The following is a 72089-nucleotide window of genomic DNA, read 5'->3' as shown; positions in this document are numbered from 1 at the left end:
CCAGTATGGCCCCTACCTGGGGAATATGAACAGTAGTAGACTGAAAGGTAATTCTTCCAGGCTATGAAAATAACTTGAATCTCTGACTACTGGTTATCTTATCTCTCCCCCCACCCCAAATGTTGTGAGAGATCATTAGTTTGCAGCACAAGCCCATACATGTTTGTTCAAGAGCTAGTCCTACTGTCTGCATCTACAAGATTGCAGGTTTTGCTTTTAGAATCACAGCATTTACCTATTGAGTTAGATGTAACCCGAGGAACAGTAAATGGGGCAGAAATGGGGGTGAGTTGTCTCAGTGCCATATTTGTCTTGTTCACAGTTATATCTAATGGTTCGTGTGACAATAAGCTTTAAATGTTTCTTTTTGTCTATTTGTTTATTGCAAGCAGAAAACTGGAACAGATTTCCTCAGAACAACCCTCTGGCACATACCTTTCTCGGCCCAGTAGTGATTTGAGCCAGTTCACTGACAATTTATCAATTGTCTTTGTTGCAATTTTCTTTGCAAAATTAAAAAAAAATAAGACATCTGAGAAAAAACTCATAACATTTTGACAATAAGCTGTGTCATTGTTTAAACAGTTCCCTGAGTTCCCAATCAGCAGCAGTGTTATGTAAGGTGGCAGGTTAATAAACGCGACACACTGAAATCATTTGTACCAGATTATCTCTCCTTCCAAACTCTGACAGATGCTGAGTCCAGCTGGTAAAGAAAAGTTTATAGGCGAACTGGATCTGGGGCCTTCACACACTCCACAATGTTGGCTACCAATGCCAGTTTTAATGAGTCACGAATTGCCTGTTTATCTTCTGCTCCCTGCTGTTTCTGCATTTTCTCTTCCAGAACAATCCTAGAAACACATGCTGCTACAGACGCTGGAGCAATGTGTGTAGACATTTGAGCCAAATTATTATAAAGAACTCTTTCTTCTCTGATATTAAAAAAGGGGAGGGGGAGGGCAGACTAGCACATTGCGTAGCAAATCGTTATCTCAGATGTTCACTCTGACATGCTCAATATGGCCTACCAGAGAAAGTTGGAGACATTTGAAACCTTAACAACTACGGAAAATGACAGTGTAATTGGCGGGTTTTGTTGTTCATGTTCTGGCTCTGCTGAAAACTGCTCTAAACACTTTGTTTAATGATGTTACATTATGACAACACATGGCTTCTATACAGCAAGTCATCATGTTTAACATGCGTCTACACAGGAAAAGTAGAATGTAGCCAGGAAACAGTGAGAGATGCAGGAAAACAAAGCCTAACAAAACTGGCAAAGAAGTGCCATATCCAATCTCTTTCTGCCACAATAGGTACAAACTGGAGTAGTTGGGAGAGTGAAGCTTCCCCTTCTCCACCCCAAATGTTGAAGGTAGCATAAGAAAGGCATTGTTGCTTGGAGTCCATACAAATTTTCCACCAGCCCAGCTGGTAAACAGGTTTTCAGAGTACTTTGGAGAGAGAGAAAAAAACCCTGAAAAACTAGCTTGTTCAAAGATGACAGCCAAACCAAAGAAATATCCATATTTGAAAGGTAGTGATGTCCCTGTTGGACCATTTTAGCTCCCTTAAAGTTGGCAACTTAAACAGAGGGTAAAAATACAATAAAGATACAGCTAGCAACTATCATTTGAAAACAACTCCAAATTAAATATAGGGAAACCAAACCAGGATGGCAGGCAGAGAGGCTTAACTCTTTGCTTCTTCCTTTTGTTCCAGTATAGATCAAAATCACCATGCCCGCAATTTCCATTGCTGAAAAGAGATCCATTTCTGGCAAAGGGAATTGCTAGTGCATGGTTTGGAGGGAGCAAAGTGCCCCTCTACCTCACATTAATCTATTCTTAGCTTGAGTTTTTTTTTTAAAAAAACTACCTGCCAAGTAATATGTAGTTTGACTCAGAAACATCTGGGTGTATCACCATACTAGAGAGTTGCCATCAGAAGGAGAGATGGCATATTCATGAATGTGCCATCTATAGTAAATTGGCTTTTGAGCAGATGTACTGTAATTTAGAGTAGAGGTTCAAATAAAAGTTCCACTGGCATATAATGATATGATAACCCTTACATTCATGGGAGATACATTCCAAAACCTCTCATGGATACCTAAAACTATACATAATAGTAAGACCTTTATTTTGACTATGCTTAGGCTGGAAGTATACCATGGAATCATACAGTTTGATTTTGAGTGTAGGTAAAGGAAAATGTGGATATTGAGTCCATTGAAAAGGGAGTCATACTGTATAGGTTTTTTTCACTGAAAAACTGACCTTGCCATTGTCTTTCTATAAACTCCCATATATGTAGAGATATGGGTGACAAAAGTTAGATGAACCTTACCGGTGGCCCTAGGTGAGTAATAGTTGTAATTTTTTCTTATATCAGAATACAATGAAAATAAAATGGAACAAACCTGATATAGTTCTGTGGGCTTCCTGAAAAGCATGGGGACTAAAAAAAACAAAACACCTTCAATGGAGTATGGGATAAGACAGCTTTCTTTCTTTCCATTTCCCTATTTTGTATACATTGTTGTAACTGACATACATTTAATGGGAAAGCGGTTGAGAAAAAACATAATCATACTCATCCTGTTCCACTATATATTCGGTCCGAAGGTAGTGCAATAGGTTAAACTATTGAGCCACTGAACTTGCTGATCTGAAGGTTGGCAGTTCGAATCCACAGGACGGGGTGAGCTCCTGCTGTTAGCCCCAGTACCTGCTAAACTAGCAGATCAAAAACAGGCAAATGTGAATAGATCAATTGGTACCACCCCCAAATAGGCACTCCAAGCAGTCATGGTCACATGACAAGGAGGCTCCTTGGCTTGGAAATGGAGATGAACACTTCCCCCAGAGCAGATGTTGAGCACCACCTCCAGAAGCCAGAGATGAAAGGGAAAGCCTTTGCCTTTGTGAATTGCTGTTAATTGTATCAAGGCATTGAATGTTTGCCTGTGTTAGTGTTTGTATATATTGTAATCCACTCTGGGTCCACTCGGGGAGATAGGGCGGAATATAAAAACAACAACGACTATGACGATGATGATGATGATTATTATTATTATTACATTCCAACTTTTTGTTGATATCCTGCAAGGCTAAGTCCATGGTGAAGAAGAAAAAAGAATATCCTCTCATTGTCTTAAACCACAATTGAAGTACAGGAGGTAATCCAGAACATGGCTTCTGAGGGCCCTTCCACACTGCCCTTTATCCCAGGATCTGAACCCAGATTATCTGCTTTAAACTAAAATATATGAGTCCCCACTGCCAGATATCCTGGGATAAACCGATAATCTCAGATCAGATCCTGGGATATAGGAGCAGTGTGGAAGGGCCCTCAAACACCTTACACTTATGAATGGAGTACAGTGGTGTGATGTAGTATAGCAATATTCAAACCAGGTACTTCAGTTATATGTTTACTTGACTTAGATTCTATGATTTGATAGTGTTTTTAACCTGCCTCTTGACTACCATGGCATTCCCCCAATTCCAAAACGTATATTACATATGCTATAGTTTCCTGTGATGACAGAACAACAATTGCCACATTCTTTGTTTCCCTAAGGTTCTATTTTATATCTGCTTGCTGGTTGAATACAGGTTTTGATGTCCTCATTAAGAAATGGCAAAGAGAACATTTCCCCTAGTGTCTCCAATTATTAACAGAATGTTTTGAATTTGCCTATTCTTTGCTCATGGGAAACTATGTGGCCATTAGACAGATGCTGAAACTCACCAATTTTATATCCAGCAGCTGGAGAAGACAATGGATGTCATATGAAATATATGCCAGGGAAGCCGTCAATAATCTGCAGTAGTTTACTCAAAAATCACGACTTGCAATTATTCACTGTTGTTCTATAAAAGGCAAACCAAGTTGCACTGTTTATAGTAGTTCAGTGTTATTCTGCTGCACATGCAAGTTAGGTTATTGACAGAAATGTACAGACCTCAATTTAATCTGTTACATGTATCTGTTTAAGACTATGATAATAATGGGAAGAAGGAGTACAGATTAAATATTGTCAACATCAAGATGTGGAAGGCGACAGTACGTTTGGCTCCCAAGCATGAAATTTTATTCTGTGGTTGCCTTCTTAATGGCATCTCTTGAGGTCAGTGACTTTGAATTCCCCCAATTGTATAGGGTCACTCAGGCAGCACTGGCCAAGGAGAAAGGCTTCATACAGGGGAGACAATGGTAGAAGTCACCATTTAAGTGTTCTGCCTTCTATATCATCCAATTGACTCCATGGCCCCCCACTATGATGTCACTGTTTGACCAGTTTGCTTTAAAATAGCTTAATTGGTTGAAAGGAAAGCTATGTCTGACCATGTTTGTGATTTTATAAAAAAAGAAACAAGCCAAAGCTCTCGCCTTTCAGAAAGTTCATTGTCCGCCTTGTCGGAAATCTTAGATCTGAAATGAAACAACATTCCTTTCATAGAGAAATAAGGCCTTGACAACAAATTTCCCTGGACAAATAGCAGAATCTGCAATGTGTTAGTGTTGATATATGTGCTGAACTTTGTATCATTTCACTGATAGTAAATCAATGCAGCAAACAAACAAACAAACTATGTAATCCATAAACAGAATATTTTTCCTGAAATGAGGCACAAGTTGTTTAGTGAGAAACACTTAAGGCATTCCCACACATTCTTCTTATATCAGATTTGCCCTTAGATTTGATTATATGATAATAATCCACAAAATTGAGGTGATGCTTTCAAATACTTCATATTATCTGTGAATGTTAAATTGTGATTGACTGAAATAGCAGAAATTCTAATTTTGACAGGTCAGCCTATTTATGCACATGGAATTCATCCACTTACTACTTCTAAACACTTCCTTCAGATGTTCTGCTAGAGGCAGTCACTAAATTAATATTGCCAAAAATATTTGTTCAAGAAATACACCATCAAAACTAATTTTTAAAATTTCCACCACCGCTCCAATATTTCTAAACTGACTTCTGGTTTCTCAGGAATCCAAGAAGCATATGTATGGTCAGCACAATGCTTTCCATTGAAAAGGATCAAATCTGGGGTAGAGATGTAATCAATTATTCACTAATTTCATTCTCAAATGGAGCCATGAGTAATTTTCGCAACTACCTGTCCACTGTAAGAAAATATTTGAAAACTGCTTATTTTGGAATTTATTTTGGAATTTATCCGGCACAATATTCACATGTGAACTTTTTTTTGGTGCAAAAGCAATATTTTTAAGTAAAGAATTTTATTTTCTGCGTAAAAGTAATATATGTAAATTTTGTGCGAATAAGTTTTAAACTGGATAGATTCTCATCCATCCAGGATTCCTCTTGCCATGATTACCAATGCTTGAGACACATATTTTTCGACCATTTATATATATTAAAATATTATTTTGAATCCTTATTTGAATGAAGATTATTCTTGTCATCTTCTGCAGTGTTAGACAGAGAGTGGAGCGATGCAGTATGTGTCTGCTTATGCAACAACTTTTAATGTCATTCCTGCTGCTTTGGAGCTTCCTTCCTTTTTTGTTGTGATGCTCATGAAAATTCCATTAACTTTGTTTTCCTGTGCTTAATCTTCTGTTTTCTCCTTCTTTTTGAAAACATGTTCACAGCCCTTCCAGACAGGCCCTATATCCCAGGATCTGATTTAAACTGGATTATATCAGTCCATGGTGCCAGATAATCTGGTATAAACAGAAAACCTGGGATCCGATCCTGGGATATAGGGCCTGCCTGGAAGGGGCCTTAATCTGGTTTTGTTTTATTGATGAAGACTGGAATAGTAGAGTAACTCCAACAGCATAGCACTACAATGACAGTGCTCTTCTTTCTGCATGTTTCTGATAAGTATCGTGTGATTTCTGGAGTGGGAGGCTTATGTCACAGCTCTTTCATTCCTTACCTGAGTATAGCTTGACCTTTTCTGTTTGAATAATCTTATGGCATTCTTGAAACAAGCTTTATTTATTTTTAATTTGTGCTTAATTTTCAATAATGTTAATTATTGAAAATATCCATGCAATAATGTTCATTTCAATGACTTTCTCACACAATTACTCAAGACTGCTATGTGCTACATAGGTAAGATCCTATACCATAAGCAACTTTTATTTTATGATCTTATATTTTTATTTTCAAAGATTCACATTTCAAAGGACCAAATTCAGTTTTTATCACTCCAATTTGAATTATATTTGCTATTAAAGAACCCACAGAAGCTTTGACAGTTAATTTCAGATTAAAATGTTGATTTTTTAAAACATACTTTTTTGTACTGATGCTGCACACATTTCTCTTTTTTGTTTGAAATATTGTGCTTTTCATTATGTGATATATTGGGAGAAATTTCTATCTGCTCACATTTTCCAAAGGTGAAGCAAAGGGTGATTAAATCAGAAACAAAGTCAGTAATTAGCAATATAAATCTCAGAGTGATTTTAGTAGGTCACGAAATTAGCGGGTACAGACTTTGGACACATCTGCTCTTTTGGCAACTACTTCCCTTTCTACATGTCCTGATTGGATAACCCTAATCATATGACAAATCTCCTGGAACTTATTTGTGCTCCCAAAGCTAAAGACAAGCAAGTGATGAAATCCAGCATGCCTAAATGCTAAAATACTTTGGATTATGAGAAATACAGGACTCTAAGCAAACGAGAAACATAATGTCACCAGAACACACTGCAGTATTTTCAGAGGACACACGAAGGACAAAAAAGAGCAGGGTTTTATAACACAGAGATAAACATCAATGCAATGCTTGCAATTTTCTCATGGGGCCAAGAAACAAATACAGCTCATACACACAAGATGATTGAACAAGTTTCCACTTTTTATCTTACCAACTGTCTGGCTAGTGTAAAATTGGGCCTTGTCTCCACTCCAGTTTACCCCGTTTTGTCTGATGCTGTGCAGCTTTAAGTCCATGCTGCATATAGTTATGGGGCCATCTGCTTCCTCCATATTATTTATTGGTTATAGTTGTATCTTGTGAGTCCTCTGAGAAGCTCAGAATAGTGGTTTAGCCTCATAACAACAACCTTGTAAGTTAAGCTTCATGATGTGACGACTTACCCAGGGCCACCTGCTAAGCTTCACAGCTGCAAGGAAATTTAGACTTTTGATGTCCATTCTCAGCACTCTGTCCATTGCACTGTAATGGCATCACGTATCCATATTGGCACAATTAAGGCCCTAGCCAGAAGGCAAATTCGTCCAGCAAATAGAGTGCTAAACAGGACATGAGAAAAAAGGTATGTCCAGGAGAATGGCTGAATAGTTTTGTAATACTACTTCTGCAGATGTACACCACCCACTCACTCTTCTCCCACTAATCCATTTATAGTAGTATTAACTAGCCCATCATCATATGGTCTATGCATTACAGATGTACATGTTCAGCATGACTAACCCAGCAAAAGCTTCTATTTGGAGTATCTTTAACTGGAGACCTTTGAACATATGATTAGCTGTCCACCCTTTTCTGAGGGTATCTTTGTTAGCACATGAGTAGTGGTATCATGTGGTATATAATGCTGGTTCATTGTCTTCATCTGTTTTTCAGTATCACATAAAATACATACATGTGAATACAGATATGTACAAACTCCCTTGTGCAATTTTATAAGTATACTAGCTGTGCCCTGCCACGCGTTGCTGTGGCCTATAGTAAAACTTATCAAAGGGTCTCATAGGAACAATAGCATAATAATAATAATAGAAATAACCTTTACCCGCCACGTGTTGCTGTGGCCAATCTTCCCTCTTTCTCTCCTTCTTTCCCTCCCTCCCTCCCTCCCTCCCTCCTTCCTTCCTTCCTTCCTTCCTTCCTTCCTTCCTTCCTTCCTTCCCATTTTTCCTTCTCCTCTTCTTTCTCTATCTCTTTCCTTCCATCCCCCTTTTTCTTTCTCTTCTGCTGTCTCTCTTTTCTTTCCTTCCATCTTTCCTTTTCTTTCCTTTTCTTCTTCCTCTAACTTTCCTTCCTTCCCCCTTTTTCTTTACCTCCCTTTCTCTTTCTTCCTTCTTTCCTTCCTTCCTGTCTTTCCTAGATTTTGACAGGGCGGGAAGGGGCGGGGCGGGGTTTGGAGGTGGCGTGAAGTAAAAGGAGGTAAGATTGGGGCAGGGGAGTGATGGAGCGTGGGGTTGCGTGTGTGTGTGCGGCAGCGGGGGGAGTGATGGAGCCTGGGGTTGCGTGTGTGTGTGCGGCGGCGGGGGGAGTGGGGTTGCGTGTGTGTGTGCGGCAGCGGGGGGAGTGGGGTTGCGTGTGCGTGCGTTTTGTGAGTGTGTTGTTGTGTTGTTTTTCATTTTGAGTAGATATGTTTGTACCTTGTGGGTTGTGTTATGGGCACGGGGATTTTAGTTAAGTTTCGTTGGGGGATTTTTGAGTTTTGTTGTTTTGCCGTTTTGTGTGTTGTTGTGTTGTTTTTCATTTTGAGTAGATATGTTTGCACCTTGTGGGTTGTGTTATGGGCACGGGGATTTTAGTTAAGTTTCGTTGGGGGATTTTTGAGTTTTGTTGTTTTGCCGTTTTGTGAGTGTGTTGCTGTGTTGTTTTTCATTTTGAGTAGGTATGTTTGTACCTTGTGGGTTGTGTTATGGGCACAGGGATTTTGGTTAAGTTTCGTTGGGGGATTTTTGAGTTTTGTTGTTTTGCCGTTTTGTGAGTGTGTTGTGTTGTTTTTCATTTTGAGTAGATATGTTTGTACCTTGTGGGTTGTGTTATGGGCATGGGAATTTTGGTTAAGTTTCGTTGGGGTTTTTTTGAGTTTTGTTTCCTCGTTGGATGCCCCTAACAAATTTATATATATAGATAAGGATATTATATAAATTGTTCAGATATCTTCTATCACTATTTCCTTGAAATGCCAAACTTCTGGAAGACAAGCTATCCAAAGGAGAAAGAAAAGAAAACAATTTGCATGTGCTAGCAAAAGCTGGTCATTGACAGAACTCAGGAAAGCTCACAATAAGCACCTATACTTTCTCTTTCTCTTTGTATATACTGCAGGAACAATTTACTCACTTTGTAAAAGTACATTGCTGCTTTCTGTGGATGTTATTCAGTTGTAATAGTGGCTCACAGTCATGTTTATTGTGGCAACCATTTTGCACCCCCCCACACAAGTTTATAGATCCCCTTAAAACACAGTATTCTGTGAATAACAAATGTTTGGGTTTTCTACCCGCCCTAAATAATTTAATTCATTCTCACAGATACCCAATTGCTTCCCATTGCAAGGCTGATGTGTATATTTTTATGTTGTTATAGTCTACACAATACTATAATATGTATGTTTTATTATTTTCACACAAACAGTCTCACTTTCACCATGTGTTTGATAAACTTCCTTAACTCATTCATGAGACAGCTTTCATTTCTCTCAACAGAAAGCCCGTATGTGAACATGGCGACCGTTCTGACACTTAGTGTGTGAACATCCTGCGGTTCAAAGGAACTCTGTTCAGCATGGAGCTAGGGTTCTTTCTTACCGTGTCCCAGCCTTTGTTTAGATGTCAAGGGAGCATCCCTCTCATCTCTCAGATTGATGGCATCGTCTAGGACTTCCCACATAGACAAGATAAACTAAAGGCTTCTATAGACAGGTATGTAACTGTGGAGACAGCAATGCTGCAGAAAAGGCCTTCTAATCAGAGTGAATGTTTGTCCCACAATCAACACTCTGGCATAACGGTCACCTTTGACATGACTTGCTGAATAGCAGTTTGTTTTTTAATTTCCATGGTTCAGCCATAGGCCTTGCAAAGTAAATACACATAGACAGACAACAGTGGGTTCAAAGAAACATAAAATAAGAATTCTTTTTTTCTTCCCTTCCCCAGGTCATGGAAGACACTTTTGGTAATGGTCATGTGTGAATCAATCTGTTGTGAGCCTTTGAAGTGATTATGATGGACAGGATCGGGACAGAATGCTGATAATTGATGAAGTCAAGGCATATTATTCAACCACATTGCTATGTCCACTGAGTAATGGGAGGCTGTTAACTTAGTAGAATAGAAATCCCTATTCTATATGACCTACAGTTCAAGAAGAATCTGTGTATTTCAAAAGTCATCTCATGTCACATTACACTTAAACCAGTGGAATTACCAACAGAACAACATACTGAGTTTAGCATAAAGGATATACAGAGTTGTTATACTCAGCATTATGTTTAAGTGAAGGTATTCATAGGATAAAACAGGATTCCCTCAGCTCCATTTTTGAAACCAATCCTCGAGGATTGATTACACCTATAAGGAAACAGTAGCTTCACATCCTGTCCTTGGACCTTGTCACTCACGCAGCCAGAATCTTGCCATGGATTGGGGTGAATTTAGCACCGCCCACCCAGGGGGCATGAGGGGACCTGCCACACCGTCCCGGCTTCCCCCCAGCCTTATAACACATGGGGAAGCCAGTTGAAGCCAGAATAGACATCTGACCATTTGAAAGAGCAATGTTGAGCAATTTTGTGCAAAACAATGTTTTAATCACCACCTCAACTACAGAGAAAAGTTCAAATATGCTCTAGTAGCAATTAGACCTTAACTGGGTTTTCTCTCAAGATTGCTCTCACCACAATCCATCTCCCTAGATTTGTTATCCATTCTTTACTCAGCAGGACAGGATGCTCAGAGGCAATCATATCAACCACATAGGCCACCACAGTTACAGAGGGATTTGGTAGAAATGCCTGCCATGAAAACAGGAAAATTCCCAAGAGTCATCAGAAAGCTAGCCGTATCCATCCACATTCATTCTTGTACAAACTATTTTAATTGGTCCCCTGTTACAGCAAAGCATCTGAGATCCATTTAAATCTAAAGCCCACCAGACAGTGATGTATTCAAGACAACAGAACTACAGAAAGTTCCTCTGCAAACAGATTAAAATAATTTCAGCCAACAACAAGAAAAATCCAGATCCAGTTTTCCCTGTAGAATTGGCCAGATGTCAATTGTGACAAAGATCCATGGAAGCCCTGGAATCCCATAAAACCTCAAGTCACTTGTATTTGGAAATCCTCAATATAGAATTGGATGTTTCCATTGTACAGAAGAAACATTCTTCCAGGTTTACCCAGGGAAATTCAGAAACTCAATTTTCTCAGGTATCTAGAGAACACTGTGACTCCCACTTCCAGTTTCCATTTAAACATGAAATGACTGGAATGTTGTCTCTGGCTTTATTAAGAGTATTTTGGAATCTACATAAGGTGCAGGGAACTCATCTTGGTTTAGCGCAAAATGGCACCCCAGGAAGCTTTTGAATATATAATTTTGCAGGGCTTCTGCTTTGCTTGTCAAGGAAAGTGATGCAGGGAGCTATGAGGCAGAACAATGTCTTGGTGGTGATATCATTGTTACATAACATCACCTTAAATATGTTCATATAATACCTTATTTTATGTTCTTTTGATAACAGGTGAAGGAGGGGGGGTTAGTTCTGAGTTTCTATACATGATTGTGGACACTCATGACAAAACAGATTCTATGAAATATCATCGAAATCCATTAGTAATTTTGTGGTCTCTACACTACCCATGGTTGCTCACCTCTAATAAAGATAACATTATCTTGGGGGATAAAGCAGAATCTCATGTTAACCCAATGCACAATGTCATGGGGTGAAATAACATTTCCCTAACACCATTCTCTTTAATTGACTAGCCAGATAGGAACAGACACTTAACTGAGCGGAAAGGACAAGACCTCTGTGGTGGGTCTTCTACACAGAATGGGATTACCATAGAAACTTTAACTGTTATTGATATCTCTAAAAACAAATATGAAGAGTGAGGAGCTTATCAGTATAGTCTGTTGTCCACAAAAGTCAATATTGACACCGAAATCCAACACTGACTGAGCTCTGTGAGTGCAGCATTCTTCTGAATGAAGCAGAGAATGTTTGAGGACCAGGACATCCATAGGGATACCAAGGTGCTTGTTTATAAAGCCATTGTCCTCCCAACCGTGCTATATGCCTGCAAAATGTGGACTGTCTACAGACGTCATACGCAACTCCTGGAACTATTCCATCAGCGCTGCCTCTGAAAAAATCTTGCAAATTTCTTGGGAAGACAGGAGAACAAATGTCAGCATGCTGGAAGAAGCAAAGACCACCAGCATTGAAGCGATGCTCCTTTTGCTGGACTGGCCACATTGTCCAAATGCCCAGTCACCATCTCCCATAGCAGTTACTCTACTCTGAACTCAAGAATGGAAAATGGAACGTTGGTGGACAGGAAAAGAAATTTAAAGCAAACCTCAAAAACTGTGGCATAGACACTGAGAACTGGGAAGCCCTGGCCCTTGAGCGCTCTAACTGGAGGCCAACTGTGACCAGCAGTGATGCAGAATTCAAAGAGGCACGAAAGGGGAAAACATGCCAAGAGGAAGGCACATCAAGCCAACCCTGATCAGGACCACCTTCCATCTGGAAACCATTGTCCTCACCACGGGAGAACATGTGGATCAAGAACAGGGCTCCACAGCCACCTACGGACCCACTGACAAGTCACACATCTGGAAGACAATTCTCCTCAAGCTATGAGGGATCACCTAAGTAAGTAAGTAAGTAAGTAAGTAAGTAAGTCTGTTGTCTCATTGCATTTGTGTTGTTCAAGCAAATGAAAATATACAACTCAATGTAATTCCACAATGTTGGCATTTTGTTGATCTGATTCAAGGCTGCACTGCCTTTCTTCCTACCCATGTTTGCCCTACACAGCATAAACACAATGTGTTTTCCCCCTATTTTCCCTTTCCTGTCCCTATTTTGCCGCAACTATACACAATCATACAGCTTAGGTGTTCTTGCAAGGCCTTCTTTTGCTTCACAATTTTGGGACTGCAGTAGAAGGCCATTATCACACAAAAAAGGTTGCCAAGAGGCCAACAATATTGGATTGAACAACAATTCAGGTGCACTGTGGCTATGAGAGAGACATGACATGGTCGGCAAGTACCATCTAAAGGTGTTATTATTGGCTATAATTGCATTTTATCCACTTTGTGTGATAAATATCAAGTTTAAATTGTGGCTGTTCCATAGCCTTCTGGCTGGAGTTAATAGAGAGTGAGGTTAAAACATAAATGGGGGAAAATACATATGTGTACTTCTTTGTATTTTAAAAAACATGAGGCATGTGAAGGAAGATAAGACTCACTAGAATGTCAGTTTTTCAGTCCTAAGCCACTTCAAATAGAGCTCATGTGAAGAACTTACTGAAACTCCTCTTTAAATCTGTCTTGACTTTATCCTAAATGGGAGCATCCATGTGCATAGCTAATGTTCATGTTCATAATATTTTGGAATAGCTAAATATTTCTGGCTAACTGTGGATAAATATTTGTTTTTTAAAAAATTGCTAAACAAGGGTTTCATTTATACACTGGACACATTCTTGACCTCTGTCCCCTTCTTGCCATGTAAGTTTAGACACATATTCCAGAAGTACTGTGACAAGACAAAGGCTTCCCTCTGAGCCAGGCACTTTGTCATCAGGGAAGCTTGTCATAGGCACCTCCAGAGTGACAACAATGCATCACAAAAGTTCTGTCTTAGACAAGGGACTTTAACTCACCTTATATTGGCTAAGCTTTCCCATCCCATGCTTGACCACCTGCCAGGAAATGTGCAGCAGGCTGGCTCACTCTGTTCTTAAATGACTTTGGAGTGTTAGAATTTCATATAAAGAAAGGCAAGAGATTTACAACCCCCACAATATTTCTCACTTTGGAAAATTAAATAGCCTGATAGAGACACTAAGAAAAAAGAGGGAGGGGGTCACTGAAAAGGGCAATCCCATGCATGACCACTTCAATATTCAAGACTTGCTGAAGAAATGGCATTGGCAGATAAATTAAAGAGAAGTTTTTGTGTTGCAAGGAGATGGCAATAGAGAGGAAGAAATGGCATTCTGGATTTCCACAGAACTTCAGTCTATAAAAAAGTAAACCTTTAACCCTCTCATGTGGTTGGTATTTTAACAGGCCTTTTACTGAAGCTGAATTCCCATAGTGAAAGGATGGAAGGCAAGAGACTCGTGATATGTCCATCAAACTGTCATGGCAGTGGCCTCATTTGAGTTACTTCTCTTTTTTCCACAAACAAAACATGTAAAGTTATGTTTTCACTTACAAAGTAAATCTATTAAAGGAAAAGGGGCAATGTTTTCAAAAAGAGCTATGTGCAATTTCTTCATTTGGATTGCTGTTCCTGCTCTATGTTCAGATTCACATTTTGTTTCAAACTGCATTTTTATTCTCCCTTCCCTTTAGGATTTATTCAGCTAAATCATTAATAATGGAAATTGTTTCTCTTTCTTCCAGATATTAAGCAAACAAGAAAGCAGCTTAGTTTGACCTGTTTCAAATATTAGTATATTATGTCTAATTAAAAAAGCCCTCTTTTGTAAAGTCCAAGAGGTTAGGTCTGCATTATTGATCAGTTAATTTGGCAGACAATGAAAATCTAGACAAGGGAAATTTGCACATGTGTTTAACTTAGGTGGAAAAACCCCCAAGTAATTTGTTAAATGGCAAGAGCACCAACACGTGCCAGGTCACGCTGGATTTTCTTTAAAAATAAAAAATAAAAACAATGTTAAACTTTCAGTCAACCTGAAAATATTTGCTTTTTATGTGGACAGTGTGGAACGAATGGGACAGCAACTCTTTTTTTTCAAGTGGGCCATTTTCTCAAAGTGAAAAGATCTCTGAGAAAGAATGGGAGGAGAGGAATGGGGGGGGGGGGTCCACGGAGAGGGAGAGATGGCAAAACATGAGATGAAATGATATAAAAACTGAAAGAAGTGTGAAATAAAGGGAAAAGATGAATATAGACTTACTGGAAAGTTAATCTCTCTCTTCATTTTTTAATAAAAAGGTACTTCAACCCAAGGCTTTTTTTTAAAGGAGGCTTTAAACTGAGTGGCAGTCTCAATAAATCTATTTTAAAACTGAATATATAGAACTTAGAAAATGAAACAAATTTGTCACCTCAGATTTCACCAATGAAAGCAGCAGGAATTGGCTAAAAATCTGAAAATCTGAGTGCTTAAATCCCACTCAGACTTTGAAGAAAATGTAACTAATTTGAATACAATTTATATATGAGTAAGCGTGCATAGAACTTTAAACTTTTTTTAACCATCTTGTATAAACTCATTTCAGAAAATCCAATGTCTTAACAGGGAGACATTGTTTTTTATATATTTTAATAGTTTTGTATCAATGTTATAATGTTGTTTATTTTTAATCGTATACTATGAATTGTTATGGCATGAATTGGTGCCAATTTGTAAGCCGCCTTGAGTCACCTTCGGGCTGAAAAAGGCAGGATAGATATATCGTAAATAATTAATTAATTAATAATTTCATCAGTAATTTGACTGATGCTTAAACATCTATTGTTGAGTTGGTTCCAAAGTAGCTGCTTAATTGACAGGGACTGGATGATTGGAAGCTCATTGTCAACGGAAGAGCTAAAACAAAAGACACTTCCAAAACCAACAACCCAGATTCTGGTTTTGGCACACACAGGTTTATATATATGTCTTCTAATTCCTTCTAAAATCACACTAGTTGTCACTCTACCTATCTTTTTTTCTTCAACCATGTTTTAACAAAGCTTTGCAATTTCTTCAGCTTGTAAAGTTTAATATTTACCATTTAAATTAAATAGAGTCTATGGTCAACCACTACTCTAATGACTTCTGTATTTCTTTAGTATTTTTGTGACAGAAGATCTTCTCTCTCTTTCTCACTTCAGATCTAAAACACATGTTGAACAACTTGTTTAATATAAGGGGTTTTTTTAATGTTTGCATGAAACATGGATGTTTTTGTTTTGTACAACAGTTAAAGGTGGCTAGTCCCCTGAGTAATTTCTTCCCCCCAAAAATCTCAGCATTGTTTCTCATGGCCACCTTTTTCTTTCACAAACATGTTCAAACACACGTACAGACCCCAACCTATTTTGTGAAAGCAAGAACGCTGGATAGTTTTGACGCCCAGCATCCTTACAATAAGCAATGGACAATACAGAAGCTCAGCTGCTATTGTCTACAACCTGCTTTTGTATTCTTGTCCAGGGCTTGATCCTTGGAGCCCTGTGAGCTCAGTAAATGCCCGGGAGATAGATGTGATCTGTTTGCCTCATCCAGAGCCGACAGCTGAGCCACTTTCACACAGCCAGGCAGGTAGGGCTGTGCCTGGGTAACAGATGAGAGCCCATGGGGAGCCCTTGACTATGGAGAATGAACAATCAAAGGAAACCATATTGAACACAGATACAAAAGGACGCCCCTCCCCTTTTCAACCCCCCCCCCCCTTTTGGGGTTGCCTGCTCTTGCCTCTTTCCTTCTCTTCCTTACTAAGCTGTAATGAATATGAAAAGTGCCTTCCCATTGGAAGCATCTGAACAGACATAGGGTCCAGATGCTGTTCTCTTCTTTCACCTCTTTCCAGCCTGCAGCAAAAACTACAAGCTAACTTATGTTCATTAGTGGCAATTCCATATAAAAGATATTTAAAATAATCTCAGTTTCCAGGAAAAGTTTTGAGTTCTACACATTATTGGTACAGTACAGCTGATACCAAATTTAATACAGTAGAGTCTCACTTACCCAACATAAACGGGCCAGCAGAACATTGGATAAGTGAAAATGCTGGATAATAAGGAGAGATTAAGGAAAGGCCTATTAAATGTTAAATTATGTTCAGATTTTACAAATTAAACACCAAAACATCATGTTTTACAACAAATCAACAGAAAAAGCAGTTCAATACATGGTAAAGTTATGTAGTAATTACTGTATGAATTTAGCACCAAAACAGACAAAGGTTCTTTCTTTCTCCCACCCTGGACTGTGCTGGATAATACAGAACATTGGATAAGTGAAGGTTGGATAAGCGAGACTCTACTGTAGATGTTTTCAATATTAAATGTCATATTTTGGCAATACAGAATTCTTTTAAATTGTGTTTCATTCTATCAAAGTGAAGTGATGAAAAATCTCTATTGGCTAATGGTGAAATACTGGAAGCAAATTGCCTGTTTAAAATAATCTAATATGTTTTTACTTAGGAATAAGTCCCATTATATTCAGTGGTCCTATGTTTTCCAAGTATGTAGCCTCCTATTTGGAAATGTTACTCTCTTGAACATCACTTCCACAATCTTTTGGATAGTGTTCCTTGGCGCATGATGGCTGATGAATCTGGGATTTAAACCCCAAAAATTTAATTTTCCAAGCATGACAGCATCACTTCTATACAACCAATACGTTTCAGTTCTGTATGTAGTCAGATAATCTCACTGACGTCAATCTCATGCAAGCTAAGAATGAGCCCTGTGGAACTCAATGAGTTGTTTTAAGTAGGAACACAAAAGACTGTGATATTAAGCAGGCTTACAATAAGTAGAATTATCAGGGAAAGGATCAGGTAAACATTACATAAGAAACAAAAAAGATTTTGCATCTTTTACAGAACAGTTCAAATGGCTTGTCTCTATAGGCCAAAATCACTACAAATGCATCACTAGCAGTCTTCTCAAACCACAATAGCTTCTGGTAAATATCCTGGGGTTTTGGCTTTAAACCAGTTTTGACCATCTTCAGGTAAAGATATTCTGAATTTTGGGCAATAGTATGATAGCTGGGACCCTACGCTACACTGCTTGAGCAACTCTAATCCAGCATATGGGGAACACGTATGTGAGTGAGTGCACCGAGTGAGAGACGCAGCTGTGACAGAGTTGTTGCAATGGAAAGAAGGGTAAAAATGAGGGAGGAAAGACGACCAATGGAAGGAAGGATAAAAAGGAGGGGGGAAATACTTACATTACCTCACCCTTATCCTGTCCCTCCTGAGTTAAATTACTTCACTGCTATCCTGTCGCAGCTGCGTCTCTCACTCGTTCCGCTGTCTTGCACATGTGTTCTCTTCATTAATTCTGACTCGCATTGCACAAGTAGCATAGGGTCCCAGTTATCATACTATTGCTGAATTTTGGTTGAAACTCTGAGTATCCCAGGATTTTAGAGCAGTCTAGATAGCTGGATCTGGTCTGATTCACTTATTTGACTAGCGTAAATGAACCCAGTACTTCTTCCAAATTGCATCCAGGGATTATTATTTTTCTTTCATGAACTCCAATGTTTCAAATAATTTCCAATATGCTATTTATTTATTTATTTATTTATTTATTTATTTATTTATTTATTTATTTTCTATATTTGTATACCACCCTTCTCAGCCCTTAGGTGACTAAACATGCTGAATGGAACTACTAAGATTTCTCTTCTCTGCTCTCTACTCCTTGTTGCTGTCCATATGTATTCAGAAAGGGATTTCAAAGGCAGCTGTTAGTTATCTTGCCTTTATTTGACAATTTGTTGTAAGCAGGCACACAGGGCTACTGATGGATCAGCTAGAGTAGAATCCTGCTCAGTCTGTATTACATTGCTAATTACAAATGTGCTTCTGCAAACTTTGAAAGTTTCTCTTTTGCTATCTTCACAATGCCAGTGCTATTAAAAAAAGTATTCTAGTTAAACAGAAGACAAGGAGGAAAGGGGACTAGCAGTCATCAAAAGACTTTGTTTTTAAAAAGGCTCTTTCTCGGAGGCTTTAGTGACTGAGGTATACCTATAGCACAAAAGAACCTTCGTCTACAGAATCAGAGATGATGTTTTGGGCAGTCTCAGCAGTGCTGTAAATGGGCTAATTTAGCATTGACCAGGACCTGAAACACATTTGCCATCTTTATTTAGATAATATGGAGCTGTCACTTGCTGCTAGTCTATTAAGATTAAGCAAACTGTTTCTCATCATTAGTGTGTCTAATGATAGCAGAGGCAGAGCTGAAGAGAGAGTACCTTACCTTGCTGTGCCATCCAGTGAGGTCATTTCTGCGTGTTCCATATACTCATGTGTGAAGGACAATTCCCAGTCTTATGAGGTTTGCTCTGTGGGTCTTGTTTGCCTCCTGTTAGTGTTATATTTGGGTCCATGACTGACTCTTCAGGTGTTAGTCTGCTTGTTTTAAAGTGAGCTAGGTATGTTGTCACAAGAAAAGCTTGTGTTCTACTAGCGGATGTCAAACGGATGACTGCTAGTCCCAGAAGTGTCATGCTCAGTTTAGCTCATAACAGATTGTCAAATAAAGCAATAAATCTTCTTGCTCAATGACTTCTGTGCAGCTTCCTCACATCCTCACTAATGCTGCATGACAAGTGCAGCCTCCTGCATCCAGGGGACCTCCAGGGGTCATCAGGGGTTTGTGCCTGTGATAGAAATTCTGAAAACACAAAAATAGGCATGTGGATCCATATAAATAATTTGATTGATTGATTGATTTACAGTATTTCTATACCGCTTTTCTCACCCCTAGGGGGACTCAAAGCAGTTAGCCTATTATGATTAAGTATTGCATGTCTGGTTTTCTAAGAACCACACAGTAGATCTCAATTCATTTTTAGCAAAGGAATTGAGAGATGGCACTCTTGTGCAAGGTCATTTACTAACCCATGTTCAAAAACATATTTCACATTCAAGCCCAACACTAAATGCAATTAGAGCCCATTGATTTCAGGGGTGTAGTTATGGAAGAAGGGCAAATAGGGGCCATTGTTCCTCCAAATAAGAATTCCTGCCACTTATATGAAATTTTCATTCAGTCTCCAAATTTCTGCCATTGCAGACTAAGAAACTGAAATTTGTTCACATTAGGAACTCTTATAATGTATGACCTCATATGAAATATGTTCCTGCGGATAATAGTGAATCCAATAGAATGACTTTCACCAGAAATGAACTACTTTCACTAGAAGTTAACTATAGAGTTGCACTTGAGAATTTAAAAACTCCCAGAGACAGATCTCCTTTAAGAAGTTGCCAGTATAACTCTATGGAAACTTCTGTCAGAAGCATACCATAGAATTCCCTGAGGGACCTAGAAAATACCTAGGAAGAACATGTTGTAAAGTGGTTTGAGCATTAGACTAAGATCCTGAGGGACATGAAGTTTTGAATTCCCACTGGGCTTGGAAAGGCACCGAGTGATTCTGGCTAAGTTATATTTTCTCAGCCTTAGAATAAGATGGAGGCAAATTCCTTCAGAATAAATCTTGATAAGGAAACCTCATAATAGGGTCATCGTAAGTTGGAAACAACTTGAAGGAACATAACATCATTGAAAATTTAGCCTAGCCAGAGTTTGGGGAAGTTATTTTTTTTGTATTGAAATTCCCAGAACTTCAAGGCAATATTGGCATGCTGAGAATTGTAGTCACAAAGAGAAATCTTTCTATACCTGAAGTTGTGCACAATCCAAAGCAGAGTACTTTCAATTTTGCTTGAAAGGAATTGAGGATGGTTCCAGACAGCAGAAAATTCCACACCAACCCAGGTTTAAAAAACCCAGGTCGAGGCAGACTGTAGTCCACACACAGTCCCAAAAGCCCATGCTTTTCATGGGGAGTACCTTCCAGGAGGACAAGGAAATACTCAGGCCACCCCCCACCCCCCCAAAGTCTTTAAAAATAAAATAACTTACGGGGCTGAGATTTCCCTACTGCGGGCCCTCTCCTGGCATGTAGCAATGACGCACCAGGAGAAGTGGGGGCAGGAGTGGGCCAGCATCAGGGAAATGCCATCCCTGTAAGTTATGAAGCCTTCTATGAAAACCTTTCCGTCTTTCTTTTTTAAAAAAAAAGTTTAGGTGTGTCTCCCAGTCTTGGTTAAAGTTTTTTGTAGTTTTTTTCTTTGTTCATCATTATTAATTTGTCAGTTTCTGCTATTTTAAAAACGTTAACATAAAAATCTATATTTTTTCTGAAGTTAAGTTTTTTATCCTGTTTCCACCCTTTTATGAATTCCTCTTTTGACACATGCATCATCATACACATTTGTTTGCACATTTTTTCAAGCTATTGTTGTATAGTCTTTGATATACTACATGCATTTTGTGTGCCATTTTTAATATGAGACTAGAATTGTAAACTTCCTTAAAGTCCAGATATCAGTACACAAGTGTGTCCCTGTGGTGTAAAGGTTGCAGTATAAATTTGGGTTACATGCATAAAAATAGGAATCCAATTGGTTTTTCACTTATTCCTCCTTTAGGATTACATTACGCATCTATGAAATTCACTGAAAGTCATCAGTGTAAGCTTACATCTCTTCCACTAAAATTAATGGACTTTAAATGTGTTTATTTTGCACATCACAGAAGCCAAAACACAGAAACAGAATGAAGAAATTCAACCTTTTCAAGTCTCTCATTGTCAATAAAATTTCACTTCCTGTTTCTCTAATGTAAAGTATATCATGTTGTTATAAAATAATTTTGTGTTTGCATAAAATAAACATTTTGTCAATGTTATAATACCTGCAAGGTACTTATGTTGCTGCTGGATCACATTACTTTTATTGCAATTCACATCTTGGAATAAATATAGAAAGTAAATTAGAAAATGAGGAAGTATAGCAAAGGCTTATCCCTGCCTGTGGCAGGAAAGTGGATTATAATGTCATTCACTAACTGACAGATCATTTAGTGTCCTGGAAGAGTCTGTTTTCACACTGCTGACATTTTCACTGGGGATTTTCAGGAAGGCTTCTTATTGTCAGAGCTATTTTTCACCCAATTTGTTTCCAAATGATGTCTAACCTGAGGTCTTTCCCCCGGGAGGGATTTAAGCAATGATTAATGAGAAGCGTTTTGGCCAGACCCACCTGGGGAATGGCCCATCTGCAAACTCAGGTAAGATGGAGCTGCCTACAAGACATCAGCTTGCAAATGGCAGGCAGTTTCCCATGGCTTTAGGCATGGTGCACAGCAAACGCAAGATGTTCACTGTTGGCATTGCTGTGATTCATAAAACATACTGGAGATAAATGCCACTCAGCTTCTCTGAAAGATCTGTAGATGCAGCAGGCTCCTTTCTCATAGCGTTCTTGAATGGACATTGACAGTGTGTCGAAAACTGTTTATGGACTACATTACTGGAGTTATTATTCATTTTGAGTCCATGAAACAGGATTTTCTCTTGACGCATCACCTCAATTGTATTAAATTCTTCCAAAGAATGCCAGGATGCTTCCAGCCCCCCTGAGCTTTCCATGGCCTGAATTGCTTCATGTGGCTTTTGGTATTTAAAGTTGGGTTTGGTTTCTTGGCTGTTTTAATTCTGTATGCTTTTTAAAAATTGCTTTCAATGAACAGCTTCAACCTCCTCTTAAAATGTTTTTATATACAGTATCTATATTTGATGTTTTAAAGAATGTTGCACAATGTCTTACAGGCTGAAAAGTGATTAAAAGGGCAACCAAAAATGTTAGTCTATTTTATTCTTCTTATGCGGTGTCAACACAGAGCAAGTTAATCCAGGGTATTTGTGCCATGGAGTTGATCCAGATCCAGCATGTATCTGTTGAATCCAGGTCCACATGTCTGCTGAGATAATAAAGGGACACCCATAGGAGCAGCAAGAGGGGGCGGAGTAATCCCTTCCTTTTTTTTACCACATGGGTGTCCTATTTTGACCTCAGTGGAAGCAATAGGAGATGTCGAGATATGTCTAGGGAGCCAAGAGTTAGGGACTGTGCAAATAGCTGGGCTGATTCTCCCTCCCAATCTCCTTAGTGAGGCATGAGACCTATCAGAAGGTTGATGGACCTCCAAGATGTTGCAGCTGTCTCCAGGTGCAACAGGGTGTGTGTGTGTGTCCCTTAGGGCCTCTACTCAGTGGCACTGAACTCTGTTCACAAAAAATCGATTATAGAATGAATTGTACAACAGACACAAAAAATAGGGCCATGAAGCAGGCTTGATCCAGCATTTGGATCCTGAATCAAGTGCACTTCATGTATGATTAGAGAACTGTTCCTGTGGGTAATTAGCCATTTCTGTCCTTAGCTCAGTTGGCCCTTGGATAGCACATAGGTAGTCTGTGCCAAGGCCATTCTTAAAACCTTATGTACTTGATATCAGAGTTTGTGCTTCATTGGTGTAGCTTTGAGACCCAGCCTCACCTCCATGTTACAAAAACACAACAAATTCCGAGACCAATGAGTTCTTATAGGCTCACTTGACATACCCTCTAATCAGAGCTGGTACTAGAGAAGGTCAAGTTCACAGAACCATAGAGTTGGAAGAGACCACAAGGGCCGTCCATTGCAACTCTCTAACATGCAGGAAAACCCCCCAACAGATGGCCATCTAATTGTTCCCAATGTAGAGTCTTCAGGGTTTGCTGCACTGTTTCCCTTCACCCCAAGTCAGGATGATCAGTGGATGGTATTAATAGTGGTTTTAAATCCAGCAACATCTAGAAGTTCATTAAATTCATATGGGGATTAGCAGTATTATAATAAATTCCATTGAGACTAGTGTTATTTACTCCCAGAGAGACACGTGTCACATGGCAGCCTTATTCTCTATATCAGGGGTCCTCAAACTAAGGCCCGGGGGCCGGATGTGGCCCCCCAAGGTCATTTATTCGGCCTTCGCTCAGGGTCAACCTAAGTCTGAAACTACTTAAAAGCACACAACAACAACAACAACAACAATCCTATCTCATCGGCCAAAAACAGGCCCACATTTCCCATTGAAATACTAAAAAGTTTATATTTATTAACATTGTTCCTCATTTTAATTATTGTATTGTGTATAAGTGTTTTTTGCACTACAAATAAGATATGTGCAGCATGCATAAGAATTCATTCATGGTTTTTTTTTTTTTCAAATTATAATCCGGTCCTCCAACAGTTTGAGGGACTGTGACCTGGCCCTCTGTTTAAAAAGTTTGTGGACCCCTGCTCTATATGGTTGCCTAATCCTTTCTTAAAACCATCAAGCCTAGTGAACATTATTCACATCACTGTGAATACCATAACTAAATTCTATTTTAAAATAAAGTATAATGTGTTCTAAATCTACTGTGACAACAAATTCCATTATTTGCTTAGCCAGGTTTCCAAATAATATTTCACTACCTCTGGTGTCTAATTTCAAAATTCTAAATGATTAATGAAAATTTGAAGGAAAAATACTTTAGTTTTCACTCCCCTGTTAGTTATAAAGGTGGAAGTGAGCATATTTCCTACTATTTGTTCCAAGTTATCACTAAAAAAATATTCTTCAAACAGTTTGTCTTCTGGCATCTTGTCTGTTTACACTGCTCCCAGTACTTTCCAGATGTGTTGGAGTAAAGTCTGCATAATCCCAATGATTATGGTGGATGGGGATGTTTAGTATTGTCTTGCACACAAACCTGGAGGTCAGGGTGGGTTGCTTTAAGCAAGGGCAGTAAGAATCCAGACCAAGAACAAACCACGAGAGTAAAGATGAAGATCCACCCCGAGGAAAAGTGTTCCTGCCATACATCAAGGGAACCACTGACCGCATAGGGAAGCTGATGAGGAAACACAACATACAAACAATCTACAAACCCACCAAGAAAATCCAACAAATGCTACGTTCAGCAAAGGACAAGAGGGATCCTCTCACCTCTGCAGGAGTCTACCGTATACCATGCAGCTGTGGACAAGTCTACATAGGGACCACCAAACGCAGCGCCCAGACACGCATCAAGGAACATGAAAGGCACTGCAGACTACTTCAACCAGAGAAGTCAGCCATAGCAGAGCACCTGATGAACCAGCCTGGACACAGCATATTATTTGAGAACACAGAAATGCTGGACCACACCAACAACCACCATGTCAGACTACACAGAGAAGCCATTGAAATCCACAAGCATGTGGACAATTTCAACAGAAAGGAAGAGACCATGAAAATGAACAAAATCTGGCTACCAGTTTTAAAAAACTCTAAAATTTTAACAGCTAAACATCAGAGAGGAAGAAACCAGGCACAGATTAACAACTCCCAGCAACAGATTTTCCCAGACTCAGGCAGGCCTTCAAATGCTAATGAAGGTGATTAGCTAACATTCACACCTAACTGCAGCAGGGAAGAGCTCCTTGCCCCACCCCAACCATTCCACAGATATATAAACCCATTGTACTAATTGCAACCAGACCCTCTGAGGATGCTTGCCATAGATGCAGGCGAAACGTCAGGAGAAATGCCTCTAGAACATGGCCATATAGCCCGAAAAAACCCACAAGAACTGAGTGATTCCGGCCATGAAAGCCTTCGACAATACATTAAATCCACAGTATATTTTATGAAAGAGATGGGATATCTGTGGCCCTCTAGAAGTTGATGTGCAGTTGCCGTCCTCCTTTCCCACTGATTATGTAGCTAGGATTCATGGAAGTTGCAGTCCTAAACATCTAAAGCAGGCATGGGCAAACTTCAGCCCTCCAGCTGTTTTGGATTCCCACAATTCCTAACAGCCAGTAAGCTAGCTGGGATTTCCAAAAGTTGAAGTCCAAAAACCCCTGGAGGGCTGAGGTTTGCCCATGCCTGATCTAAAGGACCACCCGTTTTACAGCACTAGAATGGTAAACAAGAAATATGAGAAAAAAATAAATTCAACTGCCAACAAATATAGCAGATTGTTTGCAAGGATTGCTTATGACTGAACATTCATACTGACAAAGCAGTTTGTCTTCCAAATTGCCAGCAGTGCTGTGATTTTTAGCGCTGACTGTTGATCAAACTGTTCTTCTCTTTGCAGTATTTGGCAAAACATGGGATGGCGATGACGTTAGCTTTTATTATTTCAAACCAACTGTTGTACAAACATGAATAAAATGGCTTCAATTTATGCATACACTGTTCATTTTACAAAGCAATCTCACACTTTCTTTAACTACTTCTGTTGCCAGCAACATGTTTACCATGATTTAGATGTCTATTATACGCATGAATGGCTTGTCTACTTAATTTCATCAAAAAAATGAAGCCTCATAAGAGGCACAGATGCTGGTATGATGGTAATCAAATTAGTTTTTGGACAGGTTTATGGCCACTTGCTGTCAGTTAAGCTCTTTTTGGCTACCTTCATTCTTAATACAGTTTTGATAGTGATTAATGGCTCCATTAATACTTTGTTTCTGCTGTGATAGATACAACAGTATGGCGCTCGCTTTTGACCACAGACAAACCTAACATTCCATAAAATCTAATCTTGAAAAATAGTCATAAGAAGGTACATTTCACACTTAATATAAAGTGTGATTCTACTCAGGGGGATTTTGAATGCAGTATTAGACCACAAATTCTTTTAAGAACTTAAAAAATGAAAGTATGACTGAAAGTGAGTCCAATCTTTGTAAAGAGCAAAGGCTTTTTTCTTCAACAATCTGGTGAAGGCTAGTTCAGATGATCTCCTGCTTCAGGCTGGTTGTCATTGTTGTTTGTCTTCAGGGAATTTCCAACTTAAGACAATCTTATCACAGGGTTTTCTGTGGTTGAGAGTGTATGACTTGCTCAAGGTCACCAGTGGGTTTCATGGCCAACAGGATATCAAACCCTGGTCTCTAGAGCAGTGGTTCTCAACTTGCGGGTCCCCAGATGTTTTGGCCTTCAACTCCCAGAAATCCTACCAGCTGGTAAACTGGCTGGGATTTCTAGAAATTAAAGGACCCACACGTTGAGAACCACTACTTTAGAGTTTTAGTTAGAGGCACAAACTATTACATCATTGTAGTACTCCTAAGTATATATATATATATATATATATATATATATATATATATATATATGCAGTATATAAGTCGATATATGCCAAGAAGGCTTTTTCCCTGTACAAATCTCTACTAATAGATAGTAGTTTGTGAATGAATCGACGTTCTTTTATTTCCCTTTCCAGTCTTCTCTTCATGAAGTTCCTTTGTTCCAAGGTTACTGAATGAGTTCCTCGAGAGATTGAATGTTCTGAAATCAGTTTTTAGTTACTGCCATTTCTAAAATCAGACATGTCCAATGTAGAGTGCAAGGGTGTATTGCTGGTAAAGGCTAGCATGTATCACATTGAAATAAGGAATTGACTACAGTACCATTGCAACATTATGCATTATAGCTGTAAATATTTTGACAGGCAAGCATAGTACCCTCTTAAAAGTTAACTGTGCTTACAAAGTTCATTTTGTTCTGAAAATGGGGCAGAGACAGAATAACAGCTGTTTCTTGATTCCCAAAGATAGTAATTATAAGTACAATGATGTGGATTTCTATAAAGTACAAAGATTTAGAACCAAGTTGGCTCCTGTAGCCTTTAAACTGGACCAGGTAAATCACTGGATTCAGCTGTGAACCATATCATAGGCCTGGTGTACAACTCTGCCAAATATCCCAGGAAGACAGAACTGGAGGAAGCAATTCCTCTCCGCTTATCTGCCTAAATCTTGTAAATATCTATTGCTATTGAAAACAAGGTTGTTATAACACATTTGGCTCTGTTATAGTAATCCATCTGCTTCTGTGCCAACAGTGTCACCAAATAAAAGAAACCATGTATTATACAAAGCAGAAGAGATGCCTTTAAAAAGAAGAAGGGAATTAATTGCTCCAACCAGAAATGATTTTTACATCAAAAAGAATATGTGTTTGGCAAATATTAATATTAATAACTTATTTGCTTTCATTAGCACATCACCTGCAGCTTTCTTCTGACTGCTTTAGAAACATTTATTATGTAATTTTTCTGCTTAGATTAGAGCAAATACCAGTTTATGCCAGGATGCTCATATTTATTTATCATGTCAGAAGCAAATTGAGAATATAGTTATACTGTATTTAAAAACTCACAAAGTTAAAAGCTTGACATTGTACTAAATTTCCTTTGACCAGAAGCTGGTCACTTTGAGTGCCTCTGGTGACATTATAGAAAAGGTCCTCCATTGTGCATGTGGCAGGGCTCAGGCTGCATTGTAGTAAGTGGTCTGCAGCGTACTCTTCTCGACACTCACATGTTGTAGACTCCACTTTGTAGCCCCATTTCTTAAGGCTGGCTCTGCATCTCATGGTGCCAGAGCGCAGTCTGTTCAGCACCTTCCAAATTGCCCAGTCTTCTGTGTGCCCAGGGGGGAGTTTCTCATCTGGTATCAGCCACTTCTTCAGGTTCTGGGTTTTAACCTGTCCCTTTTGGATTCACACTTGCTGAGGTGTTCCTGTGAGTATCTCTGTAGATCTTAGGAATCTATTTCTTAATTCAAAGCATTGGCGTGCTGGCTGATATCTGAACAAAGGCTGGGCTGGAGATGTCATTCCCTTGGTCCTTTTATTATTGGCTGCTACTTCCTGATGGATGTCAGGTGGTATAATACTGGTAAAGCAGTATAATTTCTCCAGTGGTGTAGGGCATAGACATCCTGTGATAATGTGGCATGTCTCATTAAGTGCCACACCTACTGTTTTAATGTGAGGAAATGTATTCCACACTGGTCATGCGTATTCAGCAGCAGAGTAGCAAAGTGCAAGGGCAGATGTCTTCACTGTATCTGATTGTGATTCCCAGGTGGTTCCAGTTAGCTTTCGTATGATATTGTTTCTAGTGCCCACTTTTTGCTTGATGCTTCTTGTAAGTCAGAGCACAGTCCAGAATATCTTCCAGGTATTTTGGTGTGCTGAAATACTCCAGTGGGTATTCCCAGGTAATCCTTAGAGCTCAAGATGCTTGTCTGTTCTTAAGGTGAAAAGCACACTGTCTGTGTTTTAAATGGATTAGGAATCAGCTGTTTTTCCTTGTAATAGCCAGTAAGAGCACCTAAAGCTTCGGAGAGCTTCTGTTCATAGAGATGATCATAGAAAGGAACATTTGTGAAATAGGGACACTGCATTATACTATATTTTAAAATCCCATTTTCATTGAAGACACAATGTTTATTTATGCTTATTTGTGTTCATTTACACTTTTTTAATTCTAACCCACCATTCCGTGACTGCACTAAAGCATTTAGTGGACACAAATGAAAAATGTCTAATTGTATGGACAGAAGATACAGTAAGAGCAGTAATTGAAGACTCATCTTGGAATTCTTTGTGGAAACATTTCCTCTTGAAGTGTATTTCTTCTTAGATTAAAGAACACTCTTAAAAGTAGTCCATTGTTGATATACTACTTGAGGGTCAAATAGTTTGAGCTGGAGAAATTATGGCATATGTGGCATCAGTAGTCACATGTGGCAGGCTGGGTTATCTTGGGCCATTTACATTTTGCAAGAATATATGTATTATGTTCAGTAAAATTATTAATCATTTTTTTAGTAGCTGTTGCACTTAAAAGGCTATTATCTCTTTATAGTACTTAAATCAGGAAAAGCAATTTAAACATAAAGAGCTGATTTTCTTCTTTTATGTAGCAGCCAGACATGCGATTGCAAGGAACTGGAAGAACACATCTATTTTACTTGTTGAAAACCGGACTGAAAGATTTTGGATTTTAGTCAGTGGAGAAATTATCTCACACGACCAAGAAACAAAGATTTGCAAAAACAGGTGCATATTTTACTGTATCAATTTATTTATTATATCAGTTGCTATATTGGTTCTATGCTCCTTCTCAAAGAACACAGTCCATGGAAAAAATATTACTGGCTAAATTTACATTTTTTTTTTGAGTGCCTCATTTGGACATTATCTTCTACTGCTTCTTTCAATTGATTCTGTAACAATGTCTCATCTGGTTATAAAGTACTTGACTGTTATTTATTCCATTTTGTATTGATAAAATTTCCAGTAAAATTAAATTGGATTTTTAATAATCCGACCATAATTTTACTCCTTTTTCTCCCCCTGTTTTCAGCTTAGTAAAGAAGGTGCAAGCATTTCAGAAAGTCCGTTACCTTAACCATGCTCCCAATGAAATAGAATGAGTGTTTAAAGAAATACACAAACACAGGAAAGAATATCATTTATGTCTAACTATAAACTATAAGCCATACTCATAATCAAGAATTAAAGACTTTCTGTTTATATTTCAGATTTCAGTATTAATGTCAAAAATACGTAGTATGATTTTACATAGGATTTGTGCTACATTGGAACAGGAAATACAAATATCACTTAAGTAAAATAAACATTAAATATTAAATATAAAATAAGGTGTAAACACTAAACTAATCTGGGAATCTTCTATTGCAACACATCCAATGAAGTGGTTTAAAACCAATATAAAAAAGATTAGGACTAAGTACGTTCCAGTCTACTAGATGATCAAAACATTCATTTTCTGACAACTAAACCTTTGATTCTATGAGAACCCAGTTCTCTCTGGAATGAACCAGGATATCAAATGTGTCTTTTACCAGTTTTAACCTTCCCATCAGTTATCTCCACTATTCTGTCTTAGGTGATTTTAAATTTGATATATAAATTAATGGGTTTAATTAGGTTACTCATTTGATCGTTTTAAAAGTTTGTATTTTATTTTGTTTTATCTTTGCTTTGTTTTCAACCTATACTATAATCCACCTTGATCTCCCATTAGAAGAAAAGTAGATAAATAAATAATATCAAATATCACCCCTTGAATGGTTGGCTTTGGAATACCATATAAAGGCAGCCCCCAAGTTATGAACAAGATAGGTTCTGTAGGTTTGTTCTTAAGTTGAATGTGTATGTAAGTCAGAACAGGTATATATTATAAAGCGTAACTGTCTCTCTCTCTCTCTCTCTCTCTCTCTATATATATATATATATAAAAGCTTTGAATAGCATAAAGAATGGTTAGAACTCTGTACGTGTTCATTTTGCTATCTATGCCCCGATTCAGAAGATTTCACCTCACTTTCAGTCCTGTGATCATTGGATTTTGAAAAATGTGGCTTGTTGTGGAAACAAGGATTGGTGATAAAGCTTCAGTTAAGGCACCTTTCCCTCATGATAAGTCTTTCAAGAGTGAATTTCCTTTCAGAGGGGTAGATTTCTTTAACTTCCTGTTGTCTCACTCCTGTTCTTAACTGAGAGTCATTTGTAATTTGGATGTTTGTAACTCAGAGACTGCTATCTTTCCTATCTTGTTAAAACCACTGGCCAGCTATGCTTCAGAGACTATTTGGGGATGATTAGAAAATGATGTCATATGATGGTTAGTGTTTCCAGTCATGGTTGAAGATGCTGGAGTCTGTGTTTCAACCTCAAGTGATCATCTCCTTGATGGTATGGAACAAGTATCTCGTGTTCTATTTTCATGTGTTATGGCCTGGTGAACACATTCCTAAATTTGAAAGGTGTTGTCCGGTCAAGAGTTAATTTGCAGCCAGAGTCCAGCACCTTGGATAGCTCTCACTGACGTGGAAGTTACCATTTGTCACTGAGGATAACTAGAGAAAATCTCTTGAATATGGACTCAAAGTTCCAGTACGTACATATAATACCCATTGAAGGGGTTAAAGTGTTCCATGTGCCCAAAACCACGTTCAGGTGATTGTAGATCATTTGGGTGACATTCAATCATGTATACACACACACATTTAAAAAAAAACCCAGAAAAATGTTGCCAACTTTCTGTGAACTCTTGTTTCCAGCATATACTAAAAAGGCTCACTAAATGTTAGTTTCTTTACAGTTAGATATTTTCATTTCAGATGACAAATGTAACAGTTCTGGAAAAAGGCAATTTCAATGGAAATTAAAGACTCTATCCTACCCTAGGCAGTGCCTTCATGTAATGTTATCTCTCTGCATCTAGTTTTGTTGGATCAAATCAGCAGCTAAGGTATATTCAGGTACCTTAACAAGCTTCTCATATCTCATGAAATGATGGTAAGAAAGCAGATAAATAGGATTGCCAGTTTAGGATCATCCCAGGCACTAAGCAGTGGCATTGCTAGGGGCTGGGGGGAATGACACTTGGTGAAGGAGTGGCATCCAAATGACTATCTAAAATTTTGTTGTGTTTCAGGAAAAATGTATTAATTTTTATAAAGGTATCCCTGTAGTTAATTATAATTATTTTTTCATAAGCTCAGTTTACATGTACTGTAGTGATATACTCACAAAGTTAACACTTTATGCTAATTTGCTCAGTTGCAATGACACTTTGTATCATGTGATTTGTCCACACAGGCTACAAGTATACATGTTTTTTTCTTTTTTAATATTTGCTGATTTTGTGAAAAAAGTGGGTGTTACAGAGGATTAATAGAGAATTCCCTTGCCAAATCAGAACAGCTGTAATGTATAGTGTTTTAACTACAGTGGACACCTGTGGTATCTAGTGGGGTTTGGTTCCAGGACCACCATCAATACCAAAATCTGTGGTTGCTGTAGTCCCATTGATATGAAGTGGTGTGGTAAATAATGTTCTTTATATAAAAGTGAAAAAATCAAGTCTTGCTTTTTGGAGATTGTATATTCATTCTAGCTATAAATTGTGCAATCTGTGGATGTGGAATCTGTGGATATGGAGGGCTAATGGTAACTACTCAATAATCTGTGCCTTTTTAAAAAATGTACACTTTCACATTTTTATGAAAAATTAAATGCATTCATAAGGCATGATATCATGTGGGTAGTGTAGAGAGGACAAGGAAAGAGGTTAAAAAACAAAATTCTAACATAGTAAAGGCAAAACAAAGCCCCAGTATTTTAGGTGGCAAAATAATAAATATAAAACATTATCATGTTTTATTATTGCTACAGCTGCAGAGAGGAAAGCAGCAGCACCAATGCTAATCTTATTCAGAAACATCTATCATCTAACAGTCAACAGGTATGGAAACCATGTGCTCCTGTAACCCCTAACAATCTTCACTATTGGCTATGCTTGTTAGGGCTGCCAGGACTTCCAGTTCAACAACATCTCACTGATCACTCCTGGTCACTAGCATGCGAGGTGGTCCTGTTGAGGAAGGGAAAATAGTTCCCAGGGAATGCACATTCCCCTTAGTATCCAATCTGACCTTAATGATATATTTATACTTCAAGGGTAGTTGGTTTTCCAGGTCGTGCAATGATGTCATGGAAATGACATCAGTCATCCAGGAGCTGATATAAAAGAACAAATCTCCTAACTGATGGAAAACATGGGGTTAGGACAGCTAGCCCTGCTCCTGTACAAGCAATGATCTATTTACCTCTCTTCCCCTCATGATGGAGCCCTCATTGGCATATAGGATTTTCTTTCTTATGGAGGAGTCCTATGGGTTCATTTGGTACTGAATTTGGGGATGGCGAGGAACATGGCTGTGATGTGTATTTATTTATTTTTATTTATTTATAATTCAAACTTATATGCCGCCACTCCCCTGGGGCTGGGAGCGGCTAACAAGAACAGGTTAAAATCTAACACAATTTAAAAATAATTTAAAACAATTTTAAAACAATTTTAAAACAACAATATCAGAGATCAAAGGCCTGCCGAAATAGATATGTGTACAAACCTCCTGCTCTGTCACTTCTGTTTCCAATGCAATAGAGGAAATTGTGTAAAGCATGTAGTGTCTTTCTTTGCCTGTTTCCATTTTCAGATCCTCTCACTCAGTTGCTCTTCTGATTACTCCTTTGGTTTTCTTTCTTCTTTTCTTTGTTGTAGTATAGAAGTATAAAGTGGGTCTACAAAAAACTACTATGGGTTTACTTTGGTGTGGGGAATGTGTGGACCTTTAGGTGTCTCATAACAATGAGTTTTAATTATTTATATATTTAGATTGTTTATATTTTTAAGAGATGTGTTTTATTGTTTACCTGTGAAGCATTAAATTTTTGCTGAATTAGTAAGCTGTCTTGAGTTCCCTCTCAGGTTGAGAAAGGTGGGGTAGAAATGAAGTAAATAAATAAATAACAATAATTTGAGCAGGTGTGGTTTGGACTTTACTTCTAGAGGAAAAAACACATGGAAGAGACCTGGAATTGGAATAATACTGATTTCAGTCACATCCCCAAAATATACTTTTATGGCTACATTTTGTACAAGCCCTCAGAAACCAGAGTCAGTACATTTTTCTTAACTGATTTTAGTCAGGTATTGGGAAGGGGTGTGTGAGGCAGTCACTATCCCCTTTTCAAGTAGCATGGGGAGAAGCTCATTAGACTCTTGGTTATTTTATTCTAAATAATCGGATTCATTTTCACATTAAATGGCACTGGTTTCAACCATGCACCATATAATATACAATTAGAGTGGTAAGCTTGGGAGAAAGAGGAATCAATGTGATTTGACTAAAAGGGCCTTACCATACTTGGTTTTACATTTTATGCGTCAGGAGATATTTTTGTACAGTATTACACTGGTTTCAATCCTGTTTCATGTGCATTACAACACTATGATGTAGTCTAGGGTCTAAATGCCTTACTTTGTAAATCAGTAAACCGCTTCCAAGTAAAATTGTTTAAGATCCAGCTGAAAATTGCTATCTTTTCTAAATGATCATGTAAATATCATGTGTGTTCGTGTGCCAGAAGGAATGGTGGAGGTGCCGGGGGAGGGGAGGAATCAAACTGCCTATAGATACAAAAGATTTCACTTCTGGCACCTCAATGATTAGTTTTTGCTTCCTCCATTGTTACTCTTTGTGGTTTCATCTGTAATATGTATAGTGATTGTTTGCAGCCTGGCAACAGAATGAAGGAGAAAGGGGGGCAGGAGAACTATAGGCTCTTGTTAGCTACAAACCCAACTTCAAAGGCTTTGAGGGCAATGAGGAGACAGGTTTAGAGCAGTCAGGAAAACAAAAGGACCACTTCCATCCAGAGGGAACGAGGGTGAGTTCTTGGGCCAAATTTTTAAAAAAGCAAAACTTCCTGGCAATGAAAAAGATGCATTTTGCCCATGGATATGCACTCTCTCAATTCTGCATCAGATGGAGATATGGGCATTTACTGCCCCATAAATCAAGGGATAAACCATACATGAGCAGCTGGCGCATGTGCTAATAACTATAATTATTAATCATGTCAATTTCACACCCTTCAAATTTATGCTCTGTGTTTTCCTCGGGAAAGGCATCCTTGGCGCCGTGAGCTGTTTGTGGTATGAAAATATGATGTACTGATGTTTTTTTATAGTAGTCCCATCATCCTGGAATTGGGATTGTGGGGTGCCCAGTGACCAACAATGGTGTGTGTGTGTATAGGGGGGTCTCCTTGTTTTTGAGCACATCTCATTGTCACGTATTTGCCATTGTTACCAAAGCAAGTAAATTACTTTCAGCATTTGTCAGCACTTGGTCACCATTATTCTACTCTTAATCCTTATGACTATTTGAAGACATACTTTGATGTTACCTTGGCATCCTTTACAAAGCAACCACAAAGAGTAACAATTGAGGAAGCAATAAAAGTCTTATATATTTGTTTCTCAAGAATGAAAAAAATAACAATTATTTAAGTTGAGAAGTGCCTGCAATTCTATCCTGTTAAAATCCTTTCCTTTCTGCTTGAAAGGCAATATACTACATAGAGCCTTAAGAGTGATTTTGAGAATATTAACGTACAACTTGAGAAACAACACTGTTGATTTCTGAAGAAACATGACAGTGTTGCTTTGCTGTCTTACCCTTTCCCATGTTTGAAGTTTTATCTTCTGTTTAAAAAATATGGCAATGACTCTTTGGCAATGAAACAACTTATAAAGGGAGTGGCCCAATCATATACATTTTTCATCACTGCTTTCCTTAACAACAGGAGTCTTGTGGAAACTAATCATCCTGTTAACTTGACACTGGAGAGGCCACTTGTCATTATTTCCCGTCCTGAACAAGCGCACGGGGCACTTCTCACATATTCTGCCACGGATGTTGTGGTCTGTGTTGCTCAGTATCTAAATTACTCCTGCTGACTTTACAGCTGCTCCATTCCAATGACCCCCAGAAGGAATCGGGAATTGTTAGAAGAAATTTCTATTAATCAACCACAAACAGACTATTACCATTTCACACTTTGCTTCCATCATTTCACACATTTAATGAATATGGAGGTCTGTTCTTCTGTTCAAAACACGGTTATGACTGTGTGGGTGGGAAATGAGAGAGACTGGCAGTGGGGGAGGAGACAGAAAAATGAAGTCAGAAAAACAATAGAGATCAGATGGCAACAAGTGTTACTGCCAGAAATGTTCCTGAAATTGTTCAGAGACTGGCAAATGGCTACATTTTCTCTGTTCTTGCAAGCGGACAGACAGAAGAGAGCTTGCTGCTGCTGCTGCACTTAAAGAGCTGGGCTAGAATTGTGTTGGATTCTACCCCAACCTTAACTAGCCAGTTGTTCAAGCCATTGGAGTTCTACTGGCTTGTGTAAGAAAGTCAGAGACCTCTTTACAGGCACATTTCCTGCGGCTAGGCAACAGCACGCACAAGAAAATAAACGGGCACCGTTCCAAGTTTCCTGTGTTCTCATTCTAGATGCCTTGATTTCCTCTATGATTCCACCAAATTATGGCAGTGTGGCATTATGTTATGCCAATTCTCAACACAATCTCAGCCACATTTTTTCCTCTTATTCGTGTTTTTCTGGTACCAAATTATTCCAAGCAGGCCGGAAGTGGGTGAGCTTTGCAAGTTAGTCCAGAAATGTTTGCTTCCTCCATCTGATAAGGTGGTTCTGCCTTAAGGCTCTTCCAGACTGGACTAAAGTGGGTATTACCAGTTGATGTTGCTTCCATTCTTTGGTAGATTCTTTGTGGTAGTTTCTTGAGTCCTCACTAGTACTTTCCAAGTTTTTTTTTTAATATTGTGGCATGTTTTGCTGAAATGGTCATATGACTTGAAGAAGAAATTTTCTTCTTCTTTTTGTTAGAGTTACAATGTCTCAGTGCAATGGTTCCCAACATGTGGTCCGTGGACCACCAGTGGTCTGCAAGCATGAAAATAGGGTCCGCGGCCTCACCATTACTACACCATTGCCTCAAAACCACACAGCAACAAGAGCAACCAGTCTCGCAAAACCCTCTTATAGTACTGAGGCAACTGGGATGTTGGGAGGGGAGAGGCTGACTACCCATGAAGATTACTACTACCACATCAGCACTAGATTATTAAATATGCTTTTCTGTGGGTGAGCAGATGGTGACTACTGGATGGCATATATTTTGTATTAGAAACTAGAGCTGATGTGGTCTATCCAATGCAATTTTCTGAATCAGCACTCCAAATAACCAAACTAAATCTAAAGTTCACCAAAAACTGATTCGTAACCCTTTTGGTACTAATGTTGGAGAATGGTTCCTGGTCAAAGTGGTTTCTGGTCAAAAAAAGATTGGGAACCACTGGCTTAGTGGAAACACACCATTTCAGCAATTTACTCTTGCACTAAAGAACTATAACTCTAACCTAAAAAGAGAGAAAGAGATAGAGATGAAATAGAAGAGAAGGGCTCCCTTTTGTTTTGATGTCTCTTTGAATGAAAAAGAAACCTGATTGAGTATGGGGGGAAATGTTGCAACTGGTGAATGGAATTGCCAGAAAATAGTCTCGAAGCTCAAAATCTACGGCAACAACTACCAATATTTCCAGCTACACTTGTCCTGCCTGAAGGATTTCACAAAGATTTTTACAAAAAATGTTTGTTTTTATTTTGGTATGTAATTAATATATAGTTGGCTTTTATGCAACTGAATCCAGACAAAAGTAATCCCATAACACAATTGAAATAGTTGTGACTAAAGTGCCCATTGATATCGTTTTCAATGTGGTGTCCTCTACCATGCCCGCAGCATTCATTTCTGTGTCAATAGAGTGTGGAGGATCCAGCAGAGATGCATCCAGCTGGTTTCCTGTAGATGGGTACACAGCAATAATGTTATCAACAGGAATTGCCTGTGGATTCCTGGAAGGCTTGTGAAGTGTGTCCTCACAAAGAAAAAAAATAACTGGATGTCTCTCTGCTGAACCACCCAATTCTCGAAACAGAAATGAGTGCTCGTTCCAATGAAAATGTGGGGATGGGGGATACATCATAGGACATGTATCAGAGCAGTGCACTGGAAACACATTTCCTGATGTTACTATTGTTATCTCAAAAACATCCCATCCCAGTCCTTCTCCCCAACTGCGTGATTGCAGAAAATCACAATCAGGTAGAAACAGAATTCTACTCATTATATTTTGTCTGAAAGTCTTGGAGCCCCAGTTCACACCACACATGCTTTTCTCCACTTCCAGCAACCCAACCAGACTGGGAGTGGAGAAAAATTCTTGACCTAAAACACTGTTGGACCCAACATTTGCATGCCTTGTACTCCAGCCATATGGGTCTTTGTCCTCTATAGTGTTGTTCCTTTTTCTTGGAATCTTGTTTAGATTGCCCTCCAGTGAGCACTTTGCAAAGCGCAGTGGAGGGATTTTTTTATTTTTATTTTTGCTGATAAAAGGACATTGCCTTTAAAGGTCTTCCAAGGTAAATGTTGCTCCAAAATTAAACAGAAGCAGTTGATTACTTCCATGGTGGCTGAGTAAAGAATCTGCTCTGGTTTTTACTCTGAACTGTAAGTTCTCTAAGGTGCTGAAGCCTATCTCCCAAATAAGAGATAAGGATTCACATGACAAATGTCTCTTCATTCACTCCTCTCTCCCTGCTGCTACATTGTTAGACAGTCACAAATGTCTGATAATGCAACAGGGAAACCATTCATTATTTTACACATGAAATTGTTTATGATGATGCATCAAGTTTCGCACTGTGGGTTTCAAAAAAGAGTGCTTTTTTATCTTCTCTAAGCACAAAAAGAGGCACATTTTTTGTTTTCTGTCTAAAAATATTCACAATGATGGGAGAGGAGACTCAATCTTGCCGCCATATAGGCATACTTACTCAGTTTTGGTAAACTGAACTAACAGTCATTTTGGCACAGGGCCATTTGTGAAACAAAAATGTTGACCACCTTGAAATGATGAGGTTGTTATCATTTCACGTGTCCTCCAGACTTACTTTTTTGTGATTTTCCCTGCTTTTTCATTGAAAGACTAGATACATTATGCACAGCTAGATATATGGGATGCCTGGCATTTAAACATCCCTAGGGTGCATAAGCAATTACTATTGTAATCAAAGCTTCCCTCTGCTTTACATTTCTTGTTTGATTTAAGATCAGTCGCATCCTTTATCATGCTGCACCTCAAGTCAGATCAACACAGACTGCAGCAAAGCTGATGAAAAAGTGGGAGGCATTTGGAGGAATACCCCAATTCTACATAAGAAGGTTTTGTCAACTGCAATCCAAGTTCAGAAGAATCCACACTTGGACACTATATTCTTTGGGACACAATTTTGCATGACAGTGCAGGAAGTTCCAGCTCAAGAGATGTTTTGACAAGAGAGGCATTTCATCAGCTTCTAGTTCTAAATATGAAAATTTTGGTTTCTCTTAAAACAGTTAAACATATCCACAGAGGTGTCACGAGTCAACATTTTCCTTCCTCATGCCCTCACAATGGTGAAACACAGAATTGATCTCCATTTCTCTCTCTGAGCTTTCAAAACCAAAGCTGGGAGCATTTATATCATAATAAATTCAGTTAGGCACAGAACCATTCTGAGAAAGATGGAAATGTACACAACAAAGAAGACATGCAATTCACCCCATATCAAATCATACAATTTCTGGGGCAGGAAACAAACCATGAGAGAATGATTCTACAGTCAGATGACTTTGCTCCAAAGAAGCAGGCTTTCTCTGCAATAGGTATATATAATGCAATTCAGTAAATTCAGCCTCTGAGGAGTTGGGGCAAAGCAGGGGGAAGGGGTGGAACAAAGCTGCTTCTTTTGAAGATGATTCTATCAGACTAAAAGAAAATACAGGAGAAAGGCACAGCTTCTTTCAGCTGTCCCCTTTTGTGCACTTTCCCATACGAAACTATGTTGCCACCGCTGCTTTGCACTTTGTTATTATGACAGGAAAAAATGAATTTCTAATGAGGTATCTGTACCAGCTGCAAGCACCTTGTGGATCTCCATGGCCCGTAAGCACAGTCAGATGTATTTCCTGAATGCTAAACGGCCCCAAGGAAGAAGGGCAATTGTCCTCAGGCATTTCCTGGGAGAAGCCCTTTTGTATTTCCAAATCAGACCTTGGAGATTTGTCTTCAGCTACTCAGATACAGAAACGCCTGGGCTTTTCTCCCAAAGGGATTCTTTTCCCCTCCCTTCCTGATTTGGAGCATCGTTGCAAGCGTTCAAGTTCTTCACTGATCCGTCACTTTGGATTGTTATATTATTATGTGCCTAGAAGTTGACTCTGACTTATGGTGATGTTAGGCTTTTCTGGGCAAAATTTATTCAGAGGAGATTTGCCTTTATCTTCCTCTTTCACCATTAAAGATGACATGGCCCAGTGAGTTTCTGTGGTGTGTAGTTTAGGTGTAGACCTCTGATCCCCCCAGACCTCTGATCACCCAAATTACTGCACCAAGTTGACTCTCAAAACCAATTACTTAATGGAAGAGATTGCTTCCTCCCAGTGCATTTTTACATGGCTGTCCCCAAATACTTTACTCCCTGAGGTGAAGATTCCCCTTCCCATTTGATACAACAAAACAAGCTAAAGTGGCCATTCAGTTTGTTTCAACACTACCAAGAGGACAATGCCTTTCACAACCACATCTCAGGAAGAGGAAAAGCTGAAATGGGTTATGAATAGCATATCCTCCAACTTTTCACAGATGAAAACTAGAGTATATTATATATGGCCAAGCAACCCCAGAAGAAGAACACACAAGCTAAGAGAAGTGGTAGCAGTTTGATTTTGCCTGAACCTAGATAGAAGGACAAAAGTTTACCCGCTCCTCTCCTCTTCTCCCTGCTAAGTTAATTGAATGTAAACTCCCTTTGTTCTTTGAATTCAGCTTGCCACAACTGAAGTAAGCTGAGGAACAACAGGGGAAATGGGAGAAGAGAAAAACTGAGACACTTTAAAGCAGTGGTGTCAAATTTGTGCCCCCCCCCCCCCAGGTGTTTTGAACTTCAGCTTCATAGAATCAGAGTTGGAAAAGACCACTTGGGCCATCTAGTCCAACCCCTGCCATGCAGGAAAAGCACAGAACTGGACAAGCTGGCTGGGGCTTCTGAGAGTTAGAGGCTCAAACATCTAGAGGGCCACAGGTTTGACACCTCTGCTTTAAAGGTAGTTGAAAAAGTGACCTGGCAGGGAATTCATCATAAAAATAGAGATGAGGGTGATAGCAATACAGGACAATCCATAATTGGATAGTGCTTTATATTTTTGTAATAGCCTTCACCAAGAACAAAAATTCATGTAGGAAATCTCTCTATGTAACATCCCTGTTATACTACATTTCTGCCAGCTCCACAGCATGTACATTGTGATAGGCAGCTACAAATGACTCCAAGCCAGATTAGCTTATGCTCAAATGAAAAAAAATGGAATTTTATTCCCTGTATCAACCTATGGATGTGAGAGTTGGTCCATAAGGAAGGCTGAGTGAAGGAAGATAGACACTTTTGAACTATGGTGTTGAAGGAAAATTCTGAGAGTGTCTTGGACCATGAGAAGATCAAACCAGTCCATACTCTAGGAAATAAAGCCCAACTGCTCACTGGAGGGAAGGATATTAGAGGCAAAGATGAAGTACTTTGGCCACATAATGAGAAGATGGGAAAGCTTGGAGAAAACAATGATGCTGGAGAAAATGGAAGGAAAAGGGAAGAGGAGCTGACCAAAGGTAAGATTGATAGATGGTATCCTTAAAGTGACTGGCTTGACTTTATTTATTATTATTTATTATTTATTTAAAGTATTTATGTGCCACCTTTCTCATCTCTGGGGGGACTCAAAGCAGTTAACGCATAAATAATGGCAAGATTCAATGCCTTACATTGGGCATTGATATGATGCCAATACAAATAATCACAATAGTAAAACCACAATTAAACATAAATCACAATTAAAACAATACATCAACAAGCATTAAAACAATAAAACAGTCCTGTCAGTCGAAGGAGCTGGGGGTGGCCATGGCTGACAGGGAGCTCTGGTTTGGGCTGGTCCATGAGGCCTCGAAGAGTCGGAAGCAAATGACCAAATAAACAGCAACAACAGATCTGATTAATCAAGAAGTCACTCAAATGCAAGGTGTCACTTTAGGAAATAGAGCTGCCATAGACTATCAGTTAATGAGACATAATATGGTTGTGAAGAAGGCATGTGTTGTTTGAATCTGACAATTCTGAATTGGTTAAATCTAAGATTATGGAGCTATCTCCAGGCACTATCCATCTTGCCACCCATAGAGTGTGTGTTTCAAGAGAAGGGCCTCTGAGGACAACAGATTTATGCAGGAGGCAACATTTTCAAATGCCTGAACCCCAGGCTATTTCCCAAAGATCACTGACATGAAATTGGTCTTTCCCCCTTTTGATGTTTTTCACCACCATTTAAGTATGGATCACTCTGAGAATCAGGCCAATCATTCAAATCAATCCAGGAGAGTGAAAACAACCAATAATTTAAATATTTAAAGAAGAAAATGATCTTATATTTCCAAGATCAGTAGCACATAGATATGTGACCTCATCAGGATCACAGAACACTGGGATACCTCCTTGGATGGGATTACCTGAAATTCCCATCACAGAGACATGATTCTATGGTAGCTACTCCCTTGTGACATGTTATGTTGGTGATCAGTCTTTCCAAAACTATTTCTAGAGAGCCATCCTCATTAGCCTTGTGAAGCAGAAATGTTAAGAAATCTGATAGCAACCTAAGTACCCCACTCTGTAAGATTAATCAATGTGTTATTCATTTTTTTTCATGCCAGGAGCGACTTGAGAAACTGCAAGTTGCTACTGGTGTAAGAGAATTGGCCATCTGCAAGGATGTTGCCCAGGGGATGCCTGGATGTTTGATGTTTTTACCATCCCGTGGGAGGCTTCTCTCATGTCCCCGCATGGGAAGCTAGAGCTGAGATGGGATTTGAACTACCAACCTGTTGGTCAGCAGTCCTGCTGGTATAAGGGTTTAACCCATTGCGCCACCAAGGGCTCTGTGTTATTAAATGAAGTCCTATTTAAATAAATAAAAGGATACACATATTTGTTTTCAAAGAGCCTCAAGACTTTCTACTCACTCCTCTTCCTCTGGGAAAATTGAAATGAAACACATTACACTAAAATATGGATCACTGGAAGGCCCATATGATGGATGTGAAGGGTATCCATATATATATTCTTGAGTAAAATAATCAGGCCTGTAAACATGCTCTCTCACACATTACACATACTGACTAAAAACTATGACTAATTGACAGATGCCTGAGTGACTAGCTGTCTGTCCCTGTCTCTCTCTGCAGGTGGGGATGACATTGACGGATAGTGATGGATGTCTGTGACACAGCCCCACCCTCCCCACTTAACCATGTGCATGACAGAAGGTCCCGCAGGCCAGTGCTGGCTATTCTAACAAATAGGCATTTAGATGTGTTAAAAACAATGCATTTCACTCCAGCAGGGAGCTGGCCGACAAATTTGAGTCCCTTTAATGAGTTGCTAATGTGAAAATAATTTTCTTTTTGGACTTTAGAATTGCGAGAATAAAGGCAGATGGAGCAATGCCATAGAATTGGTAATGGCTTGGCCCAAAGGCTAAAAGTCAGAAAATACTGTGTTAAGGGAGGCGGAGATTCTAGCACTGTGAAGAGCTTACAGTCAAAAACTCACATTGTTGCATGTTCTCTCAGGAAAGCTTTCAAATGTTTTCATATTTCCTGGAGATTTGTGTTGCAAAAAAATTTTTCTGAGAGATGAAGATCTTTTAAATTGCTACAGAGCAATACAGTTCAACTCCCATATCCATGGGGAATACATTCCTGAATTTACTGTGGAAAAAGGAAACCATTGATAACAGCAAACCTCATTGAAATGAACTGCTTCTGATGGAGGTTACCATAGAATTGTCCTGTAGGATATAAAAAACTCCTAGAGCAGTGGTTCTCAACGTGGGGTCCCCAGATGTTTCTGGCCTACAACTCTCAGAAATCCCAGCCAGTTTGCCAGCTGTTAGGATTTCTGGGAGTCGAAGGCCAAAAACATCTGGGGACCCCAGGTTGAGAACCACTGTCCTAGAGGGATATCTCTCTAGGTCCTCCCATCAAATTCTATAGTGATTTCCAGTGGGAGCATGACATTGCCTGGAGAATCTAGCAGATTCCTAGAGAAGGAATATTTTGTAGTGTTAAGCCTTGGAGACCAGCCCTGTGGGAATGCCAGGTTGTACTGTACATACAAATCTCACTTCAACTCCAAATACTCTAGATCAGACATCCTCAAACTTTATTCAGCCACTTGTGCTTCACTTATTTTTCTGTTTTATACTAATTTATTCAATGCTTTTGATATGAAATAAAAATAAATCCTCAAACTGCAGTTCTCCAGTTGTTTGGGCTTTCATCTACCAGAATTCCTGGCTGCTGAACAAGCTGGCTAGGGCTTCTGGGAGTTAGAGGCCTAAATAGTTAGAGGACAGCAGTTGAAGATGCCTGGTCTAGATGGTCCAAGGAAAAACGCCACCAGCCTATTATGTCAGCTATAATGTGTGTGAGTAATATACTGTGGGGGCTGTGAGAGGTGTGCATGTGTAACTCGGGGCCTTTAAAGTTGATCTAGATGGAGTAACATAGCTATGCAAAAACAAATAGCACTGGAACAGTTCATAACAGCAGTCTTGCCATTCTTCTTGAAATCTGGAGCTGAAATTCACATTATGTATATGCATGTGAACCTATGCTCCAGAGATTCAGCAACAGTATTGAGGCTGTACCCACTGGTCATGTAAGAAAGAAGGAGGAATCATGCAGCTCTAGAAATGTTGCTGGACAGCAACACCTAGCATTCCTCATCGCCAGCTAGGGTTGTTATGATGGTGAGAGTCCAACATGATTACCACCCCAATGTAAGAGGAAGGTGTGGAGGAAATGCTGGATAATGTAATCAGACCTGCATGACACATGACTCTTAAAATAATATGTAGGGCAATTCGCCAGGGAGCTCTATATATCACTTCTTTCTCCTGGAGCAATTTTGGTGGCTGTACTTAGCTTGGTGGATTGCAAACTGTACATATCCATTCCAGTTCTGCTCTTATAGAATCCTTCAGAGTCAAGGGAATCTTTCCACGATTCAGTGGCATCTGCTGCCTTTCGTATTTGTTGGATTAAATCCATGCTGGGTTTCAGTCCAGACTTTAAAGGAACAGTGCAAGAAGTTGAATCCTACTGCAAAACAGTAGGGTTGGATAGGTTCGGTCGGAAATGATTGAAATTCAGGAAAAAAAACATGAATTTGGACATCAGAAGTGGTTTTGAACCATGCAGGAAAGGTTGGTGGGGGGGGGGGGGGGTCCGAATTTGTATCTCTTACCGTTTTTCCAGAAATATTCTATAATGTTTGGAGGTCTCCCAAGGTTATTTTAATTTTCACAACCATTAAGCAACTTTAGTAAAGGCAAGAGAACTTTTAAAATCTCATTCTTTCTGCCAGAAAGGATGCGGTGGGCGTGGCTATCTTTAACTGTAGTTAAGGCCAATGGTAGAGATTGCAAAAAACCCTGCTGTTAAACTATATTTCCCACAATGCATGGCTGCTCATTAGCCAAAATGGCTGAAGGACCCAAAAATAGCTATCTGTAGCAGTCTTTGTCTAAATATAAAATAAACTGACTCTACAAAGGCTTCTAAAGAAGATAGTAAAGCAATAAGCAACTTTTGCAAAGCCAAGAGAACATAAGCTGCTTTAAAACCAATCATTTTACTTTGGCCTGATGGCCATGAACAAGGCACTGGGATAGCCACCGACAGCCAGCCAGCCCTTTATAGGCAGTAAGTAATGAATGATAAAATAAAATGATTGATTGCATCTGCAAATAGGAATAAATGGATGGATGTGTCTTGACAGCCCCCTCCAACTCAGAAGAGGAAGCAAATGGATGTCAGGAGAGTTTGGATGGTGCCTTTCTGCCTGGAAGAAGGGGGTCAGTCTAGATGTCCCTTGATGGGGTCTGTACTATGATTTCTGTTATCCACCAGTTTAACACAGTTTGTGCCATACTAACAAATTTTCTGGAGTAGAACAACTATTTTCAAAGTAAAGACCATCTAATTAAACAGAAATAACACTTTCAAACCAGGAACAGATTTTCTTTATTATTAAAAAAATGTTTTTATAAAAACTTTGAAAATTCGCCAAAAATCCATGGATAAGTCAAAGGTTATGAAATTTGGTGAGCTAACAGTGCATTAATGAATCAATTCAGAAGTTTCAGAAAGTTTAAAAAAAAATGGAAAAATTTGGAAGTGACTTTAGAATCAAACCACCAGTGCCCCCTACATCCAAAACGAGTTTTGAACCCCCCCTTTTTTTTTTGATCAACCAAGTCTACAAAACAGTTCAACATCTAGAAAGGTTCCTTTAAAGTTTGGATTAAAATCCAGAATAAAGTCACCACATGAGAGTTACCAGTTTCAATTGCCTAGCTGTTCATTAGCAATCCTATCCCATCCTGGAAAAAAAGCAAAATACAGTCCCTCTTTTTACTCTATTACCACTTATGGAGACTATATTTCCCACAATTCTCCAGTCCATGCTGACAGGGGACTCAGCAATGCTCACCACTTGTCTGCCATTCACAACAGATACACTTCCATGGCACGTTGATGCATGCTGCGTGTTTATTACCAAACTGTCCTTCCATCCTACTCTGCTTTCCTGACAGGGAAGCTGGCAGCCACATTGAAATAAATTGAAAACATGGGATAGGCAATCTCTACCAGAATGCCTGGTAACCCTGCTTTATTAATATATATGATGACAGAATCATGCTCTTGCTTTCCTTTTGCCGCTAGTCCCCAGAGAGGCGCCGTCTACAAAGCGATAACATCTGGTGCCCATTATTTTGCCAGATCTGTTGTGATTAGTCCATATGATCAGTCTGGCCAATTGGTGTGGGAGTGCTACAGCCTTCTCCACCAGTCCACTTGAGCTGTCACTTCTGCTTTGGGAGCCTGGCTAATTTGCCAGTGCAATTTCCAATATTTGCTAGATTTCCACCAGGAAATCTCAGAGCCTTTCAGGGCAATCGCCTGTACAGCTTTAAACAGAAGGCTACCTCTGGTAATAAAAGGGAAGCTTTATCAATTAACTCCAACAGCTCTGGTGAAACAGTAGCAGGACTTCCTCCCATTTCAATTAGGAGCAACTTATTAAATGCTCAGGGCTTTTTAAAAAAGTAGTCAAGCAAGTGTCTGGAAGAGCAGCCAGGTTGAAAAGACTAATTCACAAAGGAAAAAAGAAGCAGGACTATACTCTTTGAGGAAAGAAATTGTATTCAGCAACACTTGTGCCTCTTTTTCAGTAATAGCTAAATTACATCAAAAGGAAAGCAGAGATGATCAGGCATTTGAGAAACCCTTAACACAGGTGTGTGACTCTGATTTTTGATTTTTTATTTTTGGCCATCTGGAAACACCTTCAAACAGTTCAGATATGTCAAAGCTGTAAAAATTGACCTTTCATCACCCCCAAGATTTTCCAACTTTGGGGGGGGGGGCAGGTAAAAGGGTTAAACCTATCTTAAACTGAGCCCAAAAAGGAGATGATAGCACATCTTTAGAACATCAGCCTCAGCAAATTAGTTTATCATCTGTTGTAAAATATATGTAATAAAAAAGGCAAGGAAAATATTTTTTCTCATCCAGTTAAGGCAGCAATTCTTAATTATTTTCTTCTGAGGAAAAGAAAGATCACTGGATTCAAATATGCACCATTTTCTGCTTTCCACTCTCTGGCAATGGTAATGGTGTGAGTAAAAAAAAGTGATGAGATTGATCCATCTTCCAGCACAGCTTTTGTGCAGAGGAGCCCTGTGGAAACCTGTCAAGAGCTTTCCCATGAGAGTGATGTAATGTAAAAACCAAATCTGAAGAGAAGTGTTTTTATTTATTGACAAAAGCTTCACAATTGATTTGGTACAAATAAGTTCTCACCAGTCATGAGGGCTATTATTCATGTACCAGCCTTCAACATCATTGGGACATCTGTAATGCCTGGGCTGACATTTGAGCTCCTACACATCTCTCCAGCCTAGTCCACATGATTAGGCAGAGAAAGACTTGAATAGGTGTCTGAACTAACTTCTCCTCTCCTGCTGCCACTCTTCCCTCTTCCATCTTCAGCTAAAATATACTTGGCAGGACCACAGTGGCAAGCCTGCTGTTCAAGCCAGAGATGGTGGAAGGGAGGGACAAGGGAAGGAGACATAAGGTGATGGGAGATGTAGGGATTCCACTGTGTTCCTAATTAAATCACTGGAAGCATGACAAGACCCGTAGTTTAGCTTGGTCCTGAGCTGAAATGACTTGGTTAAGGCCAAATGCCAATCAAGCTCAAATTATGTCATTTTAAGCAAGCCTAACTGAGTCAGAATAGTTCAGTTTTCACTAGTACAAGTTGCATGGTGAATTCAACCAAATGACAAATAGAAAAAGGAACAAAGTTGGGAACCTTAGACTGTTTCTGAAAATGGAACTATTACTGGCATGAATATGAACTGAATGAGTGAAGATAGCAGTGGTATTTAGAACTTTGTTGGGTCTACACTGATAGCTAAGTGCTGCTCTTAAAGTGTGTAGCTCACACATACCTACTTTATGGATCCTGGAGTATGACACACCAGAGAACAATTTTTCCAGTTTTGAATGGGATCTTTGATATAAACTGGATGGCTTTAAGGGGGCTGCACATTACTTTAGGTGAGCTGTGACCAAAACCACAGTTGGCTTTCAGCTCACCACCTGTCTTGTTCTCACATGTAACAAATGTTGCAATGGACATTCCCGAATGCTATACCCATGTCCTTTTCCAAAATATTATCTTCCCTTCCTTTTCCTATCTCCTGTTTTATCATTCCAGCAAAAATCAGCCCTTGATCATGCTCAATCCTGGGTGAAGTTTTAGGAGTCTTCCTCCTGAGAACAGTGAGGTTCTAAAGATGTTTTACATTCCTTGGGGTTCTCATGAGATCTGCTGATGCCTCCATCTTGTACATCAGCAGTGCAATCTGGGCTTCTTGAGGATCCACATTCAGAGAATGAGCTCACTCTTGAAATATAGGATGAAGAAGACCTCCACAGAACACATGGTCTGCAATATATGGAAAAAAATGCACTGCTTTCCAAACAGTACTAATCAAGGGTCCCTTTATTGTCTGCTTTGGGTAAGACCCTACTTTCTTGGAGCTCAGCTGTGCTGGGCTAATTTCCATAAGCATCATGTGGTGTTACAGAAACCACATTTTGCCAAGCTGTCAACTGTACAGCCTTCTCTTTGCTAAACAGACTCCCATTAAAACTGTCTGCACAATTTGTCAGTTAAATGAGGTACAAGAGGGATGCTCTATTTGCCCCTAATTAGCTGTGCAGACTACCTTTGTCTGTTTGATTAAGTATTCACATTATCAATTTTGTTTAATCTGATTCATTTCACATACCTCCCAGGGGACTCAGCCCATACGGTTAACTAATCTCTGATATCATCTCTTGTACCAAGCTGCAATGAACCCCCACAGAACACCATTTCTAAACACCATTTCTAAACACCTCCTCCCCCCTTCTCAAATCTTCAGAAAAGGGGAATCTTGCACAATTAACAAAAATAAATTTGCCTGATTGAGATATTTAACCCAAACCATTGCAAAGTAGATCCATCCTCTGGTTAATTCCTAACTACCCTTTTTGTGGCTTCTTCTGAAGAGTAATTGAAAATATCCAGCTAGGTGACCAAGGACCATGATCTGAATAATCTCATATTCAGTCTCCTTGGTGTCACGGGTATAATAAATGGTTGCAGTTTTGCTTTAATCCCATGATTTTGGCCAAGGAAAAATAGAGTTGGAAGAGACCGCATAGGCCATCTAGTCCAACCCCCTGCCATACAGGAAAAGCACATTCAAAGTACCCCTGACAGAAAGTGGACAAAAAGTCTACTTACTAATGATAAAACCAAGCTGAAGGCTGTGGGCCATTAGAGGCATGTGTACTGTATTCTGTAGCTCAATGCTTTTTAAGCTATTTGATGTGAAGGACTATTTGGAACTTTTTAACCCAGGGGAGAGAATCCCCCCTCCTTTTACAGAAATATCTAATACACATTGTCTATATCAATTGTTCCAGCTCATTCTGTACTTCTAGGTTTTTCCCCTAATAAAGTGTTGACTTATTCTGCACTGTGATATATAGACAATATGATTATTTTTTTATTTTTTTAATATAGTCTTCTGTGCTTTTCTCATATAAGAGTGATACAGCATTTTTCCTTCTATGGTACTTTTGCAATATGACTGTACATCTTTAAAAAATGTGTCAGAACTGGAATGTGGATACTGGAGGAAGAAGGGAAGAGTTGAATTCATGGAGAAGGTATCAATAAAAGAAGGAAATCCCAGCCCCCTCCCCACCCCCAAATCACCTGATTCTACAGACAAATGTTTGTTGGAGAGTGAAAGCCCAGTACATTGAGAGAATGACTGGTACTGAGGGTACAGACATTTGTTGTTAACAGCTATCAGATCATTTTCAACTTATGGTGATCCATAAATGAGAGACCTTCCAGTCACCCTGTCATCAACAGCCTGTTGACTCAGGGTCGTAGCTTCCTTGATTGAATCTATCCATCTTGAATGTGGTCTTCTTTTCAACAGTCTTCTATCCTACCAAGCATTGTTTCCTTTACTAGTGAGCCGTGTCTTCTCAGTCTTGGTTTAGGCATCTTGATGTCTAGAGAGAGTTCAAGCTTGATTTTCTCTACCTGTTAGGATCCTATCCTTAGATCATGCTCCTTTGGGACCTAATACCTTTATTATGCATGTCCACATATGGCTACTCTGCATATCCACACTGCATCTGTATTACACTGTACTGCAATAATGTATCAGCGACCCAGTGATATGCTTATATTTTTCTGATCCTATATTAGATATTACATGTTTTAATGCTTCATAAATGTAATAGGGGTTATGGATGATGCTTGATGCTGCTTTGTAGAAAAGTATTGCTTGGTAACAGATTGCGATAGCCAGACCTTCTTAGATAGAAATGCATGCCTATCACGTTTAGGCTGAGATACTTGCCTTGTTATAGGTGCAAAGTAATTCAATGATATGTTAATGCGAAAGCCAAGTCAGAATGGAAACCAAATATGTTTTGATTTTCTAGCCAATGAAGGAAAAGACTACAAAAAGTATACTGCATTTTGATTAATGGGGAAATAGTGTTGGACTACAACTCTGGAGACTAAGGTCCAAATCTCGATTCAGCCATGAAGCCCACTGCGTGACCTTGAGTTTTTCAGTCTCAGAAGAAAGCAATGTCAAGCTTCTTCTGAACAAATTTTGCCAGTGCTAGGTTCATTATATAATAGCCATGTGTTGGAAATGATTTGAAGACACAACAACAACAACAACAACAACAACAACAACAAGAATTGCACAGTACATTGGTTGCAAATTAGTTATTCTTGACTGTGTCAGAAACAATCTATTATTATATTGACCAAAATATACACTACGATAAAAATGCTAGATATCCATTAATATCACAATCTTGCTACAATCTTGCTACAAACTTATAAAACAAGTTTATCTAGGAATAAATCCAACTCTATACAGAGATATTTATTTCCAAATAAGTATGAATATTATTCCCAGATCAATATGAATATTTTTTCCCTTGATGACTGTGTGTATGTATATTCAGAATAATTTTCAATGGTGTATGTGTTTTAGAGAGAGGTAAACCTCACTATTAGAGGAGTTGATGTGTCAACATACCATGGATTCTTGTTATCTGTTGGGGTTTGGTTTGAGAATCCATCACGGATACCAAATATGTGGATTCTCAGCCCCCATAATATACAATAATATAGGAAAAATGTATCCTTAGTGGAATATTTTCAGGCTGTGGACAGTCAAATCTATGGATGCAGAATCCATGGATATGGAGAGCTGAATGTACAATACAAATTCTAGACATTATCCTTCCTTCCTTCCTTCCATCCTTCCTTCCTTCCTTCCTTCCTTCCTTCCTTCCTTCCTTCCTTCCTTCCTTCTTTCCTTCCTTCTGTTCATAACTGCTGGTAAAAGGCCATAGTCACAGAGGACAGCAAGGTTGGCTGGTTGCCTTCTAGCTCTGGGTCTGAAGCCAGAAGTGAAAATGATGGGAGCAAAGGGACTTTTCCTGGCTCTAGATCCCTCCCCCCTTCTACAGAACAATGTCATGAAAGGTTATTGCAAGCTGTGCATGTAGATTAAATTAGTCTAGAAAAATACATAGAATGTATTATTCTTTAAGCCTTGAAAAGTGGGGTGGTCACAAAGAGCAAAAGATTGAGATAAAAGTAGCACAAAATGCTAATTCACAAGCCAAGGCTGCTCTTTTAAAAGGAAAGGAGGGGGAGGGACATGCCTTTACATTCATGTCCACCTTGCCATCCTAATAGCTGCTTTTTAATGCAATCTGTGTTAAAGTCACACAATGAGAACTTGAAAACCATCCTCCAGTTTGGCAGTGTCCTTCTTCCTTTCATATCCCCCTTGCTAACAGTTTGAAAGTGAGATGGCTAATTTGGTGCCTGACAAGGAAGGATGGATCATTTTCTTGGATGCTGCTATCAGCAGACTCAGTGGCTGGTACACTCTCCAAGGGACTCCCCAAACTACAGGTTACTGGCAGGCAGACAAACTCACTGACAGCCATTTGTGACCAACTATGAAACACCATCTGCTCGAGTTTGGGGGCGGAAGGGGGAGGAACATATCCAGCAAGTTATACTACAGCGAGAAATGATTTTTCCTGTGTTGACAGACACACCATGGTCTTCAGATAGCCTGAAAGAATAAACATGCCTTCCTTTTTGTGGAGAGTGCTGTGTGCGTGTATGTGCTTGAGAGAGAGAGAGAGAGAGAGAGATAGAAAGGAGGGAGGACAATTCAACTCCTTTGCTCTAATTACATAGATGACCCATTCTGATTCTTACATAGCTAAAGAGAGAGGCAATTAAAGAGAGAACGGAGAACTGTCTGTTCAGTAATCATTAGTCCAAACATTTTCCAACTTGCCTTCATTGCAAGAGGCAGGATTGTTTTCTCTCACAAAGCATTTGTTTCCTCTCAAGAATCCTTGCCTAAGTGACCATGAATGTTGATGGTCAGGATCAGCAGAAAGTTTAAATATTACTACTTTGTTATGAAATAAACTCTAACTTCAAACAAGGTGTCAAATATGTGTCAGCCAGCAGGTTATGATTTTCATGTATCACCTTGAGAGCAGTCATTGTAGTAAAAAAATTAATCTGAAAATTGTATGCTTGATCATTTGAAAAGAATGAGTTCTCTCATAGGTTAGTCAATAGAAATAAATGATGTTTAGATTAGATCAATTCAGATCAGATTTGTCAGGATTAATATATTACTTTGATTTATATGTCATCTTTCCAAAAATGAAATTGAGTTCAAACAGCACCTATAAGATAATCATCTAATAACAGCAATACATACATTGATCAAGAAGCATTTTGATAGCAGTACTAGATTTAAACATATAATATTTCAATAACAATTCCATTTAACCCATCCTTTTCAAATGAAAATCTCTATACAGACATTGAAATTCAATACGTCAAAACCTCAACAGACAGTTTTTGGCAAACCAAACCACCTCACAGAGAGATTAAAACATGCCCCCCCCCCAACCCACAACTCCTTAATCTATCACCAATGGTAGTACTACACACCATGGAACCCTCTTCACACCAGGGATGTTTTAAAGATATTAACCAATTAACTCTCCCTTTTGAGGACAAATTGAGGTGGGACTTTTACCATCTGTTTCACGGCAGCCAAAACATCTCCCTTCTCCTGCTGACCCTTCCAAAAAGAAGCCAAGGAAGAAAAGCTTCTAGAAGTACCATGTCAGTGTTTTATAACTGGTGAGGGATGTTTCATCTAAGGAAACTTGGACTTGTTTGGGCTTCCACAGATAATTTTATTTCCACGCACCATGCATTTTTTTTTCTGTGAAATTGCAGCATTGTTTCTTTTCTATCTCAACAGAGAATTTAAGTATCACCTTCTTCAGGGAGATGATTTATTTAAAAATATGGAAAATATTTTTTTATAAGATTGGATGCTGAAATACCCCAAAGGCACCAGATCCCATCCCATCTTGGAAACTAAATATGTCAACTCTGTTTAGTACTTAAATAGGAGACTGCCAACAAATACCAGACACTGTAGGCTTAGACAATATTCAGAGGAAAGAACTGGCAAAAATACTTCTGAGTATTCTCTGCCTAAGAAAATTCTGTGAAAGCCATGGGTCATCGCATATCGATAGGTGATTTTAAAGCGCAAACATACACATATAGGATTGGAGGATTTGCAGTGTAATCCTATGCCTATTAAATTAAAATTTGTGTGCCAACTGTACCCATTCCTTGAGAAGCTAGATCTGGCCATGGTGATACATGCCTTAGTTACATCCCATCTGGATTATCGTAATGCATTCTACATGGGACTGCCTCTGTAGAGTGCTCGGAAAGTTCGGCTGATCCAAAAAGCAGCAGCCAGGTTGCTCACTACAGGGAGTGGACAACCCCCCTGTTGCAGCAGCTCCACTGGCTGCCAGTCTGTTTCCGGGCACTATTTTAAAGTGCTAGTTATGACCTTTAAAGCTCTAGACATTCAGGTCCAGGCTGTTTGGTTGACCGCATCCCCTTGTACAAACCTGCCTGGGCCCTGAGATCTTCAGGAGAGGCACTTCTCTTGATCCCACCTCCATCTCAAGCTCGGTTGGTGGGAACAAGAGAGAGGGCCTTCTCAGTAGCTGACCCTCAACTCTGGAACTCACTGCTCAGGGAAACCAGAATGCCCCCCTCCCTGCTGTCCTTCCAGCAGCAGGCTAAAATATTTCTATTCAGGCAGGCTTTTAAAGATGACGGTTTTTAAGATCGATTCAGGGGGTGCTACAATTTTTAATTTTGAATTTGTTTTAGTGGTTTTAACTGGGAATTTTTAAATACTGTTTATATTTAATCCTCTTTTAATGTTCGTCTGTTTGTACATTTAAAATGGATATGTTAAATGGTTATGTTAAGCTGCTTTGAGTCCCCTTTGGTGGAAATAAAACAAGGTATAAATAAATATAATAAATAAATAAATAAATAAATAAATAAATAAATAAATAAATTTACCCAATAAATTGGTTGGATCTTTCTCTTAGGTATATGGGTGCAGATTTGCAGCCTTGGCATAAATTGCCATTAATCCCAGATAGAAACCTTTGAAAAGATGCTCCAAATAACCATGAGTCATATTTTAACATTATCTTGATATAAGGATTTACAAATACAGTGGGCTATCTCATACATAAAAAGTATATCATCTAAGATGCCTCCTAACAAAAATCATATAAAACAAGTACGGTGTCTTCTGTTGTTGTTTTTTTTTAAAAAAAAACTTTATTAACAATTTATCAACTGATGGCACAGTTGGTTAAACCACTGAGCTGCCAAACTTGTTGACCGAAAGGTTGCAGGTTCGAATCCGGGGAGCGGTATGAGCTTCTGCTATAAGGCCCAGCTTCTGCCAACCTAGCAGTTCGAAAACATGCAAGTGTGGGTAGATCAATAGGTACCGCTCTGGCGGGAAGGTAACAGCGCTCCATGCAGTCATGCTGGCCACATGACCTTGGAGGTGTCTACGGACAACGCCGGCTCTTCGGCTAAGAAATTGAGATGAACATCAACCCCCAGAGTCAGACACGACTAGACTTAATGTCAGGGGAAAACCTTTACCTTTACCTGGATTATTAATTGGTTAAAAAAATAAGAAAACACAAATCTAATTCATTATTGTAGTCAGAGTGATCTCCCTTTAAATATAATTAAAAATGACAAATTGTATCCATGTGTTGTTTGTACTTGCCATAGTTTTTAAACTGTGAAGTCTAAAGACTTGAAACTTGGCATTGATACAAATGGGACTCTAGGGCTGCACCTCAAGGCCAGGGGTTATTTTGCTTTTTAAAGGGAACAATTAATTTCAGTTAATTAAAATCTGCCAAAGCCTATGGCACCATCTTATTTTTAGTAGGTAACAGACTTCTTAAACTTTCCCTAACAATCAGAGAAGATGCTTGAGGGAGGCCTTGGATGGTAATTTCTCCATAGGGCCCATGAGAAGGTCTCTGCACTGCTTCCCTCTGTGGGGCCCATGAGCTCCTCAACATTTAAAAGGTTTACATGTTGAAAAAGAAAGGCCTTGTTCTTGGTTTGAAGTGGAGAGGAAAAAGAACAAGACAACTGGCCTAGAGGGGAAGACTAGCAAGAAAGATAAGAGGAAGCAGAGGGAAATTAATAGGACACTAGCTATGGCTAAGACAAAGAAACGTATGAGCCTTGCAAACACATCATTCCATTATTATATATTTTAAAGTGCTATTGATTTCAGCTGTCAAATATGACGTGATAAATTCTCCCACTGAAATCAAAATAAGTTAATAATTTTAACAGTGTATCATTGGATCGTCATTTCTTCACTTATTTACCATAGAGAAACCCTTTCAATGATTTTCAGGTCTCAGGGAATCCCAATATAAAATTATTATTTCTAGTATCTACAAGTTTAAAAAATTTTGTCACAGTTTCTCATGGAACACTTAGCAACTCCTCCCAGAACCTTAGGATTCCAAGAAATCCAGACTGAGAAATTTTGGGTTGGATTATGCACAGTGTTTTCAAAATAAAGTAAACATAATTTTTGGCTAGAATTTTGACTTAGGAAAATGAAATGCATAGGTTACAGTGTGACCCATGACCCAGACTTTACAAAATGTACGTTTGGTGCCAATGTCTGTATATTTATATTCAAGTTGTCTATCACAGAAGTTTCAGATCCCAAAAAAGGGCATCTCTCGTGCCTAGTAGGAGGTAGTGTATTTCTTGCTCATTAACTTAAATAAGGCACAGAGCCAATGACATATGCCTGGTCTCCTCTCTCTGGCCAGAAAGCCTCCCTTTCCCTCTTTTAAACAGTCTTAATAGTCCTGAGTCTTATGATTAAGTAATGAGAGTTGGCATACAAAGTGTCTGAAGTTCAGCTGATCTTGCATTATTTTTGTAGTTCCTAACAGACTATAAAGAAGGAAGTTGGGAGGTAGAATAGGTAATAGGCAAAATACTAAATAATATAGGAGAAATACAGGCCTTTCTGAGACCACACAGGACTTTCATCGCAACCATTATGTCTATTCATACCCAGCTGGTTGGGGATTTCTGGGAGGTGTAGTACAAAAATATTAACACTGATTGGTCAGTCCCAACCCTTCATGACTTTCTAATGTGATACTGCTGGAGTCATAGCATCTGTTTACTTTTGGGTTGAACTCTGAAGTATACTGAAACCTAAACCAATTGTTAGTCCAAACTAGAGTTAAAATTATTGTATGAATGGCAACTTAATTATGTTACACACTTGTGTTTGTTCCATTGTTTCAATTGGTTTACTTGAGTTAGTACTTTTGGATTGTGACCTAAATCAGTTAAGCCTGGACTGTTGTGATCTGGATCTGTGATCTGGATCTGAATTAGGTTGATCTATTCCAATGCTTGTCCAGTGTGGAAAAAATGGTTCAGAAGAAGAACAAAATGAAAATTGTGATTCCCACTCCCTTGAACCATAATGGATGCTTGACACAGGCAGACCACAACCACGAATGACCCACAGTAGAGATAAATCAAGGACATTACTGTTGTTGAGTGCTCCGAGGGTGACATCGCATGACACCAGAGGGCCTGTGTGACTTGCCTGTGGGAACATCACAGGACAATGACAGGCAAAAAGGGAAAGGAGAAAGAGGGAAGCCTTATGATTTAAATATGCTTTCACGTATGGCGACACAGCCTGGAAAAAACACAACAAATCTAAACATTTGTCTGTAGAATCAGGTGATGATTGGCCCTCGGCTGTCTCAAGGGGGTCAGGAATATGGTCCGTGCACCTGCCACCTAATTCAGTTTAAAACCTGACACATTTACCAAGAGTGGGCTGGCATAATGAAGTCCATTCAGGCTGTCAGTGGAGTCAATAACTTATCCCCCAACTGCTTTTGTTTCCCTGGCGGCAGTGCCTCTGATCAGGCTGAGGTACTTATTCAAGTAAAATTTATTTTCAATTGGAGGTCATAATACAACTGGCACAAGCCTGGCTTTGCTGGAGGCTTTTGCTGGAGGCGAAGCCATTGTGGAAGTTTGTGTCCATTGTCCGGGCCCTTTGATGTGTCAAAGCGGGCTTAACAAGCTGGTTAAAACTGTTTCGGATAACAGGTGTGTCCTTTGAGGATGCAGGCATATTTTTCAACTGCTTCAGAAAGACTAGTCCTGCAGGCAGACGACCAAAGATTTATGCCCCATCATTGGCGACCCATTTTGACCAGCTTTTGAGCAAGAATGGAAGCCCAGTGGTTAACTTTCCTTCATCACGGTATGCCAGCATTCAGGAGACAATTTAGAAAGCATTTGCCCCAGTCCACATGACATGTACAATTATTTGTAAATAAGATAGTGCATATTTATTGCTGCAGTTAAATCCTTGTTTCTTGGGCAGACCTTCCAAAGTAAGATGAAAAGGTTCTACATTCCTAGCATAAAGAGGAAATAAGAAATGGCAATGGGGAGAAAGACTGATGAAGGGAAAGCAAGTTGTTAGGAAGTAACTTGAAAAGAAAAAGGATGCAAAGGGAAGTCAGATTTGGCCACGGTAGTACACACTCTTGTTATATCTCAAATAGAATACTGCAACACACTCTATATGGGGTTGCTTTTGAAGGCTGTTTGGAAGTTTCAAATAGTCCACTGGGCAGCAGCTAGGTTCCTTACTGGAGCGGGACACAGGGAGCACACAACCTCCTGTTGCCCAACTCCACTGGCTGCCAGTCTGCTACTAAGCACAATTCAAAGTGCTGGCTTTAGCCTATAAAGCCCTAAATGTCTGAACATATTTCCCTCTATGAACCGTCTCGGAAGTTAAGATCATCCAGGGAGGCCCTGCTCTCGATCCTACCTCCTTCGCAGGCATGACTGGTGGGGACAAGAGACAGGACCTTCTCAGTGGTGGCCCCTCAGTTATGTAACTCCCTCCCCAGTGAAATTAGATCAGCTCCCTCTTTCCTGACCTTCAGGGGGAAAAGTAAACATATGTATATTTGACCAAGCCTTTGAACAGTGATGATGCAATAAGTAATTATGGAATAGTGCAATTTATGACTAGAATTGCTCCTGGAATATGCCTTAGAATTGTGTAGTTTTAATTAACTTGTCTTAAGATTTATATGTTTTTTAACTATTTGGGGTTGGTTTTATTCTACAGTATGTATGTATATGTGGCATCAAATTGTGCCTTCTTTTATGAGCCGCCATGATTCCTCTTCAGGGTGAGAAGAGCAGGATATAAATGCAGTAAATAAATAAAAAGCCATTTAATTGACTTATTTTTGAGTAAACATGCATAGGATTAGAGTATCCTCCCAATATTGCTCAAGTTCTTGATATTTAAGCATTTCCTCTCATCTATTCCTGCAGCCAGGAAATCAGGAGATGCTTACTTCTTGGGAGGAGAGCAATGTCCAATCTCGATAAAATAGTGAAGAGTAGAGACATCACACTGGCAACAAAGATCCACATAGTTAAAGCAATGGTATTCCCCATAGTCACCTACGGATGTGAGAGCTGGACCATAGTGATGGCTGGGCGAAGAAAAGATAGATGCTTTTGAACTGTGGTGCTGGAGGAAAGTTCTGAGAGTGCCTTGGACTGCGAGAAGATCCAACCAGTCCATACTTCAGGAAATAAAGCCCAACTGCTCATTGGAGGGAAGGATATTAGAGACAAAGATGAAGCACTACATCATGAGGAGCACTACATCATGAGGAGACAGGAAAGCTTAGAGAAGACAATGATGCTGGGGAAAATAGAAGGGAAAGGGAAGAGGGGCTGACCAAGGGCAAGATGGATGGATGGTGTCCTTGAAGTGACTGGCTTGACTCTGAAGGAGCTGGGGGAGGTGACGGCCAACAGGGAGCTCTGGCGCAGGCTGGTCCATGAGGTCACGAAGAGTTGGAAACGACTGAATGAATGAACAACAACATTGATAAAAAAAGAGAAGCCAACCTGGATAATTTCTAGATGTTCACCAAGTCATAAAGTTCTTAAGAAAGGAACAACCTAAAAATTGGAGCAAGAATGAAGGCCTTCCCCAAACCTCAAATGGCCATGTATGCAGGACTGCAAGCTCTATCATCCTCAGCCAGCTATATCTGCAGAGCCCCTGGTGACTCAGTGGGTTAAACCCTTGTGCTGGCAGGACTGCTGCTGACACTTGTTCCAGAAGGACTGAAGACAGACAGGTCAGCAGTTCAAATTGGGGAGAGTCGGTTGAGCTCTCTCTGTCAGCTCCATCTCCCCACATGGGGACATGAGAGGATAAATATTTTGAACCTAAAGCTCTGTCTCTGCAATCCTGTTCCAATCTGTTGAATGGAAGCTTATCCTGGCTCACCACTCATAAGTTTGTGCTGGTTATGAAGTGTGCTTCTGGCACTCTGCTGTATTTATGGTGGAATCACCCCAAGTCAGGGTTTTGTTTTAGTTTTTTTGAGCCTAAGAGCTCTGATTCCCAACAGTTCCAACCCCAGAGATCAATAGAATTCAAAGCCACACCGAATAGATTGCAGGATAGAAAAACAGAGGAAGAGGAAGAGAAGAGAATTCAATGAGGGCTTCAGGGACCAAGGTTCAGGAGGCATTTGCCCTGCTTTGTCTTCTGGGAGAACTCACCCCATAAAAAGGAAATATACTATGGCTATTGCATTGATGCAATACTTATGACTCACCATTTAGCAACTTGTTCAAAGGCTTTAGTTGGGACTAATCAATGGTGTATCCACACTGCACAATTAATGCAGTTAGATCCCACTTTGACTGCCATGGCTGAATGCTACGTGACGTTAGCAAAGAAAGCTAGAGGAGCTTATAAAATTATAACTCCCATGATTCCATTCCATTGAGTCATATCAGTAACTGCAGTGATTCAACAATGTGGATGCACCCAAATGAGGTCAGTATGATATGAGACCCAATATGGTGCAAGAAGATCAAATCAACCCATAGTAAAGACAAAGGATTTCCCTGACATTAAGTCCAGTCAACTCTGGGGGTTGGTGCTCAACTCCATTTCTAAGCTGAAGAGCCTGTAGATACCTCCAAGGTCATGACTGTCCATCCTCCAGGAAATAATGCCCAACTGCTCACTGGAGGGAAGGACATTAGAGGCAAGGATGAAGTACTATGGCCACATAGTGAGGAGAGAGGAAAGCTTAGAGAAGACAATGATGCTGGGGAAAATGGAAGGAAAAAGGAAGAGGGACCGACCAAGGGTAAGATAGATGGATGGCATCCTTGAAGTGCCTAGCTTGGCCTTGAAAGAACTGGGGGTTGCCATGGCCGACAGGGAGCGCTGGCGTGGGCTGGTCCATGAGGTCAAGAAGAGTCATAAACAACAACAATAAACATGGTGCATTGCCTTCGGGGCTGGACAGCAGTTCTAGGTTTGACTCGCTCCCCAGCCATAAAAAGCCTTGGGCATTAAGTCACACTCTCTCAGCTTCAGAGAAAGGCAAAAGCAAACCTTCTCTGGACAAATGTTGGCAAGGAAACTCTGCAATAGGTTCACCATAAGTCAGGAACTACTTGAAGGCACACAACAACAACGCTGTTGTGTGGTTATCATATGTGTGTCCTTTTGGGACGGAATGGGATTTGACTGGCTTCTTTGCAGAAATCCAGAACCATCGTCCCATTCAGGCCGCTCTTCGGACACTCAGAAATGGAAGGAAAGCATTCCGAGAGAAACTCCTGTTTTCGAGAGTTGTTTTCATTTGCTTCTCTCAAGAGCTTCCGGAACAAACATCAGCGCGTCTATTGACCCCTTAAAGGCAGGCATAGGCAAACCTCGGCCCTCCCTCCAGATGTTTTGGGCTTCAAGTCCCACAATTCCTAAGGTAGGCTGTTAGGAATTGTGGGGGTCGAGGCCCAAACACCTGGAAGGAGAGCTGAAGTGTGCTCATTCCTGGTGTAGTAGATGCATCTCCAAGTCCAGGCGGCTGGCGCTTTTAGGGCTACCCTTCTCAGCGCCGGCTCCCTGATTTGCATATCGGACGTGATTGGAGGAAGAGATCAAAAGACGCGCGAGGAGCGAGATCCCATTGGCTGGCGCGCTAGGTTCGCGAATTGCAGTGGAGGGAGGGAAGGAGGGAAATGTCGGAGAAGCCCATTGAAACAAATCGCCTCCATTAATAGTCACGCCAACACTCAACTTCTGGGTCCCTTCTTATGACAGATTGGCCCTCCTTATCGGAATTCCCAAGTCCAAAAAGGTTCAAATGGAGGGCTGAGAGAGTAACACCATTGTATTGTCAAAGGTTTTCATGGCCGGAATCGCTGGGTTGTTGTAGCTGTTTTTCGGGCTGTATGGCCGTGTTCTAGAAGCATTCTCTCCTGACGTTTCGCCTGCATCTATGACAAGCATCCTCAGAGGTTGTGAGGTCTGTTGGAAACTGGGAAAATTGGATGTATATATCTGTCCAGGGTGGGAGAAAGAACTCTTGTCTGTTGGAGCTAGGTGTGAAAGGTTCAATTGGCCACCTTGATTAACATTTGATGGCTTGACAGTTTTTAGGTGTGGCTTGTTAGTGCCTGGGGGAATCCTTTGTTGAGAGGTGATTAGCTGTTCCTGATTGTTTCTTGTCTGAAGTTCCCCTGTGTTTGAGTGTTGTTCTTCATTTGCTGTTATAACCATTGCTTGCTGATGGTTCGATGTATACAACTTCGTTTTATGATCAAAAATATATTATGAAACGTGTTTAAAATTTCCTTCAAGGCGAAAGGGCTATGTGAAAGATACAATTAATGTCGTACACTTACACTGTAGAACAGGCATGGGCAAACCTACTAACTTGGGGGCCGCTTGCTAGCACTCCCTACTAGGAGGACTGGCTTCCCGGTGACGGAAGAAAGAGAAAAAAGAGGAAGGAAGGACAAAAGGGAGGAAGGGAAGGATGGAAAAAGAAAGAGGGAGAGAAGGAAGGAAGGAGCAAAGAGAGAAAGAAGGAAAGAGAAAAAAGGAAGGAAGGATGAAAGGGTCGAAAGGAAGGAGAAAGGAAAGAGAGAAGGAAGGAATGATAAAAGGGAAGGAAGGAGAGAGGGAGGAAAAGGGGAAAGAAGGAAGGACGAAAAGGTGGAAGGAGAAAGGTGGGAGGAGAAAGAGGGAGGGAAGGAGGAAGGAAAGAGAGAAGGAAGGAAAGACAAAAGGGAGGGAAGGAGAGAAGGACGAAAGGGTGGAAGAGAAGTATGGATGGAAGGAAGGAAGGAAGGGAAGGAGGAAGAAAAGAGAGCTAGAAGAACGAAAGGGTGGAAGGAAATGAATGGAGGGAGAAAGAGGGAGGGAAGGGAGGGAGGAAATAGAGAAGGAAAAAAGGCAAAGGGGGAGGAAAGAAGGAGAAAGAGGAAGAGAGGGATAGAAGGAGGGAGGAAAGGTTGGAAGGGAAGGAGGGAGGGAGAAAGAGGGAGGGAAGGAAGGAGGAAGGAAAGAGAAGAGGGAAGGAAGGACGAAAGGGTGGGAGGGAAGGAGAAAGAGGAAGGGAAGGAGAAAGGAAAGAGAAAACGAAGGACGGGTAAAATGGGGAGGGGGGGAGAGGATGGTCTGAGAAAGGAGCCCAAGGGGCCGCATCCGGCCCCCAGGCCTGGGTTTGTCCATACCTGTTGTAAAATCAAAGAGGTTTGGCACTCTACTTAAAGCGGTGCCAAACCTCTTTGATTTTTACAATAGGTATGGACAAACTCAGGTCTGGGGGGGGGGGGGGCAGATGTGCCACCTCTACAAATTTCTGGAGAGACTTATTCTGCATAGAATTATGGAAAAAATAGACCCATGTCTGATTCCACAGTAAGCTGACTTCAGGAAAGGCAAAAGCTGCACATCGCAAGTGCTGGACCTGACTCAGCACATAGAAGATGGCTTTGAAAAGCAGCGGATCACAGGAGCTGTCTTCATAGACCTGTCAGCGGCTTATGATACTGTGAACCACCGCCTCCTCCTGAGAAAAATGTATAATATCACAAAGGACTACCATCTCACCCGTTTCATAGGAAACCTGCTACAAAACAGGAGCTTTTTTGTCGAGTTCCAGGGCCAGAGAAGCAGATGGCGGAAACAGAAGAACGGCCTGCCTCAGGGGAGCGTGCTTGCTCCATCCATGTTCAACATCTACACAAATGACCAGCCACTGCCAGAAGGGACAGAGAGTTTCATCTATGCTGATGATCGTGCCATTACTGCCCAAGCATATATAGTATGACCCCCATATCCAGAGGCCCCAGTATCCATGGCTTCATTTATTCACAACAGATAAAATATGTCATTTCTGAGCACCTTCTAGGTCCTACAGTGTGACTCAGTGACATTCTGGATCATTGCAACACACCCAAATACCTGGGAGTCACTCTGGACCGTGCTCTTACCTACAAGAAGCACTGCCTGAACATCAAGCAAAAAGTGGGTGCCAGAAACAATATCATACGAAAGCTGACTGGCACAACCTGGGGATCACAACCAGATACAGTGAAAACATCTGCCCTTGTGCTGTGCTACTCTGCTTCTGAGTATGCATGCCCAGTGTGGAACACATCTCACCACGCTAAAACAGTGGATGTGGTTCTTAATGAGACATGCCGCATCATCATGGGGTGTCTGCACTCTACACCACTGGAGAAATTACACTGCTTAGCCGGTATTACACCACCTGATATCCCCCGGGAAGTAGCAGCCAATAGTGAAAGGACCAAGGCAGAGACATCTCCAGCTCATCCCCTGTTTGGGTATCAGCCAGCACTTCAACGACTTAAATCTAGACATAGTTTTCTAAGATCTACAGAGACACTCGTTGGAACACCTCAGCAAGCGAGAGTCCAAAAGTGGCAGGCTCAAACCCAGCACCTCAACCAATGGCTGATACCAAATGAGAGACTCCCTCCTGGGCACACAGAGGACTGGGCGACTTGGAAGGCACTGAACAGCTGGCGCTCTGGCACCACGAGATGCAGAGCCAACCTTCAGAAATGGGGCTACAAAGTGGAATCCACGACATGCGAGTGTGGAGAAGAGCAAACCACTGACCACCTGCTGCAATGCAACCTGAGCCCTGCCACATGCACAATGGAGGACTTCTTGCAGCAACACCGGAAGCACTCCAAGTGGCCAGATACTGGTCAAAGGACATTTAACCAACTACCAAACTCACAAGTTTTGTATTTTTCTGTTTGTTTGCTTTGTTCTGTTAGAAATGTAATATAATGGACTGGTTGCTCTGACACGACAAATAAAACCGCTTCAAGTGCCATGGCTCAATGCTATGAAATCCTGGGATTTGCAGTTTGGTGGGGTACCAGCACTCTTTGGCGGAGAACTATGACGAGAAGGTGTTGCATAGTGAGATCTAAACATTATGGGAAAGGCAAGGTGCTTTAGGGTACATTTCAGAGAAAGGAACCGGCAACACCATTTCTGACTATTCCTTGCATAAGAATTCCCTATGAAATTATTTTACTTTATTTTTATTCCACCTTTCTTCCCATATATACAGCCTCGAGTTAGCTAACCATAAATATAACCTCTGAATATTCATCATCTAAGAAAACCCTCTCCTATCTTGGAGTGGACTAATCATAGTAATTGTTATTTGATCCTGTTAGATCAAATAATCATTAACTTTATCATTGTTTGGCCTGAACTCCAATGAATATTTTTTTATCGTGTCAGAGGCAAATTGGAGTTGCTTCTGGTGTGAGAGAATTGGCTGTCTGCAAGGACGTTACCCAGGGGACACACGGCTGTGCTACCATCCTGTGGGAGGCTTTTCTCATGTCCCCACATGGGAAGCTGGAGCTAACAGACGGGAGCTCACCCGGCTCCCTGGATTCGGTTAGAATCAGGTCTTCAGGTTTAACTCATTGCGTCACCGAGGCTCCTCACTCCAATGAATGTCTCCCATAAACTTATAGGCTAAATGATGTCTATGAAAATGTGTGGATGAATTTCCCCTTTCTTGTTGCGTTCATGTTCCACACAGAGCGAATATATTAGTATTAAGGTGTATAAAGTGTTCTTCCGAAAGAGAGTAAACTGAACCAGAGAGTAAATTGAATCAGTGAATCTCCTCTCGCTCTGAATAACAGTTGGTCCTACTGGGTCAATGGGCCTCTTCTGGCTTAAACTCAGGGTGCATCTACTTCAAGCATGGGCAAACTTGGCCCCTTTCTCCGGGTGTTTTGGACTCCAACTCCCACAATTCCTAACAGTCTCAGACCCCTTCCTCCCCCCCCCCCCCAGCTGCTTAAGCGGAAAGGAAAGGAAAGAAAGAGGCCCTGAGATGATTAGTAATCGTGGGAGTTGGAGTCCAAAACACCTGGAAGAAGGGCAGAAGTTTGCCCATGCCTGGGCTACTTTGTAGAATGAATGCCGTTTACATCGCTTTAACTGACACGATTTATTGCAATCCTGGGAGTTACAGTTTCGTTGTGTGTGTGTGTGTCAGGAGCGACTTTAAAAACTGCAAGTCGCTGCCGGTGTGAGAGAATTGGCCGTCTGCAAGGAGTTTTCCAGGGGACGCCCGGATGTTTTGATGTTTTACCATCTTTGTGGGAGGCTTCTCTCGTGTACCTGCATGGAGAGCTGGAGCTGACAGAGGGAGCTCATCCGCGCTCTCCTGGATTCAAACCTCCACCAGGGGCTCTTGAGTTTGGTGAGACCTCAGCACGACTTGATAGAGATAGCGGAAAACCTTAAAACTACAGTCCCCGTGATTCCATAGCTATCAATCCGCATGATGTCTACCCCTTGGAGAAGTCTTCCAAGGCGCTTCCAAACAGAGAAAGGACACAATGAAAGCAGCCTATCAAATAAGCGCAAACCCCCAACGAGCCTGAAATCATTCTTTTTTGGGGAGTTACCCAGTGTCACTTTGGAGGAAAAGTCCTATCCCCGCTTGCTGGAGATCACCGCGAATTTGTGTGTGGATCCCCAGAAGTATAACCCACGGATTTAAATGGCCTTCAGCCTCGAATATAATAAGTGTGCATAGGAACATAGATTTATAATTCTTTCTATTAAAAAACGGACTCCCAGGGATGTCAAACCTTTTTCCCCAACTCACCTACTTCTTCTCAGAGTTGCGCACATTTTATTTTTGTTGTGAGGAACAGAGAATGGCATCACAGAAGAAGAAGAAGAAGAAGAAAAACTCCGGGCGCTTTTGTTTCATTGTTAGTATATATATATGTGACACAACCTCTGAGAATGCCTGCCACAGATGCAGGCGAAACGTCAGGAGAGAATGCTTCTAGAACACGTCCAAACAGCCCCAAAAACCTACAACAACCCTGGGTCTGAATGACTGTAGTTCCGGAAACGCTTCCGAATCCCAACTCAAAACAAGCTTTGGGGCAATCTTTAGAGAATTTCGCTTGTCTCCGGCTGGACCCACACTTACTGCCAAATGATGCAACTTGAAGGCATTATATGGTTAGTGTAGATCTGGGTTATGTCATGTTATTAATTATTGTGCTATGCTAATAATTAAAGTATATTGTATGTACATATAACATTGATCATAATATTGTAAAACAATATAATGATAACATATAATAATATAATAATAATTATATATTTCATATTTCAGGTAATATTACTAATAATATTGCACTATACTGGTATAGCACAATATAGTAATATATAATACTAATATTGTGCTATGCTAATGATATAATATATTGTATGTACATATAACTTGTAAGCCGCTCTGAATCCCCCTTGGGGTGAGAAGGGCGAGATATAGATAATAGATATAAATGTTGGGTTGTTGTAGGTTTTTTCGGGCTATATGGCCATGTTCTAGAGGCATTTTCTCCTGACGTTTCGCCTGCATCTATGGCAAGCATCCTCAGAGGCAGTGAGGTAACGATATAAATGTTGAATGTATTGTCGAAGGCTTTCATGGCTGGAATCACTAGGTTCTTGTGGGTTTTTTCGGACTATAGAGCCATGTTCTAGAGGCATTTATCCTGACGTTTCGCCTGCATCTATGGCAAGCATCCTCAGAGGTAGTGAGGTGAGGTGGGGTCACTACCTCTGAGGATGCTTGCCATAGATGCAGGCGAAACGTCAGGAGAAATGCCTCTAGAACATGGCTCTATAGCCCGAAAAAACCCACAAGAACCTAGATATAAATGTTGTTGATATAGATAGAGATGAGGTTGGGCCTCATCCTACTATAGAAAAAATCCACTTAAAATCCGGTTTCTGTCTCCTGCAGAATTCTGGGGTTTGTAGTTGAGGGAGGAGCCTTTAACAGCCTCACTAAACTACAAACCCCAGAATTCTGCAAGAGGCAGAAACCGGATTTTAAGTGATTTTTTTTCCCCTTTAGTGTGATAAATAGACCCATATAATGCAGTTCAGTGCCGTTCAAACTGTATGATGTACACTGAGCATATAACGCAACCCAGACTTCATTCTATGATAGTGTAGATCCAGCCTCTTCTTTTCACTTTGTGACTTTTCACTTTGTGACCTTCTCTACTTTTCTGTGCCATTTATTTTATTTTTTAAATTAAGGATACATTACACACATACACTTGAAACAGCCCGTCTTCTTAAGCAAAAGAAGTAAAAGTCTTTTTATATGAGGAAAACACTCTATCGAAACCCTTCTTCGCTAAGATCTTGTGAAAGGTTGTGGTTGTTTCGACCACTCAGCCTCCCCTTGAAAATCTAAGGAGGGCGGGTGGGGTGTGTTATATCTCTCTGCCTACCACCCACATTTAGAAGGACAAGGCGTTAGGAGTCTGCGCCTCCGTCTCGGCTGTTGTGAGTTGTGTCCTCTTGTATTACAAAGGCGAACGCGAATGCCAAAGAAGCCCTCGAGAAGCAAGAAGGCCGAAGTTCTCCGAAGAGAAGCGCAAGCGAATTTGGCAGGGAATTTGGGGCGACTGCCATACAATCCAGGCACAAGGGCGGGGGGCGGGGCGGGCAGTGAATGGCGACGGGTACCTACTAACCCCCCGACGACCAGATTTCTTTCTCCTCCTCAGCTCCTTCGGATCCAGCGCGGTTACTTTCTTCAAGGTCCATCCCCATAAGGAAAACGCAGTCGAGATGCCAAGGACTCTTCTGGATGGAACTTGAGGTGTATCCACACCAGGCCGGGGCAAACTTTGGCCCTCCCTCTAGGTGTTTTGGACTTCAGCTCCCACAATCCCTAACAGCCTCAGGCCTCTTCCTTTTCCACTTAAGCGGATGAGGGGGGAAAGGAAAGGGCCTGAGACTGTTATTTTATTTATTATTTATTTACAATATTTATACCCCGCCCTTCTCACCCCGAAGGAGACTCAGGGCGGTTGACAAACTACAGCGAAAATTAAATGCCAGATCGTGCACCTGACAATAAACATACCATATAAAATTATAAAACAAACAAAACAGTAATACAGATTGAAAGCCTACAAAGTGTCGCATCATAATTTCCTAACTTCCTATTTTTCCCATAGTTGTTATACAGACTCCTGGGTTAGAATGATATAATAACTAGGCTCCTTTAGCCCTGCCTCAGTTTTTATATCTGCACCCTCCTGGAGTTCTTAGGAATTGTGGGAGTTGAAGTCCAAAACACCTGCAGGGAGGACCTAAGTTGGCACCTGCCTGGTCAAGGGTTACCAGGCCCCCAAATAGCCTCAGAGCATACAGGCCGAAAAACCTACAACAACCCATACAACGCTGCTTGCAGCTTGAAGTGACTCTGTGCTTGACTCTGTGCTTCTGATCAAAGCATTGTAAGGCTGGATCTGCACTGCCCTATATCCCAGGGTCTGATCCCTGATTATCTGTTTATCCCGGATTATCTGGCAGTGTAGACTCATATAATCCAGTTCAAAGCATATCAGATCCTGGGATATATAACGCAGTGTAGGTCCAGCCTAAACTTCCAAGGAGAACAACCTCTCTTCCTTGCTTTGTTTTAAGAAGATATTTCTTTTAAGCTTATTTCTTGCATCCTAATTGTCGAGGGTTGTTGTTGTTCATTCCGACTCTTCGTGACCTCATGGACCAGAGCTCCCTGTTCCACCCCCACTTCCTTCAAGGTCAATCCAGTTACTTCAAGGATGCCATCCATCTATCTTGGCCTTGGTCGGCCCCTCTTCCTTTTTCCTTCCATTTTCCCCAGCATCGTACTATTCTCCAAGCTTTCCTTTCTTCTCATGATCTGGCCAAAGTACTTCAACTTTGTCTCTAATATCCTTCCCTCCAATGAGCAGTCGGGCTTTATTTCCTGAAGTATGGACTGGTTGGATCTGCTCGCAGTCCAAGGCACTCTCAGAACTTTCATCTTGGCCTCTACTATCCTTCCCTCTAATGAGCAGTCCAGGGTTATTTTAATAATAATAATAATAATTATTATTATTATTTATTTATTTATTTATTTATAACAACAATATAATATATTATTTATAATAACAATTTGTGTATGTCTGTGTATATATACATATATATATAACACAATAATAAAATACTATAATAATATTTTTAAAGGTTATTTTAAACAAATCCTCCACAATACAGGTTGAGTTTCCTTTTATCTTAATCGCTTTTAATCAAAAGGGGTTTTTTTGGTGGGGGGTGGATTTTGGAATACCGCATTTGTACATCTGTCAATGAGGAGATATATTGGACACGGGACCCAAGTCTATGGGCAAGTTTCAGTTCTGTTTCATACAAAATATATTATACACAGAACCTGTATAATTGAACCATCAGAAAGCAAAGGTCTCCCCACAAATGATGTGAACCCTTTTGAATTTCTAAGTATTTCGGAGGCTGGCTGCTCAACCTGTCGCACCTGAGGAACCAAGTTGGTCACACAACCTTCCCCAGGCGAGGGTTTGGCCTCTCTGCTTCCTTTTGGGCACAAGGAAAGAGCACTGATTTACGATTCCCTTTTCCTAGTTCGTCCACCCGGTTTGTCCACTATTGTCTCGCTCTTGCAGTCGTTTTATGGCTATTAGAGGAGTTCAGAGAGATTTTCATCCTTGTTTCGGGAGGAAACCAGACTCACCTTTTTCAAGAAATTCGATGTACCAATCAGGTGGAATGTAGTCAGTTTGGCAAGATTTTCCTAACTTTATCTGAGGTCCCTTCCACACAGATGAATAAAATCCCACATTACCTGCTTTGAACTGGAATATATGGCAGTGTGGTCTCAGATAACCCAGTTCAAAGCATAGATTGTGAATTTTTCTGCCTTGATATTCTGGATTATATGGCTGTGTGGAAGGGCCCCGAAGAGCGCACCTACGCCGTAGAATGAATGCAGTTTGTCAGCAGTTTAATTGACGTGGCACAATTTCACAAAGTCTTCCCCTGACAAAGGATGCCTCACCAAACTATAAATCCCAGGATTCTATATGAGTCATGGCAGTTCAAGTCGAGTCAATCTGTATGAATTCACCTTTACTTTTACATTCTGGGAAGTTGGCTTTGGTGGTGTTAGAAATGCATTCCCTGCAGTCCAAACCTTTCTGGTTGGGAAATAATAAGACACTGCGTTTCTTTTAAGGAGATTTAATTTCCAATTTGGGTTCCAAGCCTTAGGGCCCTTCCACACAGCCCTATAACCCAGAATATCAAGGCAGAAAATCTGCTTTGAACTGGGTTATCTGAGTCCACACTACCATATCTTCCAGTCCAAATTTTATTCAGCTGTGTGGAAGGGGCCTTCCTCTTAAATATAAAGTAGAGGACTAAAACCGATCCTTTCCGTATGTACTGAACCCCCTTCCACACAGTTGAACGAAATTCCACATTATCTGCTTTGAACTGGAATATATGGCAGTGTGGACTCAGATAACCCAGTTCAAAGCAGAGATTTGGGGATTTTTCTGCCTTGATGTTCTGGGTTATACTGCTGTGTTGAAGATCCCCGAGTTTCCTTCTACTCTGCCATATAAAATTCAAATATAATC

The sequence above is a fragment of the Anolis sagrei genome, chromosome 1 (genome assembly GCF_037176765.1).
Source record: "Anolis sagrei isolate rAnoSag1 chromosome 1, rAnoSag1.mat, whole genome shotgun sequence".
In the NCBI taxonomy this organism is placed as follows: domain Eukaryota; kingdom Metazoa; phylum Chordata; class Lepidosauria; order Squamata; family Dactyloidae; genus Anolis; species Anolis sagrei.
Note: the sequence above shows the minus strand (reverse complement) of the source record.